At 38.7% G+C, this 71,190-nt stretch overlaps 4 protein-coding genes across 10 annotated transcripts; 3 read left to right on the forward strand and 1 right to left on the reverse strand.

Annotated features, from left to right (window-relative positions):
• Window positions 1-8,779: 8,779 nt before the first annotated feature.
• LOC129360310 (alcohol dehydrogenase class-3-like) lies at window positions 8,780-13,926 on the reverse strand. 2 transcript variants are annotated; one of them, XR_008606016.1, is made up of 9 exons: window positions 13,806-13,926; window positions 13,229-13,330; window positions 12,861-13,011; window positions 12,665-12,752; window positions 12,359-12,578; window positions 9,781-10,044; window positions 9,520-9,683; window positions 9,304-9,442; window positions 8,780-9,041 (listed from the first exon to the last, which is right to left on the reverse strand). XR_008606016.1 is itself a non-coding variant. In XM_055030445.1 (9 exons), the coding sequence occupies exons 1-9, from the start codon at window positions 13,821-13,823 to the stop codon at window positions 9,008-9,010; spliced, it is 1,149 nt and encodes a 382-aa protein (XP_054886420.1). In that variant the 5' UTR covers window positions 13,824-13,926; the 3' UTR covers window positions 8,780-9,007. The 2 variants fall into 2 exon arrangements, 1 of the variants encoding a protein (XP_054886420.1); XM_055030445.1 differs by having other exon boundaries at window positions 9,551-9,683.
• Window positions 10,946-16,624, forward strand: LOC129360313 (H/ACA ribonucleoprotein complex subunit 1-like). Of its 5 annotated transcripts, none has more exons than XM_055030451.1 (7): window positions 10,946-10,960; window positions 14,270-14,436; window positions 15,403-15,557; window positions 15,656-15,715; window positions 15,788-15,917; window positions 16,030-16,137; window positions 16,222-16,624. In XM_055030451.1, the coding sequence occupies exons 2-7, from the start codon at window positions 14,274-14,276 to the stop codon at window positions 16,230-16,232; spliced, it is 627 nt and encodes a 208-aa protein (XP_054886426.1). In that variant the 5' UTR covers window positions 10,946-10,960; window positions 14,270-14,273; the 3' UTR covers window positions 16,233-16,624. The 5 variants fall into 5 exon arrangements, with proteins under 5 accessions (XP_054886426.1, XP_054886427.1, XP_054886425.1 ...); XM_055030452.1 differs by lacking the exon at window positions 10,946-10,960 and adding an exon at window positions 12,915-12,972; XM_055030450.1 differs by lacking the exon at window positions 10,946-10,960 and adding an exon at window positions 13,959-14,046.
• A 741-nt stretch (window positions 16,625-17,365) lies between these two features.
• On the forward strand, window positions 17,366-21,838 carry LOC129360311 (alcohol dehydrogenase class-3). Its single transcript, XM_055030447.1, has 9 exons — window positions 17,366-17,459; window positions 17,934-18,035; window positions 18,975-19,116; window positions 19,185-19,272; window positions 19,361-19,580; window positions 20,815-21,075; window positions 21,141-21,276; window positions 21,353-21,491; window positions 21,632-21,838. The coding sequence occupies exons 1-9, from the start codon at window positions 17,442-17,444 to the stop codon at window positions 21,654-21,656; spliced, it is 1,131 nt and encodes a 376-aa protein (XP_054886422.1). The 5' UTR covers window positions 17,366-17,441; the 3' UTR covers window positions 21,657-21,838.
• Window positions 21,839-23,022: 1,184 nt separating this feature from the next.
• Window positions 23,023-27,607, forward strand: LOC129360312 (eukaryotic translation initiation factor 4E-1A). Of its 2 annotated transcripts, none has more exons than XM_055030449.1 (7): window positions 23,023-23,099; window positions 23,679-23,779; window positions 24,055-24,150; window positions 25,523-25,586; window positions 25,752-25,865; window positions 26,090-26,229; window positions 26,934-27,607. In XM_055030449.1, exons 1-7 carry the CDS (start codon window positions 23,082-23,084, stop codon window positions 27,046-27,048), a joined length of 648 nt encoding a protein of 215 aa, XP_054886424.1. In that variant the 5' UTR covers window positions 23,023-23,081; the 3' UTR covers window positions 27,049-27,607. The 2 variants fall into 2 exon arrangements, with proteins under 2 accessions (XP_054886424.1, XP_054886423.1); XM_055030448.1 differs by lacking the exon at window positions 23,023-23,099 and adding an exon at window positions 23,460-23,540.
• Window positions 27,608-71,190: the final 43,583 nt, after the last annotated feature.

The raw sequence follows: 71,190 nt of genomic DNA on the forward strand, positions 1-71,190 counted from the left end.
GGAGAAGGAAAGGTGTCCTGTTGTGTTTTGGGACACGGGAAGGCTAGATTACCCATGTGCCAGGGGAATCTAATGCAATTACGAGTGTTTGCTTACACCATGTGTCCTCTTCCGTCTGCGCAGCAGCGTCAGGACTGCGCCCGCCGCCATCCTCCCATTCAGCTCTCTTGTTTGTTTTCAGTATTTACACCGCTACCACAGGCAGGCAACCCACCCACCACCACACCCCCCTTCTCATTTACCCCTGCTTTCAATATCACTAATTAAAGTAAACCAATAAGACTGGGGGAGGACAGAAAATAAGACGTGTTTGAAGACCAGATTGAACTCTACCGGCAGCTCAGAAGTCAAAAGAGACATTGTGAGAGGGTGTGTGTGTGTGTGTGTATGGGGGGGGGGGGGGGGGGGGGTGTGTGTGTGTGTGTGGGGTGTGGTGTGTGTGTATGTGTGTGTGTGTGCGTGTGTGTGTGTGTGTGTGGGTGTGTGTGTGTGTGTGTGTGTGGGGGGGGGTGTGTGTGGGGGTGTGTGTGGTGGGTGTGTGTGTGGGTGTGTGTGTGTGTGTGTGTGCGTGTGTGTGTGTGGGTGTGTGTTGCTGGGAAAATATACATTATTTATAATGTAAAAAAGAGGGGCCACATGCAGAGAGAGAAGGTTTATTTAAGAGTAGGAATGGCCTGCTTATTAGCTTTAGCTCTCAGTTCCATTCATTAGGATAGATAGATAGATAGATAGATAGATAGATAGATAGATAGATAGATAGATAGATAGATAGATAGATAGATAGATAGATAGATAGATAGATAGAATAGATAGATAGATAGATAGATAGATAGATAGATAGATAGATAGATAGATAGATAGATAGATAGATAGATAGATAGATAGATAGATAGATAGATAGATAGATAGATAGATAGATAGATAGATAGATAGATAGATAGATAGATAGATAGATAGATAGATAGATAGATAGATAGATAGATAGATAGATAGATAGATAGATAATCTGCTCGTGTTCCTATGGGATTCAGAAAATAAAGGCAAACATTTAGAGTGCAGCTAAATTGAGGGGCGACGGGGAGAGTTTTAGGTGAAAACAGGCTGATGGGGGGAATTGTTGGTTCTCTCAGCGTGATGCTGTGAGAACAAAGTCCAAGTCCAACTGTCATTGGTTAGGATTACATATTTGACGTGTAATCCGTAGCTAAAGTTTAAGTATGTGTGTTTTGCTAGCAGTAAAGTTGACCTTTCATTACAAACCCTGTGGAAAACTAACTTCCCAAAGACATTCCTGACATGCATTGAGGTCTGTTAGATACTGTTATGGAGCAAATATTTAGACAAAATGTGGATAAAATAATACACTTATCATGATTTATATTTATTTCTAAATTTTCATGGAGCATATCTAAAGTATTTGAAAGTTAATCTGAAATCATTTTGAACAAAACTACTTGACAAAACTACAGGAGCACAATTTATTTTCCTTGGTGCTGATTGGCTGTACTTCCAAGATCATAAATAAAGAAGGCAGTAGATATTAGCTTCTTGTAGTTGTGAAAACATGGTTTCTTGTTTATGCCATCAAAATGGGGTCCAAAGTATTGACAGATTTCATGTAATGGCTGCCGATTGATCCGCTATGAAAGCTGCGGGTCCATCATACGGCTCGATTACAGTGATGTTTCATCCCTGAACACGTAGCATGTTAATGGGAGGAACTAAATGCTGTAGAGAGGGGTTCATAAAGGCAAAGCTTGATGACTCAAAGCTTTTACGAAGCTCAGCTTCTGGGAGCATTAAGATTTCTTCAGTGGAGAAAAAAAGGTGAACCAAACCAGAACTTTAGGTGAATATCTTTCACATTGCTGCTCTGAAACACCATCAGACTGAATGGAAAAGTAAATATCAGTTCTGAAGAAAAATCTGCTTCTGTCCAAATCCAGCTACCTGCACTGTTCAACCTGTCCAAACCAGACCAGCGGGGGTTTCCCAGCACGGTGCATTCAAGAACATCTGGTTCGCCGCGCTGTCCAAATATGACAACAACTCTGATGTGACTTAATCACTTTTATTCCCAGATGTCTGCAGACTCTCCAACGTCTCTGTCGGCTTTCTGTCTGTACAAACAGTCAGAGATTTAAAGGGGTGCAGCAAAAGCAAAGGAGGTGGATTAGCAGCTTACAAACAACTAATGATGTCATCCTGAACATGGTACTGTAAAATATCGTCTCTGCTGTCCAGAAATTGAGCTGTTGGCATGTCATGACAGAGACTGTCGACAGTCTTTGGTCAGAGGTCTTTAGATTGTCTACAAGACTGACTGCTACTGGAGATCTTTCCTGTTCATAGTAATGTATCATCAAAGGTCTAGAAAGAAAATTGTGTTCATGCCCATGACGAATATGAACCTTTCAGTGGAATTATTATTAATCAATATCATTACTAAAAACTGCAAGAAAAAAGGACAATCTGCTCAAAAATGATCTTGAAGGTTGTGTGATGATGGCAAGCGGTGCAACCTTCAAAAAGAGATGAAAAATTATTCACAGAATCATTTTTTTTCAGCTTTTACTTCTGGAACTACTGAAACATCAATTCAGTTTTACAAACCTGAGTCTCTCTGCATATTTATTATTAAAGCTGCAATGCTTTGGAATGAGTAATGGACCGACGCACCTATAATGGATCTTTTCAGGTTTTCTTTACTGTTTACCACAATTACTACCCAAAGAAAAGTGTTCAGTCAGCTGTGTTCAGTTCAGAGTGTGTTTTTTGGGATCGACCCAATCCCTTTGTGGCCAGGCAGCGAGCCAAGGAACATTGATTTGGAAGTCTCATCTTTGGAAAACAGTGCGTTATTGTGAGCAGAGGGAGAAAAACAGAATGATTTATTTTATGGTGGTTGTCTAACAAGGTAACTGCAACTCACCACACACTCATTTTGATGTTCCTTGTCTTACCGCAGCCTTGAAAGCCTTTTGAAGCAACACTTAAATGATCCGAGACGCATCAGGAAGACAGAACTATAAGAGAAAACTAAAGAGAGATCTTCAGTAGGGCATAAAGAGACGTTCAGCCGAAACTGATTCCAAACTTTAATTCATATACACACTTCAATTATAGTAAGAAGATGCAAGGAATCATTATTATGTTCAGATAAACATTTGAAAAGTCTCAGCTGCATTTATATGAAAACTAAAGTCTCCATCCAATTTGACTGAATTGGAACTACTTTTAAAAGAAATGAGTCGAAATTTCAGTGGACAAAAATGATGGAGACAAAATCACTTTATGGTCCGTAATTTTTTGAACTAACCTGACAAAATTCAAAAAAGTTAAAGAAGTTTTAATATTTTTGTATTTGTAAAAAAAAAAAGATTAAAGATCGTTGCAGGTAAACTGTGCAGACCTGGAGGGAAATTGAATCTCCCAGAATTTTCCTCACGTTGTGCCGTTTTCAGAGATTTGGGAAAAGCTACTGAGTGTATGAGAAAAGTCTCTACCTCCACCACAAACCAACTGGAGATGTTTTATTGACTCAAAGTTAACACACAAAGCTAAAAGAAATGCAAAAACTTGCAAAAAGGATTTGGATGTGACATTTATATCCACGCCTGTCAATGAAAAGTCCCATGCAGATCCCACAGGTGGTAATTATTTAAGACAAACTAGGTTCGTTTACTGCAAGTGAGCGTGGCCATAACGTGATGATCTGATTGTGCATTCCTGTCGTGTAAAAACTCAGACGGGACATTTGCTTTGAAAAGGTTTCAGTTATACTTTTCTATACAGAGAACATTTTTGTACCAAGTCATTCAAGGACGACTCAAAGGAGCTAAAATAAGTCACATGGTTTCTTCCCATGCCTGCTGCTGATGAGCTGTTTGACCAGTGTGGGAGAGACAAAACAAGGGAGTGTCATGATAGCACCTTCCAGCTAATCTCTCAATTACTACCTTACTGCTACTGTCAGACAAAAGACAACAAAAGCTTAGAGCTGTCACGCATGAATCCCTCCATGTGAGCGCGTGTTTGTCTGTCTCTGCAGTAATAGCTATGTGTGGTCTACGTAATCCTGCTCTTTGTTGTCTATTTCTGTTGCAATTCATCTAGAAAGCGCAGCCATGACTGACAGCTTGCAAAACATGAAACGTGATCTAGCACGGCTCATTGAGAAAAGCATGATATAGTATTTATATGGGATGAAGGTTTTGAATTAGCAAAAAAGAGGAAGAGTTTGGAGGAATCTAAAGAAGGATATTCATCTTCCAGTTGAAGGAGAAACTGTGATGAATGTTTATCGAGTCAGTGGGCCATTTTCTAATCTTTCTTCTTCATGAAAGCCCCTGCAGTGCACTAAAGCTTCAGCTAAAACAGCTGTTCTTCCCAAATGCTGAGTTAGTTCACTGTTGTGCCATTTTCAAATCAAGTTAAGTTCATTCCTCTAACAAGTAAGCTAAATCTGTGTCGATGAAAGACCAGGGATGTCACAGCCATTGCCTGGCATTAGGCGTATAATGGCCTGGATTTACTGCTAAAACGGCAGCTTCACATGGGCAGCTTCTGGTGACTTCAGTGGGCTGCAAACCTTAGCAGTGGAGCTACAAACTGCATCAATGCAATGAACTTCCTCCTCAGTTTATTTCACACAAATCAAAATCTAATCATTTATTTAACAAATTAATGATCACTCAATATATTATTTTGCAGTGTTGCCAACAGATCAGAGCTACTCAGGCTGTGTATTTTAAGCACCATAAATATTTGATGCTAAGCAGTATTTCACATCCTGAGCTTCAAACTGGTCTGAACAGAAAACTTCAGCATTGGCCTGAGATTGTAGAAATTCCTAGTGCAGCATATTACTGTAAAAAATAAAAATAAAATCAAGTGTGGATGCAAGCAGAAGCATTTCTATGCTCACCCCTCGGATTGTTTGTTTTTCATGTTTCACTTCAGCCACTTGAACTTCAGGATGACAGATAGCTTTCAAGATTATGGGTTTTCATTTTCATGCCTTGGATAAACTTTTCGTCACATCATATGTCTTTGACTGTGGTCCTTCAATTCATACAATTTTAAAGTAAGAATATGTAGTGAAATCAGCTGCCAAAAATAAAAAGAGGACTTTGCTATTTGTGAGTCTCAGCAGTCGTCAACTGGAAGGAAATGAAGTGGTGTGATACCAACTGAGAGACAGCGGTCTTAATGTTTACTATTAACTTCAACTGTTTTCTGATGTGCTTAGCGTTAGCTGGCACTAATTTCATCTATTGTTTAGTGTTAGTGGAGCTAAGATTTTTGTTTAGAGAATTAGTGAACCTAACTTTCTATCTGCTGCCAACTACTGGCAATAATTACTGCCCGTTTTAGTGCATTTAAATCTTAGATTTAAAGACCCAAAGGTCATTTAACCCACACAAAATAATCAATTACTATATTTACAGACATTATTGGCATGGAAATTTGCTTCCACCCAGATAAATGCAGCATAAATTATTAAACTGATGATGTTGAATTATCCTTTCTAGTAGTAACCATGTAGATGTTCTTCTGTCTGAATGCATTTAGTTCTCTTATATCCCAGATTTAGAATTATAATAACATTTTCAATCTCTTTTTAATTTAACATCCAGAATCATTCAGTGCAAATTTAAATGTTGACTCTTGATCAATAAAAAATGCACAATTAAAGTTTTAAAATCCATGTGACCAGTTAAACAGGCAGTCCTGGGCAGACACTTAGTTTGCTTGTGCTTTGGGCTGGCCCTAAAAAAACTCCTACAAACGTTTGACCTGCTTTGCTTTCTATTTTTGAAGATTTAAGCATATTTTTTCAAGAAATTCTGCCACCGTGGAAGATTGTAAAACTATAGTGCTACTAAACATTACCTCTGTAATAACATATAACTGGTTAAAAAAATTTCATTGCAACTACAGCTCTGTTTAATCAGTTGTGAGTAAATCAACTCATCATGTAAACCGATGAATAGATAATGCCGGACGCACTAATTTTCTTTTTGCAATGTTGATCTGCAGAAGAGAAGACTGAAAACATTCATGTCACATGCTCATAAAAAATCTTAAAAATAGTTCCTGATTGAAACCATTATAGAGAAAAATCCAATGTTAATATTACTCTCCAGCAAATACACCTGTCCCTTTCCATGCATGTTTGGTGGTTGGCGTTACTGAGGAAGCGCCAGAACGTTGAAGCTGAGCCAACATCCCATAAAGCTTCTCAAATATAAATTTGTTGTTCATTTAAAACTCACGATTCTTCCTTCTTGGGTTTCTGCTGCAGAGAAACCACTTTTAAATGAAATTTCATGTAGAACTAAATTGAATCAGGATGACACTAATTCCAGATTAAAAAGCAGGTTTGCAGCTACTGTACATTGAGAAAATATTCACACAGTCAAGCCCAAATGATTCACACGCCTGGGAGGTTTAAGTTTGAAGTAATCTCTTAATTTGACCTACGTCTTTCTTCTGACTGGCAGTAGCAGCCGAATCCAAGTCCAGACTTGAATCTGGTTGAGATTCTGAGCAGGGAGGTAAAGATTAGGATGATGGAATGGAGGCCTTTCAACTCCAAGAACGTAAAGCTTAAAATACCAGTGGAAACCTACAAATAGGGGAAAAGCAAAGGGTTTGGTTACTGTATTCCCTATGCAGATTTTCCATTCAATGTTGAGGCAAAAATAATGTTGAAATCAATAAAACTGTTCCCAAATTGTTTCTCCTTTTACATGTTATTATCTACTAGAAACAAACTTTTTGGTCAAATAAAAATAAATCTAAACCTCTGGAATGTTTTTATTTTACAATGTGCCATTTTTCAACAGCAAATTTAATAAATTGAATTAAAATTTTGTGTGAAAAGCCAACACAAGATAAAGAAGAAGAAAATGACAGATATTTATTCCTAACAAAATCCTGAAACCTTTTGAAATTAATAAAGTTTTAAGTTTTTGAAAAGTCACTCAAATCTCATGAGACCAACATTGAACTTTTTGGCCTACATCTAAATGTCTGTGTGGAGGACAACGTACAACACCCTCACTTCACAGTGCAGTGAACACACAATTCCCATATCAGAACACAGTGATGGCAGCATTATGCTGTGGGGATGAATCCTGGAAGAAAACCAGCTAGAAGCTTCAGAAGACCTGAGACTGAAGTGGAGGTTCAGCTTCCAGCAAGACAAACACTGTAAACATACAGTAATAAATATTATGGATGGTTTAGATCAAAGCAAATTCCCGGTACAAATGGCCTAGTCAAAGTCCAGACCTAAATTTATTCGGGGAGTTGTAGCAAGACTTGTTTCAGATAATCTCCATCTGATGGAGCTTGAGCTGTTTTGGAAAGAAGAAATGAAATGTTTCAGTCTGCAGATGATTACAGTTGATGGGAACAAAGAAACCAGAGCTGCAGCTGAACCTGGAGTGAAAGTTGATCCTGAAAACTCTCGACTCGAGACAATGAATCCATACGTTCGCATTTTTTATTCGTAATAATGCTTTTTTTTTCCAATCACTTCACAATTTTGCAGTACTTTGAATTGCTCCATTCCAAAGTCCCTATAAAATACATGTTCTGGTGTAGATAAATATCAAAGTTTGTGGTTGTAATGAGAAAAAATATTTACGAATGATGAGCAGTTTTGAATATTATTTCTGTGGTATGGCACTCAATAGTTGAACATTTCAGCTAAATTGATGTTTTTTTTTTAAGATTTCAAACACATACTGACTAATAAAACAACTTTATTGAAATCTAGATGTTGTGAAATACAAGACAACACCTATGACCTTTTTCAACCAAACACTTTTATTTAAGTATGTATTTACTCATTCACTGCCATTGATACCATTTCTTAATAAAAAGAAAGTGTAGAAATATTCAAACATGAATTTTAAATGTCAAGCTGCTTCATTGGGAATATGTGGAGAAAGTTGCACAAACGTTGTGTGTCCTCGCTGAATCAGAAGAACTGTTGTGACAATTCAGATACATGGATCAAAAAATCCCCAAACGGGACTCATAGATTTTCCTTTTGGGTATTTTTTCCCATAAAGAGTCAGTGGTTCAGTCACATGGATGGGAAAAAGCAGCAGAAGTCCAAGAGCATGTCCGACACGATGGTTCCCCGTCGCTCCAACACCTGTCTGGACTCGTCTCGCTCTTCCTCCTGCTGATTCGGTATCTCCATGCTGCTGCTCTCCAGCTCCTAAACGTTTAGCTTTGCTCTTTAAGGTAAAACCAGGTCATCTAAACTAGTCTCTGATTAATGGCACCAGCAGAAGAACCGAAGATGAAGAGAACAAATTTATTTTCAATTTCGTAAAAAGAAGGTTTGGAAAGTCATTTTAGCTGCCAAGAGCGTTCATTTGATCTGAACAGACCTTCAATAAAACAAATTCTTTCGACAGCCATTTTGGTTCTTCCCTGGAAAGCATTCCCCAAACAACCTTTTGTCTTCTGTCCTGACAGCCCACAACTGTTTTCCTAACCGCTCAATATGTAAAATATTACCAGGGACGAAATCTGGTCAGCCTGACCACATGAAGCCGCCGTTCCTCACAGCTGAGGACAGATTCGGCCTTTTGGTTTCAACAGCTTTTATCCCAGATTCCTGTCCAAGTTGGTGCAAAGCAACTTCAGAGTCATGGTAGCTGCCAACTGTGACAGATGTATGCAGAATATACTCTGATGCTGCTGCAGAATTAGTTTCTTAGTTTCTTGTTTCTTTAAATGAGAGACATTGGGGTGTGGTGTTTGCATCAAGATTTTAATTAACTGTAGGAAAAACATAAAATAAAAGAAACTTCATAAATGGAAATGGGATAGGATGATTATAGGGACAAATGTCCAATTTTTTTCTATGATACAACACTGCCACCTAGTGGGATTTATGGTAACTTGTTGCTAAAACTTGGATAAATCAAAGGATAAAGGCACTTCTTCTTGTTGGACTCAGTTCTGGTGTAACCTTCTTTTAGAAGTCTTCCAGACTGATGACTGTTCGGATACTAAACAAATAAAAACAAGAAGAATGATGAGGATAACTCAAGGTTTCCTTCTATAGAAGAAAATACATTACAGCAGATATTAAAAAATAAACTACATGGTGCATTAAAAAGATGACTTTAATGAGTTTGAAATTCATTCAGCTTTTTAAATTGAATAAGAAAGTTATGAGATTTACTCAGTGATTTAAGTCTGGCTCTGCTCTGTAGCTACCTAAACATAGGAAACAACCACCAACTGAGTGATAACTGAACAGCTTCTCACCTTCGGCCGTTCCTCAGCAGGTCGAAGGCCTCATTGATCTGAGCCAGCGGGAGATTATGACTGATAAATTCATCCAGCTTCAGTTTCTTCTGCATGTAATCCTCCACCAGTTGAGGAACATCCTTCGCACTTTTCCAACCTTCACAACAAAACAACATCAAGTTTGATTAGGTCAGTTTCCAAAAGTATTCACACCCCAGAAGTAAAAGTACAAACCTAAAATAAGGCTGGAATGTTTTGAACTGACCACCAAAGTAAGTCCCCTTCAGGGTGCGCCCCATCAGGATCTTTATAACCTGGACGCTCATCGACTCCGTCTCTGTCCACCCAGCAATGATGCATGTTCCGCAGCCGTCTCTTGTGGACTCCAGCGCAGCACTCTAGAAACAGCAAAACAAGCCCAGTCTTTCGTAAACTACATGGAAAACCTCAAATCTTAGTTTTCTCAGTTAAAAAAAAAGAAGAAATGACATCCACCATGGTCACTGGATTGCCAACACATTCTAGAGCATAGTCCACCCCCCCGTTGGTCTTCTCCACCAGAATATCCTGGATGTCCTTGTTTTCATAATCTCTGGGGTTGATGCACTCTGTCGCTCCAAACTCTCTGGCTTTCTGGAACTTGTCAGGGTTGATGTCGACCGCGATGATCCTACTGGCCTTGGCCGCCTGGCAGCCCATAACGGCGGCCAGACCCACCGCTCCGAGCCCAAACACAGCACAGCAGGAACCTTTCTCAACCTGGATGGAAACGCAAAGATGAATGAAAAAGAAATTTAACTTCCATAAGAAACAATAAGATATTGGACAATAATTTGGACCAAAATACTCAACAGAAATGGCCATATGTAACTTTACAGAGTCCATAAAAAAAATCATCTGGATTGAGATAAATTTGTTCAACCACTAGATTTGCCCACAAGCATCAAAACTGTTTCAAATCGTACCGTGTTTCTCGACAGAAACGTGCTAAAACAGGGGAAAAACGCAGATCTACTGGGGTGGCATGGGGTGGATGTGCCACCCCAACTGAGAGCCTTGCCTCCCCTGTTACCACCCCAGCTGGCGACAATGAATTCAATAAATAGTTATGGCAAATCAGACATTAAGCGCATGAATATCATTTTTCCGACAACACTGAATGCAATCCAATGTAATCTGAGTGGCACGTGCGAGAGGACAGAGCGAGGCAGCATATATATATATATATATATAAAAATATATATATATATATATATATTTTATATATATATATATATTCATTATGCAAGAATTCTGACCTTTAACAAGTTCTTAGTCGTTTTTCCCTAACATGAATCCAGGAAGGAAGGACGAAAGGACAGAGTGGAAGGACATAGCAGTAGAACTATATATATATATATATATATATATATATATATATATATATATAATATATATATATATATATATATATATATATATATATATATATATATGCTGCCTCGCTATGTCTGCCTCGCTCTCACTGGACTGGACGTCACGTGACCACAAACGCGCCATTTCCGTCCATCGAGTCAGAAATATCGGAAAATACCACAATCACGCACAGAATCTGAAAAAAGGACGCAACATTTAGCGGCTAACCAACTAACCGACCCTATGGCCGCCGTAGATAAACAAGGTTCACATTTAACAGGTGAGGAAAAAGTTTTAATTTAGAGAAAATATTGAAAAAGTGAGCTAGTTATGTTAGCCTAACTGTTGCTAGCCTGATAACCTCAGCATCCTGCGCAGTTCGGCGTGTTCTGGTTCCGTTAGCTCTAAAATAGAACAACCTGCGGACCGAGTCATGAGAAGTTTAACTCAGCTAATCAACCACCGCTGTGTTCATATCAATAATGTCAATGTAGACATCAAGTCTGACAACATAATGCAACAAACAGACTGGATGTTCTTGTGCTTTTGGGTACTTTTTTGTGTGGGAAATGATTGTTTTTGGTATCGATTTTTCTGACTGAACATAATCTCTGCTTTATCTGCTCATTGAGCTGGTGTCTGTCGGTTCCGCGTGTAGGGTAAAATGGACACAGAGCGAGAAAAATCAGGATAGAAATAGTTTTGTCTAGTTTTGTCTGCACCTGTTTATCAGCCTTAATTCCCTCTGTTGGTAAAACGTGACCATATTTATACCAGTTGTGTGATGTTGGTGTACCACAAGGGTGGATGCTTGGGCTCTGCTTTTCTGCTCGCTGTACGCAGATGATGCAGTCATTTATCTAACTACAGATTCTCCTTATCAGGCTGCAGAATTTGAATGATTTTCTAAAAACAATATTTAAGTGGCCAATCAGGAACTCAGTCACAGGATCTCAGTGATGAAAGATTTTGTAAGACATGTTGTCAGACACGAGGCTTTTCTCTGAAGCACTGGCTGAAAAAACATCACTGTGGTTCATGGAAAATTTGATCTTGATGGGTGTTTAATGTATTTTACTGGTGCAATGTAGCTTGTAATTTTCTGTTACTTCTTTGTATGTGTTATAAATGTTTTTGTTTTTTTGGATCAAAAAGCCTAACCAGGGATGAAGCTGTGAATCAGTCTGCCTAGAAGCCAGTTGGACTGTCCCTTTAAAAATAAACATAAAATAAAATAATAATATGAACAGTAATGCAGAGGTAATACCTCTTTGAGCTCCTTTTTACAAGAATATTCTAAGGAAGCTCGGATGGTCTACTGCCATCTTGTGGAGAATTTTCATAATAGCAACCATTCAATAAGAATGGTTGCAACCAAATTCTGGTTTTTATATTTTCATTATGCAAGAATTCTGACCTTTAACAAGTTCTTAGTCGTTTTTCCCTAACATGAATCCAGGAAGGAAGGACGAAAGGAAGAAAAAAGAAAAGGACAGAGTGGAAGGACATAGCAGTAGAACTAAAGAAAGAAGAAAACTTGGGAAGAAATGAATAGGCAAAAGGAAAAACAGGAGAAAAAAGTAGGGAAAGTACAACAAAAGAGGAAAGATGGAAAAATATAAGAAGAAAAGACAGAGGGACGGGCATAAGGGAAACCAGATAGTTTCAGTCCTCTCACCTTCCCGGTTTTAACAGCCGCACCGTAACCGGTGGAGACGCCGCAGCCCAGCAGGCAGACTTTATCCAGCGGAGCCTTGGGGTCTATCTTAGCCAGAGACGTATCGGGGACCACCGTGTACTGACAAAAGGAGCTGACACCCAGGAACTGATAGACCTGCTGACCTCTGCAAGATATTCTACTCGTCCCGTCAGCCAAAACACCCGCTTGTGTGTTTTCCCTGTCAGTGACATGAAGATCAGAATGTAATTAAAGTCTGTGGGGGAAACATCATGCATGTGATCGTGTGTGTGACTAAGAAATCACCAGTTCTTCTTGCAGAGGTTTGTTTTCTCACATTTACACTGGTCACACTCTTCACAAAACGGAAGAAAAAGAGGAATAACTTTATCCCCTGACAACAAAATGAAAGCAAAAGCATTAAGAGGATCCAATGGGCAAAAAAGATGAAGTAAAACCAAAATCCGACTCTGATATTTGTGCGTTTTACTGTGAAAATTACCCGGTGCAAACTTTGTTACGTCTGGGCCAACACTCTCCACTACACCTGCCGCTTCATGGCCGAGAACCAGAGGGAAAGGTCGGGCGTGCGTTCCTCTTCCGGCTTCATACAGGTATTCACAGTCTGTGTGGCACACGCCTGAGGCAACAACCTACAGAAACAAAACATTGAAATAACTCAGCAGTTTCATAAAGAGGAAGCTGAAATTTTCCCAGCATGATTATCAAGTCTAGGCAGTAACAACTTTTATCTTTCAGATATGGTTTTGCATAACTTTGAGATTATATTTAAATGACATACAAAGTCAGCATGAAAATCTCTAAAACTGCATCAGAAACTAATTCAAACGTGTGTGTCAGGGTGTGTACCTTGATCCGGACTTCATGAGCCTTAGGAGGGGCAACATCCACTTCTTCAATAGAAAGAGGTTTCCTGGGCTCCCAAGCAACAGCAGCCAGGCATCTGATTACCTGGAAACAATTAAATATGCTAAATGATTTTCCTTCCCACACCCTGAAGCTGTAAAGACTGGATGAGGAACAACCAGCAGTTGATGAAGTCCATATCAGACTTACACCAACCCTCTGTCCAGGGATGTTTCGCAGTTTTTAAACCTCTAGTTAAAAATCTGAAAAGATTGGATTACCCAGTTTCGCCTCATCTGGACCAATATGTTTATATCATATAGATGAAAAGCTTTAGTGTTTTATGAAGCGTCATCTCACCTTAACTAACTATAAAAGTTAAATAATCGAAGATTTTCTAAGTTCCTAGACTCTATTTGATTTATATCTCCATGGTGGATTCGTCTATATGGACACGTCGATCATGTGAAATAAATAGGAAGTCGCGAGTCGGATGTAAACTTCAGCATCACGTCGGTAATTTATTTATTTTATTTATTTATTGTTGAAATAAAAGAAAGATAAAATTGTGCTTTCTTACCTGTCCTGTTGTTGCCATTATTAAGTGAAAAGAAGGTCTGGAAGTGAACAAATATTAGAAAAGAAACTTGAAAAACTGTCACTTAACCAGTCGCAAATGTCAAAAGAGGAAAAAAAAATGAGGCGTGATGACGCCCAGGAGGTTTACGACACTTTCCGATACACTTTATGTTTACGGCAGTCTGTCACACGTGTTGTCGCATGGAGATTGTAGTCGGTAGAGCGCTCAGCGAGTAATACAAGTATGTGTTCTAATAAATGTTTTAGGTTTTTTTGTTTTTGTTTTTACATCTTAATTGATGCTATAACATGTTTTTAGTTTAATAATCTTGTTTTGTGAGTGTGCACTAGGAAGCTAACTAGTTAGCAGAAGCTAATACTGTTAGCTTATGTGTTGATACTACTGAGTTCAACTTCCACTGTTTTGCTTTGCTTCTCATTTCTTTCCATTTCAAACCTTCAAAGAAAAATGTCGTTCAGAGGCGGAGGTGGACGTGGTGGGGGTTTTAACCGAGGAGGTGGAGGTTTTAACCGAGGCGGGGGCTTCAGAGGCGGTGGAGGATTCGGCCGAGGTGGTGGAAGAGGCGGCTTCAACAGGCAGCAGGACTTCGGTCCTCCGGAGCGAGTTGTGGGTAAGATCAGTTCAACCAGCGGAGGTAGCACAGCGCTGAGGAGACGGATGAGATGGCACATTACGTCTGTTTTAAAACCTGACGTTATGGGCTAATTCTGGTTGGTTTTACATTGAATTCAAAAATATTTTATTTAGTTAATTAAATTAACTCCTATCATCCACGAGTTTGCAGTTGCTTGTGGATGTTGTGAGCAGGAAGATTTTCTGGTATCAGTCAGTCTTGGAGCAGCTTTCACCAACTGAAGACTGTTGGTGTATGAAAGTGATGTTTGTGATCTTATGCTAACAGCTGGATATTCGGGCAGCAGAGCCTTTATTTGCGTGTCATCCAGTAACATGTGCTGGATGACACTATCAGTTGTTAGGCGCTAATTCATCTCATTTGCTTTTGCTGCTCCATGCATCCATAAAGCCTCCTTTTTAATCCCACTGGGATTTGGGGTTTTTGAGATTAGAAAATTCAGCTGTTATTTAAGCTTTTGATTGTTAATCATCTGTACATTTGAAGTTTTGAAAGGTGATGTTTTCTATGTAAATCTGAATGCCCTAAAGAGGAGCTGATTATAAAAGCTGATTCTGATTCAAAATAAAGTCCCATAAAATATCTCTGAGATTGAATCTGTTTCATGACCATAAAATATGAAATGGTTTTAAATGGAACTAAAAGTGGATAAAATGGGAACCTGCGGGTAAAGGCTGAAATGGAAGTGGGTGCTGTCAGGTCAACTTGAACCTGGTGGGAACATGTCGCACGTATGTGCTGGTGTGTCTGCAGATCTCTAAATACCTGGAGTATTGCAAATCATGAATTTTTCTTTTCTTTAATCAATTATCCACCATTACCTTTTGGTCTGAATAATTTCCCAGGACATAAATGTTGCTGCAAGTAGCTGACTCTGTGGTGCAGGTGTGTCTAGTTTTTAGATATTAATAATTTAATGTCATAATGACTTTGTCTCTGCAGCTCTGGGAGAATTCATGCACCCCTGTGAAGATGACATCGTGTGTAAGTGTACGACAGAGGAAAACAAAGTTCCCTATTTCAACGCTCCGGTCTACTTGGAAAACAAGGAGCAGATCGGGAAAGTGGACGAGATATTCGGACAGCTCCGAGACTTCGTATCCTTTCTGTTGTCATAATTTTAGGCTCTGAACCCTCTGAGGATTTTCATGTGTTGTATCCAGGATTGATTTCTTTCTTTAACCGATTCCTGCAGTATTTTTCAGTAAAGCTTTCTGAAAACATGAAAGCATCTTCGTTCAAGAAAATGCAGAAGGTAAAGCCTCATTTCCAGACTGTGATTGATTGTTTTCCAGACTGAACTGATTCTAAATCCCTTCGGTTTTAGTTTTATATTGATCCGATGAAGCTGCTGCCGCTGCAGAGGTTCCTGCCAAGACCTCCAGGAGAAAAGGGGCCGCCGAGGGGGGGTGGAAGAGGAGGGGGCAGAGGTGGAGGAAGAGGAGGTGGGCGTGGAGGTTGGTCTAGTCTGTCATGTTCAATCATCTGTTGAATGCTGGTGCTGCTTCTTGGGTATGTACATAGCCAGGACCATCATGTATGATTAGTTCCTGTTTTTGCTTCTGTCAGGCGGTTTTAGAGGCGGGAGGGGAGGAGGCGGCCGAGGAGGGTTTGGAGGAGGTCGAGGAGGTGGAGGCGGCTTCAGGGGGAGAGGAGGAGGAGGACGGGGATTCAGAGGTCAGAACTTCTCTCTGTACAGAATATTTGTCACCTGGTGTCAAACTGTCGCTGGGTGTCCTCATGGTTTGTTCTGATGTTCAGGTGGAAGATGAGCGCACTCTGCTGGCCTGGAGTCAACATCACATTGAACCTCCGACTAGAAGCTTTCAGTCTGCTGGATTCTGGCCTCACAGACTCATTAGGACTTTAACTGATGAGTTTTCTTCATCTGTTGTCTGGATGACTGATGGATTTTATATATATTTTTTACCATTATTTAAAAGGTTCATGTGTTTGTTTCTGACACAGAGGAGACCCTTTACTTTTGTTCTAATATTCTGTCTTGATATAATTCTAGGAAATGCTTTCATAAAACTTCCATGTGGAGATTTTTCTAACAGAGAAATCTAAGTGTATTCAGCATGGGCTGGAAACATTTTAATAGAAATATTTCATAAACTGAATTTTTGTTAAAGGCCTTGATTAAAAAAATGTCTGTCTGGGAGTGTTATGCTGTTTTTCTTTTTTTTATTTTGAGGGTTTTAAAGCATAAATGCAGGGATTTTTCCTTACTTGTAATAAGATATAAATAGAAGAGAGTGCAAAACAGTTCACAGATAATTTACCATTTAGTTGCATGATTTGAATGTTAGTGTAATTATCTGCATAATGTCTGACAATTGATGCACATGAATTGGTAACACCTGCATGGACAGAATGATTTGAGAGGAAATGGTTTGTTGAAAGGTCCTGCTGGAAGCAGAAAGAACGAGATGGAAAATGACACTATAGAGGTGAATAGACTCAGAGCAGAAAATTTATTTTAGAACAGTTTATATAAACTGGATATTAATGTCCTGGAGCCTCTTCAGTGGGCATCAAGTACAGTTGGATTATTTGTAAGGGAAATGTTGAAACTAACGGAGCTAACAGAAGTAAATTCAAAACGAATATAGAGCAAAAAGCACAGACAAAACCACAACGAAGTAAAGCAAAAGAGTTTTATTTTCATCAATTTGTTTTCTATTGTAAATCCTAGAGATGTATTTTTAGCCCCAATTTAATGACAGGAGGTTTTTAATCTACATTGTCATACAACATTCTGGCTTCCTTTTGATTCAGATCCAAACTTATGTAGATTCGTTGCGTAAAATCTTATTATTAACAAGTTAAAATGATTTATAACTTCGACCCGGTTTTTGCTGCTTTAACCAAGCTGACGTCATACGCACGCTGAGCGTTCTCGCTTCTGATTGGCGGAAAGGTTGACTCCTTTACGGCTGCTCTGCATCCTCCGCCTCCTCTTTGCAGAAGGATCGAACATGGAGACAGCTGGGAAAGTAAGTTTCCACAAACTAAACCAGAAATATTTCACCTGCATTTTCATTCCGCGTTTAGAAACAAGAGGAGTCCCTTTAAAAGTGTTCGTGTTCATTTAGAGCTTTCTTAGAGCCAAGATGGAGGTTTTTATAGAAGCGACTTGAATGAATCGCAACAAAGAATTTGGGTCCAAACTGAACTGCAGGTCGGTTCCAGCTGGTACTTTCAGGATCCCACCGCATCTGACACTTTAGCGTGGACTCCGTCTTTCCTCCGATTTAAACAAAAGAAATGCAATGAAAACAAATTGAAAGTATTTCTCTGTTGTTGGTGAAATGAGCGTCACGCAGCGCCGTGAACTGCAGAGATTCAATGAAACTGAGCAGCAGCTGCAGGAAAACACAGGAACTGACTGCACTGTGGGACATTTGGCATGCACAGCAGAAGAGGAGGGTCTTGTTCTAGTTGATTAATTCTCAATTTTTTTCCTGCAGGTGATCAAGTGCAAGGCAGCTGTTGCCTGGGAAGCAGGGAAGCCTCTCTCCATTGAGGAGGTGGAGGTTGCTCCACCCAAGGTTCACGAAGTTCGCATTAAGGTGAATTTTAATCAGATTTTAGCCCCATTTTCTAAAGAGGTGCATATTAAAGTAGCAATGCATTCTGATGTCATTTTAGGCCCTTTGCTTTCATTCAGACCTGTCCAGGTTTTGATGTCAGGATAAATATAGAAAATGTTCACGAGGAGTAAATTTCTGCCAAAAACTCAGAAATGTCTTAGTTAATTTTAAACATTTACAAGAAAAAAACAGTTTGTTGTCTGATGTCCAGAAGTTGTAAAGTCAGAAAAAAAACGTTTTCCATGATTCAAGGCATACATCCATAATATTAAAACTATCATAAATGTACTTTATGATACATTATCATTAATTACTGACTTTATCATTTCTGACACTATAAAGTCTAAAATTACTGACAAAAATGCCAGAAGTTCTCTTAAGAATAAAGTGTTAAATTTCTAATTTGGGCTTCTGGATATTTTCTGAGGTGTAAGTGGAAGGAAGATCCAGCCTCTTCCTCCATCAGAACCTCATCTTCCAGATCCAGACTCACTGCAAACGCCTCAGACAGAATCCAGAATATCACCTGCTCTTTACTCATAAGCTCACAACCCAGCACAGAAACCCTTTTAAAATATACTGATACCTCAGGCTGCATCAAATTCTGACATTTATCAAGTATTCTTACACTAAAGACCACAGTTTCCATTTTAAGACTTTTTACTCTCAAAGCAGAATATTTCTTATTTCACTTTTTGTTGCTCTTTGAATTATTAAAGTATATTATTATGTTTTATGGTTTTAACTTATTGGTTGCTACTTTGATGTTGACACAGCACACAAACTGAAACTGTAAAAGAGTCATAAAGTTCTGCTAAATAATGTCTTTCCTACTGTAATGTAATCATTTGTTCTGCCCTTTAAGTTGGTTAATATTTGAGATATGAAAGGCTCATAATGTGCTGCTAAACCTCCTAGGTTCTTGCTACTGGGGTTTGTCACACCGATGCTTACACCCTGAGTGGCAGTGACCCTGAGGGACTTTTCCCCGTCATCCTCGGTCATGAAGGTGCTGGAACAGTGGAGAGCGTTGGTGAGGGCGTCACTAAGTTCAAACCAGGTAAGGAGCGGTGCACAAATATACATATCAGTGTTATTTGTGTTTTTAATTCAGTTATTCTCTCCCAGGTGATACTGTCATCCCTTTATATGTGCCTCAGTGTGGTGAGTGCAAATTCTGCAAAAACCCAAAGACCAACCTGTGTCAGAAAATCAGGTGACATTTAAAAACACAAACCGGATGGAAACGCAGTCGTTACAAAGAATGTCTCCTCATGCATCCACCATGTTTCTCCACCCTGCAGAGTCACCCAGGGTCAGGGCCTGCTCCCCGACAAGACGTCACGCTTCACCTGCAAAGGGAAGCAGGTGTTCCACTTCATGGGGACCAGCACCTTCTCTGAGTACACGGTGGTGGCCGATATCTCGCTGGCTAAGGTTAATGAGAAAGCTCCCCTGGATAAAGTCTGCCTTCTGGGATGTGGGATTTCCACGGGTTATGGTGCTGCTCTCAACACTGCCAAGGTGAGCCTCAGAGGCGACTTGTCATAAAACTATTATTAATGTTTTATTAATAATAAAACATTATTATTACTAATGTATCCTTGAGGATGTTCAAGGATGTTTTGCATATAAACACAGAAAGCAATAAAAAACAAAATGTAACTTAAAAGAAACAAACAAATTTTGAAATGTGAAAACTTCCACATCTTCCTTGCTTTGATGTTTTCTTGCTAATAGATAATTGTCAAACAATTGAAAATGGATGCAGTATTATTATTGCAGTTTATAGAATAAGCCATTGCAAAATATAATTTAAACAAACCGCAAGAAAAAAATCTTATTAGGTTAAAAGAGTTCAAATCTAAGGTTCTTTAGCTGATTAGTTTCATAATGTGGACCAACAGGAAGCTGCTACTTTACCAAAGGATCATGTAAGTGGGTGCCAAGTGCTGGGCTTCTAGCTGAACTCTATTTATCTGGGTTTTTATTTCATGATGAACTGGATGTACAGCTTTAAATACCAACTGAACAATAAAATAAAACATAGAAAGTACTGGATCAGTGCTTCTGTATTCTGAAACCCCCAGATGGGCATTTCCACTCAGCCTGGCTCTGGCTCTGCTGGATGTTTCTTCCAGTTAAAGGGAAAGTTTCCCTTCTGCTGCCTTTACAGGCGGATTCAGTTTTAGGAAATGTTGCTAGATAAACTACATTTTAAAATGTAACTTATTTTTTTGTTCTTGTGCCATAAGTGGAAATTGGTCAAAAATATTGACATTTAGTGAAAAACAAAGAAAGTGAAACGTTTGATGGGATTTCATCACAAGGAAATGTTTAAAAGTAGGAATGACATTGGAATGGTGAGATACAGAAAAATTAAAAGGAAATTTACTTGAGAAACTAAAATGTAGAAAATCTCCTGGGAGCCAAAGCTATTTTCAGAATATCGTATTTCTTCTCATTCATGAAAAACAATTTCTTGCAGATTTTCAAGTTCTCTTTCAGCTTCTGTGGCCCTGATATTTTGTTACAGAATTATTCATAAAACAAATGCTTTATGTATATTTGATTCCCAGTTTCCATGCAGGCCTGATGTAGTGAATAGGTTGCAAAATGCCCAGAAATATTAAAGTCTTTATCTGTGGCGTTGCATAAGATTTCACCAAGTGAATTTCCTGTCTGCAGTTTGACTCGTCAGACCGTTATCCTATGATTTCAGCCATTAATTCTCAGAAATGTTGGCTCGGTCTCACAGGTCGAACCCGGTTCCACATGCGCTGTGTTCGGACTCGGCGCCGTTGGCTTGGCTGCCATCATGGGCTGCAAGGTTGCTGGAGCAACCAGAATCATTGGTGTGGACCTCAACCCCGACAAGTTTGAGAAGGCCAAAGAGTTTGGAGCCACAGATTTTGTGAACCCGAAGGACCAGAGCAGGCCCATCCAGGAGGTTCTGGTGGAGATGACTGACGGTGGCGTGGATTACTCGTTTGAATGCATCGGAAATGTGCAAGTCATGGTGAGACGTTACTGGTAGAGATGAGATGATAAATGGATTGCAGCAACGTGCCCGTCTCTCCTCAGAGAGCTGCTCTGGAGGCGTGTCATAAAGGCTGGGGGGAGAGCGTCATCATCGGCGTGGCAGGAGCCGGACAGGAGATCTCCACCAGGCCGTTCCAGCTGGTGACAGGCAGAGTGTGGAGAGGCACAGCGTTCGGAGGTGGGGAACACTTCTGAGCCGTTCTGGTGAAGCTTCAGTCTGTAACTGTCCCTCAACAAAGCTGTTGTTCCTCCAGGCTGGAAGAGTGTGGAGAGCGTTCCTAAACTGGTGGAAGAATACATGAGTAAAAAGCTGAAGGTGGACGAGTTTGTTACTCACACTCTGCCTTTTGAGAAGATCAATGAAGCATTTGACCTGATGCACGCCGGAAAGAGGTAGAAAAGCGATCATGCAAATCAGTCAAATCATTTTTCTATGGTTTTTGTTTTAAAATCTTTAGTTTTCTTGCATTGTGCTTTGTCTACATCCTGATGCCTAACCTGCCTTTTTTTGCTTGTTTGTGTCTTTTTTGCAGCATCCGGAGCGTACTGACTTTGTGATCTGCCTAAAACATTTGTCACATCTGGCCTTAAAGAAGCTCCGTCCCATTTCAAGTTCCAGCACTTAGCTCTCCACACTGACTGGGATATAAATTCCAATGATTAGAAAAAGCTCTTTAAAAGCAGAACCGTCAAATCATGAACTGTTTCTTAAAAACCTTATTAAAACATTTAACTTGCTACTTTTGACTGATTTGTCTTTTAATGATGCATTTTCTGACTTGACAAAAACAAGTTTGGTGCCTATTCTTAAAATGAAAAGTACTTGGTGTCTTCGTGAAGCTCACACACCACATGTTGGAGCACCGATACGTAGAAACTGAAAACTTACATTATTAAATGTTGAATTTGTGCCTTATTGTTATGCATCAAAACTATGGGAGGAACTGACCATCCACACATTTACTTCATAGAAAGGAATGAGATGTATAACATTTACTTTGAGTTGACACTGACACTGATATTAACTGGAGTCTTGTCATTATTAGACTCATTTATCTTATTGATCCCATTTCATAGTTAAAGTGAAACAGGAAACTGAAAGTTCAGTGATTGAAGAGTTTAGTTTTTTTCCCTAAAAACTAAACTAATTTGGACTTTGTTCTGATGCTAGAAAACTCCATGTATCACTGAACAGACATAATAGTGCAGACCAGGTGACTCTGGAGCCAGGTGACGTTCAACAAAGCAGCCTTTGCTTCTGGTTCTGCCAGGTTTGGGCCCTCCCTCTGGCAGCCTGTGATTCAACAGATATTCTTCTGCAGTAGATGGATTCTGGGCTTCCCTGTGGGTTCATGAAGGCATCACAAATATAAGGTGTGGAAAGATCAATCTGAAAAACTCCAGAAGGTTAAGGAGAAATATAATCATTAATTTTTGATAAAATGTGTCAAGCTTGTCAACCCATCTTTACCACCTGTTCTGTTAATTTAATCCCTGCAGGAGTGATTTGAATTACATTTCCTGGTTCTCTAATATTAACAAATGAGGTTAGGAATTAATTCAATTATAATTTTCTGAAAGGAATCAATCACTTCTTTTTATTAATGAATTATTGTTTATTAGCACAGCAACAGAGTGTCTTCAGTCAGAGGCTGCTTCAGAATCGTAGTGTTACTGACCACTACAGGAGCATCTGCATCTCTTAGAAGATTGAGTTGCACATTTAAATTACCTCAAAATATTTTTTAACTGGAGTGAACAAGTAGATACATATATTTGCAAAATTCTACAACTTGCAGTATTTTTTTCATTAAATGTGTTTAATATTTTTCTAATAAACCATGCAGAATCATTTCTCAATGCATAACGTTTTTCTCATTGAGTCTGTCAGGTGAACATGTTCCTTTCTCTGTGAACCTGAGTGCGCATGCGCAGCCTGAAACTATTTTAACACACCAAAAAGCAGAAAATTGACTCCAGAAGATGGCGACCGCAGTAATGGTGAGTCCCATTCATCCCTGCTGTGAGCCGAAGCGGGCCAGCTGGGCTGTGACGGGCCTGAAAAGAGACTTTATCCACCACTCAACGCAGATATTGTGAAGGGAAAGTTAGCGGCGGTTCCGAACGGGACCCAGAGAAGCGGATAAAGGTCCAAACTCTGCCAGCTAGCTCGTTAGCTTCACATAAAGTTAGCGTCGCGGATCCAACAAGATGATTTCAATGGACTTGTTCGGTTAAATCACTGCTTGCTGATTTAACCGAACAACTTTTACCAGAACTTGCACCGGAGTTACGTTTGACTCGGAACCGCCCATCAGAGGTTTATTCGGACCGTTTAGAACAGTTGAGTCGGTGAATCAAACTGTTGCTGTTGGAATGAACGTTCTCTCCCGGACCGGAGGGACGTTAACGTTTACATCAGCTGGTTCTGCTCATGTGGGGGTAAAGCTCGGTTCCCGTCACTTCTGGCTAGAAAAATGCTTTTTCAACCAGAAATCTGTGGATTTATTTCATATTTTTCCATCAGTTCATCCGTCCATTCCTTCTGTTCTTTAAAAGTGTTCATTTTCCTCCAAACAGACGAGTTCAGTTCCTGCTAATTCAGAAAAGGAGAACTGTGAGAAAACTCTTCAGAAGGTTGTGAGTCCTGAAGGTTACATCAAACATCCTTTACAGAACAGGTCAGTTCTCATGTCTCTACTTCCAAAGAAGTTCAAAACACATTTTAAAAAAAGGTTTTTTATTAAATTGTCGTGGTGTTCATTTTAACCCTCAACATTGTGAGGTTTATGACCAGAGTATAAAGGTCTGTTTGCCTACTGCTGTGGTTTATGACGGATTGTTTGAACATGACTGGTTTCAGCCCACAATCCAACATGAAAGCTGCACAGATAAAGATTCATGCAGTCTCCAAACATTGCACGCAGCTTCTCTGAGGGTCTTCTTGTTTTTCCAGGTGGGCTCTCTGGTTTTTCAAAAATGACAAAAGCAAAACGTGGCAGGCCAACCTCCGGCTCATCTCCAAGTTCGACACCGTTGAAGACTTCTGGGCGTGAGTAGATCTACCGCTTCAGAATTTATTCTCAAATCAATTCAAAACTCTGTTGAAGATGAATATCAAGAAGGTTCTGCATCAGATGTACATTCTCTATGTAATCTGGTTGTTATCTGCTGGTGTATCTTTAGAAATTGAACTAAAAGAATTTTAATACTTCAGATTGTAATCACAAGAACAGTAAATCAAAAGAGGTCACTGCTAAAGAAATTGGCTGTGCATATGGATAGTTGAGTGGAAGGAAAAATTGTACACGCAGCAAGGTTCTGAAGGAAAACCCAATATGTTTTGTTTTGACCAGCTCCATGGAAATGCTGACTCAATTTTATAGCAGCACCTTGAATCAGGGCAGTTCATCTCATGTTAACAGGGACATTTCCACATTCATGAAATAAAATCCTTTATTTACAGGAGGTTCAGAAAGTATTCAGATTTTCAATACAGCAAATTGTGTATATGTTACACTTTAAGAGTAAAGTTTACACCAAACTTTGTGATTATTTGGGTCCAAATTCCCAAAGTTGCAAGAACGCTGGACATTGGAGTTAAAAATAACACCAGAATAGTGTACAATTCTAACACTTTGAGAGTATAAATGAACTCTTTTACAGATACCATTTGACTCTTTCAAGACTAATAGACCATTAAAATAAACTCTGTCAGAGTGTCTAAACTGTGATACGGAGTACAATGTGCCATGAAAAAGAGTTTATCCAAAATAGAGTTAATTCTAGCTTTAAAGAGTTGGTTGTTGACACTTATATCGTTGCATACTAACGCTCTAAATGCTCTTTTACAAAATACATTTGAAACATTAACTCTTACATTAAAAATAATTACACACGAGCAAACAAAGTCCAAGTATACTTTATTTAAAAAGTTTTAAGTGTACAGTATCTGAAGCAAATTAAAGGACATCCTTAATATAAACATTTCATTTTAAATACCAGAATTGTCTAAACTTGTAGCACTGAATGCATTGTAGTCATTAGCGATTGTGAACAAAGACAATCCCAATCCACAAAATGGGAATGTGTAAAAGAAGACATGCTTCAAAATGGTGCTCTTCAGCAGTATTGTGTAACTTTTTCCTACAACATAAACATCTAAGTTTTTCAAAGAAGTCAATGTGAAACGGAGTCAATGTGAAACAAATCCTGTCTTCTAAGTATCTTTCAACCTCTGAAAAAGTAACAATTTTGAATTTGCTGTGTAAGTTTTAAGCCAGTGATCAAAATAAACAGGTTTAGAGTTTACCACTCTGCAATGATCCAGAATATTTGTTTCAATTCAGTTGAGCTAAGTAAAATTTTTGATGCATCTTTAGTTTAGGTGTCTATTTGATGAGAATGTCGCCTCCTGTTGGCAGGTTGTATAATCACATCCAGCTGTCCAGTAACCTGATGTCTGGCTGTGACTATTCTCTGTTTAAAGTAAGGCTCACCTCTTACACATTAACACAAACATCTGATTCTCTGGACTGAGATTTGTTTTGGACTGTGGTTTAAATTGAAGTATGAGGAATAATAAATGACCTTGAAGTATTTTACAGAGCCGGTTCCCTTTCTGATCTGTTCTGGGTTAATATTTAACCACAGGACGGGATCGAACCCATGTGGGAGGATGAGCGGAACCGAAGAGGCGGCCGCTGGCTGATAACTTTGTCCAAACAGCAACGAAAAAGTGATCTGGACCGGTTCTGGTTAGAGACGGTATGCTGAGCTCTACTAAAACTACTATTTAGTTTTCTTATATGTTGAATTTGAGTGATATTGAATGTGAAGAAATATAATCGGGAACATCATATCACTAATGTTTGAAGGCAAAGTTATAATGATTTAACTTGACAAAACCCTTGTTTTGTGTTCCGCATTGTGAAAACGTCAGATGCTGGCCTCCAGTAGAAACAGTTTGAATCCGTTTTGTCCTCCTGCAGCTTTTGTGTCTGGTGGGTGAAGCGTTTGACGACCACAGCGATGATGTCTGTGGCGCCGTCATTAACGTAAGAGCCAAAGGCGATAAAATCGCAATCTGGACGACAGACTTTGAAAACAAAGACGCCATCACACACATAGGGTGAGCTGCACAAACCGCCATCTTGTTTCACTTGGCCTTCAGGTTTTCAATATTTGCAGTGGTAGGAATACTTCTGCTACTGTCCCAATAGTGCAACAAAGTTTTTGTTAAGCATTTTTGGTTGGATCTGAAACATCAAACAGACTTAATTTGCCCTTTAATTAATTTGTTCAGAAAAATTCTAAAGCGTTAATTTAGTGTAAACTTTCAGTTGAATAAAGTGACATTTGTGAAGATTTTATCCTTAAGAATCATTAAACTAGATGTTTATATTTATGCTCTTATTTTAAAGTGAGACGAATTACAGAGCAGTTAACTTTATTCATGTTTTTATTTCTTTCACAAAACCTTGAGTAAGTTGTGAGTATGCAACAAAAAATGATGAATACAGAATATCACAATAAGAAACAAGCAGGTTGTTGAACACATGCAGAAATTCACAGAAATTGTTGAGAGCCTCATGTTCTCCACAGTGATGCCATGCAGCAAATGACCTGTATTCTCTGCCCAGAATGCATTGCTGTAGACTACATCCTGTTGTGCAGTAAACGGTTAAAAATTTGTTCCTTTTTTTTTCGATTCTTCAATTCTTTTCCTGCTGCTTTTTGTTGCATTGCAGCAATACTGATATTCATCCATTTTAGAATAATATCCAGAGATTTTTCAGCACCGGCTCATATTTGGCTACTTGTTTGTGCTTCTAGGCGAGTTTATAAAGAGAGGCTAGGCGTCCCGCCAAAAGTGATTATTGGCTACCAGTCGCATGCTGATACGGCCACTAAGAGCGGTTCCACCACCAAGAACAAGTTTGTTGCCTGAGGACTCTGGATTCATCCACCACATCTTGTTTTCTGTCGTTTTTTTTCCATGAATGTAACTGAGAAATTAATGTTTTGCTTTTGTTTGACACTTGACCAAAGCTTTAGTTTGTGGAGAGAGAGTGCAATTCAAAAAGGACCACTTCTTTGGACACTTTATTTTGTGGCAGTTTTTGTTGTATAATTTGAATTAAATGTTAAAGGGGAATATAAAAAAATAGTTTGGTTATAAATTACAACTATCTAATGATTGGAAACTTTGCTAAATTGGAGTTTAAGTTTTTCATTTATTTTACAATAGGAAAATGTTCAGTTTTGTAAAGTTAAAGTGATAAAATATGACTTTGTCATCACTGGTGCATGTTGGGTAACTGAGCTCTTTTTATTAAAACTCGTCTGTGTTACACAACTGTTAATTTTAAGCTCCTCCTTCAGAAGCAAAATGTAGTTTCAACGGACCCTGAAACAAACTGCATACATCAACTGCAGAAAATAGGATTTCTGACCAGAACCACAAAAAGAAAGCAGAAAAAGACTTTTCTCTTCAGCATTACATTTTAGTTTTTATTATAATCTTCAGTTCAGACGGCCATCTTCAGTTGTAGAGCACAGAGCTGCAATTCCTTTATCTTGAAGCCTCACTGTTTGTGTAGATGGAAAGGAGATGCTTTCGATGATTCTGACAGATTTAATCTGCAGTGAAAATATAACATTCGTTTGAAGTAAACATTTTTTGAAACTAGAAGGTGCCTTTAGTGTTTAAACCTTGTTTGCATATTTTTATTTTAAAACTTGTGTAAAAAGAACCAATGTAAATAAATTGTACAGTGATGTGTTCTCTCATAAGCAATGGAAATAAATATATGAAGTGGTGTAAAATGTTTCTGGAAGTTTTTAAAAGTCTGGAATTGACCATATTTTTATTTATTTACAGATCGGCATGTTGTGCTGCTACTTCACCATGAAGGGCTGACTTGGGTTAGGGTGTCTGAACAGGAGGTGGACTTCACTTCCTTTTAAGTTGTTTACAATGGATTGAAAATAAAGACTAAAATCTGTTAGAATAAGTGCAAAGCAGCAGGTTTGAAGGAAATCTACTGGGGAATTCCTGACAACTTGTTAGAAGATAAAAAGTCATCAGAGACAAAAGCTTGTTTGTTATTGCATGTTTAGACCACCATGTGTCGCTGTTGAACTGCTTGAGGGAAAACCAAGACAGGTCTGTAGACTGCCATGTAAGGTTGCCCAAAGTGGTCTGGGGGCCATTTGTGACCCTCTAAATTTTAATTTTCTGGCTCACCACATTTATAGAGTGGAGCAAATCTGGCCTGCAATTAGAAAATGTTGATGCAATTTTTATGTTTCAAGGTGTTTTAGAAAGTTTTCCAAAATAAAAGGTTCTTAAAATTAAAAGGTGTTTTCTACTCCACAGATGTTTCCTCATCTATTAACCAGGATTCAGGTCTAAGTTCATTTTTAAAAATGGGACAAGATGTAGAAATAAATATTAACAGGAGATTATAGCCACATGGCTAATTTCTATCTATTCCCATTAGTAGTTTGTTAAAGCAATTAAAAGTAAGGCTAAAAACCACAAAATACAAAAAAAAACTGCTTTATTCTAATTTTAAAATAAAAAGAAACTCAAATATCAACATCTATTCAAAATTGGACCTCGTTACCCTTCCAGTATTAAACATAGTGAGCCAAGTTTTTACTACACAAAAACAATATAGCCCCAGAAAGAACAATGGCTCTGAAAAAGACAAGGGTTTTATTGACTTACCATTCACAAACCACTTCCTGCATTCTTGTTGGTTGTGCAGGAGGCTCAACTTCTGCTTTTCAAAGATGTACAGTTGCATAATTGCATGTCTGTCTGCAGCCATTTTCACAGGCATGTGTAAAGTTGAGTTAGAGGGTTGAGTGGGCGTGGCCAAAAGCAGCTCATATGGATTTAAAGTGACAGAGCCAGAGCAACCTGAAATCTCATTATCTAGGAATGACTGCAAAAAATGTAATGAACGTGGCTTATGTCATTTAAAGATGGCTTATTACAATAAGTCATCTATAAATGACACATAGTGGGGCTGTGACTTCCAATCAGGTGACCTCTGAAGGCAAGGTCAGGGTTGGATTTTATTTATGGCTAAACAAAATACAGAAATCCATAATTAAACATCTACAACTTATTTGGCTGAACTGTAACTTGTTTACAGATGTTTCTTAATGATACTTGTGACGACACTGTGATCACACCAGCATCAGCGGTGAGGTTCAGAATGAGATTCTGCAACTCCTTGATATCGCCCCAGGAGCTGATTAGCACATCTCGTGCTCCTGCAGTGCTAACAGCTGACACATCTGAGGTGTCTGGATTTGACGCTCCTGATGTTCTGATTGATGGAATTGGTGATCCAAGCCGACACCTGTAATTGACAGAGGCATGTGCTGCATCTAAAAGATAATCAGCAACAAGAATGACAATTCTCTTTGAGGGTTTTCCTTTAGTCGTCCGGAACCCGGGGCTCACTTCAAGCTCATGATATTAATCCAATCAGTGACTGATTCAAAGAAAAGCACAAACAACTTGCTGTAATAACAAGTTCTTGTGTATAAGCTTTTTTTGGGATGATGCATTGATAAAATGTCCTTAAAAATGACAGCCACTCTGACATACCTTAGCATTAGGCTTTGGTTCATTTTCATGATTTGATCTTGTTCTGTGGAGAGGTGCTTCAGTGAGCAGGTTCACTGCTCATCTGATAACATGTCTGCTCACTGTTCTGGTTCAGCTTCTATGGCTGCTGAATGTATAGAGACCAACCGACTCACACCTCCAGACTCCGCATGTTAAACCACTGATAGTATTTAAATGATTTCATGTGAAAACAGCTTCTATATGAAACCAAACCACCATGCTGCATGCTTTCTGATATGCAGGATATTTATATCATCTGATTGGTTGCAGGGATTTGCTTCTATTCACTCTTTACGATTTCCAAAATAAAGAAATAACAGGAAGGGTTGAGTGAAGAATGAGCTGGCATTCTGGATTCAGGATAGAGATGTGTACAAGCCAATTACAGCCACAGTGAAAATATAACACTCTGTCTCACCTTTGTTGCTATGGGGAATGGTTAATGATGAAACAGAGTACACTCTTGAGTCAGACTGGCTGATGTATTTCACTTCTGTCCCTTTCCCAACCCGTCCACCAGGAGGCAATGTGGCCACACATGACTTCTACATCAAACATTTGACTCCTTCATAATTGTTTTTTTTTGTTGAGAAAACTGGGTTTCCTGTGAGTGTGTGTCTGTTGCCACAGTTAGGGAAGACAATGACTGTAAATAGCAACTGAGCATCTTTTTTCCCCTCTTTAAACTCCAACCCCATCCAGAAAAAAAAAGGAAACATTTGCATTGCATAACCCCCACACATCATTGCCGCAGGCAACTGACAACCTCCTGCTCTCCAGCCCACCTCTTATACACAAGTGCCAGGTGCAGGAGGTCTAGACTCTGTGACATGACACCACTCCGGATGAGACTGCAGCATGAAAGGTTTTCCAAAGTCCTCGCATCTGCAGGAGCTGTTGACACCCTCTGTGTTTTTTAGGCAGACGTGTCACTGAACGCTTAGCTCACTGTAACTCTAGCAGCTGCTGCTTCGGATTCTACGCTAAGCTCAATAGGGAGATTGTTATCTATGGAGCTGCTAACAGAGTCTTGCATTCAATATTCACAATATTCATGCTGTCATGTTATTCTGAGTATAAATAAATATTTGTCTGATAGAGTACAGTTGGTTTGTAAGCCCAGTAAATCATGAACATCCTTGTTCTTGTGTTGCTATGGAAAAATGAGTGAACAGAAAAAAATATCTTGCTACTCAAAGTGGCTCTACTTTGTTGTTCAAAACATGCCTGCACATATCACTTAACGTCTTAATGTTGTTTCTCTTTAGATTTAGGTCTGGCCTTTGACTGGGCCATTCTCAAGCCTGTCACAATAAGCAATTAATCCATTGCTTATCAGAATTTAAGTTTTGATCACTTTGAATCAAATGAAAAGATGTTCAATAATTAAAGAATAAAACAAATTGAACTGGATGGGTAATTTTCCACCAACATAATAATACAGCAGCCATAAAGGACAAAGTAGTGGATGATATAACTTAGCTGTATATCACTGGATTCTGCAGATTAGTTTGTTACCCAGTCATACTTTGAAAATGTATCATTATAAATATCTCTGAACCATCTGAATCCAGAAAAACCCGATGTCACTCATGTCCTTTGTTTTGTATCCGCTGTGATAACTAAGCCTGGTCGACTCCAAACAAAATACATGTAGATTTATTTCATTTCTTTGTGTTATGAGTCTAAATCAGGGTGTCAGAGTTTAGCACTTGATGGTCAGTGTCCCCCTACATTCAGAAGTTTCTGTGCTCCAGCACAAATTAATTCAATATTTAGATCATCAGAAAAACATAAAAAAAACCCCAAAAACAGTTATTTGGACTTCCACAGAAAAATGGACTCTTTGGGTTTGAACTTCCACAAAGACATTGTTCAATAAAGTGAAGCTGCAGTAATACAGTTTATTCAGCAGTTCACCGAACTGAAGGGAGAAGGGCGCCTTAATGGTTGCCCTTGAACAAAGTGATGGAATCTGCATGCTGATATTAATGTCTGCTCACTGTAAGGTTTCATTTTATGTTATTTTTTTAATGTGAAGAAAATAATTATGCTTTTAACTACTTCATTCTGTTCAGGTTTCTGAAAGGCAGTAAAACGTACAAGAAGGTCATAACAGGTAACCTTCTGTGTGTCGTTTATCACAGGACCAAGACAGCCTCTCTCATGTACATCCTCTCAATACAAGGGTCAAAGGTCAGAGTTTTCTGTTAACTAAGAAAAGCCATGATGTGATATATATTATATAGAAATTCTTTAAAAAAAAATAAAATCAATTTTTAATTCAAATTATTTTTTCCAAAATTTCTGGAAAAAGCTTCAAAGTTTAGGGATAATCCTGAAATACACTGTAATAATGTAATAGCCACTTATTACTCATTTTAATTTACAAATAGTTGTAGAAAAATTACAACTACACTTTGTAGACAAAAATAAATTTTAAGGATTAAAATGAGCCCTTTGATGTCAAAATGCAAGACTCACAAATACAGTTAAAAATACTAATAATAGTGAAATAAAATAGGATATGGCCAAGGACAGAACCTTGTGGTATGCCATTATTCATGACAGGAACTTCCTGTTGAAGTTTTAAAAAAAAAACTTCGCTAAATTTGATTCAAAACATTTTTTGAGTTTATATTTGTACAGAGAGGCCAGTCATACTTTATATCTGAAACTCCACATAATCAGCATGAAAAACATGTTTTCACAACTTAACCAAGCAGCAGTTAGGTTATTTTTTTATGAATGCTTTTGTGACCTGGCCAAGAAGGAACCAACACAATCTGGAGAAAGCTGACAAACATCCTGGTTCGTCCTCAACGTCAAAAGGAATAAAAATCACTTCCTGGGAAAGTGCTCTGAGAAAATGCTCTGAGTCAGCCATTGAAATGTCAACTGTCCAAAAACAGCACAGTCCAGAGCCATAATGGATCCCGGCTGCACAAGAACCAGACCGGTTCTTCATTATGTCTGTGTCCAAAAACCTTCACAGCTGTTTAAAAAAAAACATACTCAAAATTATGAATTCATTAGAAATAATGTTCTCTTCCTGCCAGTTTGGGCCAAAACAGGTTGTTGTTCTTCTCTTGCAGTTCTTGACATTATCATTAAACTGAACATTTGATATGTAGTAATAATAATGAAGAAAAAAAGTGCCCGTATATTTGACTCCTCCTCTTTTCATTTCTGGACAGGACGGGGAATTTTAAGCATATTTAACACATTCCTGGAGTTTCATGTTAGCCTGATTTTTGTGATGCATACTTGGCCTGTAAGAACATCCAGTTGTTTTTCAGTGTCAACAATGTATCTGACTTATCTTTATCATTTTTCTTCCACTCTGAAAGACATGTCAGAGCCAGGAAACCAGTCAAGTTGTATGAACTCTGCTGGTTTTGGTTTTGATAGATACCTCACCAGTAATCACTTGTTAATGGTTTCTTCTTGGTAAGGGGCATTTATAAGTGAAGGTGTATGTATATATTTGAGCCTGAACCAGTGTCTACATTCAACTGAAAATGAAGCACTGAATTCTTGTTTTTTTTAAATTAACTGCTGTTTATTCCAAACTGCAAATAAAACAGTCCAAATCTGAAATTAAAGCACGAAACTTAATGTAATATTCATGTTGATGATCATGCAAACTTCAGAGGAGCACTGTACATAAAAATAAGCTACCTGCTGGTAAAAGCACTCATTCTGAATGTGGGCAGGAAAACAGGGTCCTGTAGCAGTTTCTTCTAGTGAAATGAGCTTTTGCTCCTGTCTGATCAGCAGTTATCTCTGGTCTCACAGCCCCAGAATCCAACCTATGTTAAAGTTATTCCCCAAAGCTTTGGCTATCATCCATCTCCAATGGCTGCCTCTCTGGACAAGTTAGGATTTCTGCCCCACTTTTTTTGGAAACACATTTACATCAATTTAACATAGTGGCGAGATGAGCTGCTGCTGCTTCTAATGCAGAGTTTGATCTCCACTCTGAGGTCAGCTCATCATGCGTAAATGGTGTTTCCCTGGCAACATATTCTGGACAAGAAATGCTGATGAAGGCAGTGAAGTGAGAGGAGATCTCTATCTGGGAAATCATTCAGTGGCTGCAGTACATGATGATCACGCAGAACCAATATTTCAGACTGGAACACACAATTGCAATATCATCAAGAATCCAAAACAAACAGTAAGTAAGTGTGGGTTTCTCCCATCCATCCATCCATCCATCCATCCACCATCCATCCATCCATCCATCCATCCATCCATCCATCCATCCATCCATCCATCCACCCACCCACCCATTCATCCACCCATCCATCCATCATCCATCCATCATCCATCCATCATCCATCCATCCATCCATCCACCCATCCATCCATCCATCCATCCATCCATCCATCCATCCATCCATCCATCCATCCATCCATCCATCCATCCACCCACCCACCCCCCCACCCATCCATCCATCCATCCATCCATCCATCCACCCACCCACCCCCACCCATCCATCCATCCATCCATCCATCCACCCACCCACCCCACCCATCCATCCATCCATCCATCCACCCACCCACCCCCCACCCACCCACCCATCCATCCATCCATCCACCCACCCACCACCCACCCATCCATCCATCCATCCATCCATCCATCCACCCACCCACCCACCACCCACCAGCCATCCATCCATCCATCCATCCATCCATCATCCATCCATCCATCCATCCATCCATCCATCCATTTCCTTACACCGTTGTTGCTAGTGGGCTGGAGAGGGCTGCTGGTGGCTCTCCAGCAAACAAGATTTTTCCTGGATCAGTTTTAATGTAAATTGCATCACAAAGCAAATACATGCAGTTTTCTAAAGTATAATCACCAACCAGTCATTTTAATGTAGATCCTAACTGTGTGACAGAGGTCTGAAAAAACCTTCACCTGATTTGTCTGGAAAATTGATCAGAGCCATACTGGTTACACAAACTGCAATACCAATTATTGTGAATTTGCTCTAAATAATTGATCTCCTTCAGATTTTCCTTGTGACCAGGTATGGAGCAGATAAATCTGTTTGTGAAACAACGAGCTGTTCTGAACTGTGGAGTAAAGGTTAATGCCACAAAATCCTTTAAGTTCGATGATTTTTGACTGATCAAATCTGCCCTTTGTTCAAGTCTCCAGTGTTTAGGGGAGCATGTGTATTTTCCTTTGTCTTCTTGTGTACATCGACTTGTTGGCTGTTTAATCTTCGATTGCGACAATGGTCATTGAGATTAGGGACTGGAGCTGCAGCGTTGGGTCTTTTAGGCACGTAACGGGCAAAAAAGCGTGTTAATTGCCCTTGACTGTTGAAAGTAAATTAATTATTGATCCCCTTCTCGACTCCTCTTCTGTACTTACGTACCCTTACAAATCCTTTTATCTCCGCCTTGAAGTAAGAACATTTCCTCTTTTTTCTATCATTATGCAGGCTGGGGAAAAAGCACCACTATTCAACCATTTCAGCCAAACTCGTTTTTATTTTGTTTCTGCTTGTAGTTGTGTAGTGTACTGCACAGAACTGTCAGAAATTATCACAGCCCTTTTCTGTAATCTACTGCGACTGCCTGTCTGTTACATCACCCCTCCTCAACTTTAATTTTCCAAATAGCTTTTCGTTCATGTTTTTCTCTCTTCCTGCCTTCTCGTTTTCTCGCACCTGCAGCCCCTGGCACACACACACACACACACACACACACACACACACACACACACACACACACACACACACACACACACACACACACACACACACACACACACACACACATACACACACACACACGTTCTCTCGCCTTCACACCAGTGGTTGTAACAAATGAAGAAGAGGAGAAGATGAATAAAAACTGGTGCTGGGGTCTAAAGGCTGTGTTGTAAATTGATGACAGTGAATGTAAAGGTGTAGTAGCAGTTCAGACAACATCATCATTATTCTGCGTATTGATTTTTCTCTCTGCAGCTAAAAGGAAAAATGTGCTTTATGTTAGAAATGAGACATAAACAAAAGCCAAGATGATATAAGCTGCAGATATTTTTATATAGCTGCAGATGTCAAACAGTTTGGATTAAAACTTTACTGCAAAACCAGAAAAACACCAAGACTTTCATACATTTTGCTGGCAAAAATGTTGAAGGACGACAACAAATGTTGTTTTTGAACAGTTTGCTCAGTTGGCAGGTGCTTTGAATTTTAGACATTAGGTTGAACATGGTCCTATTTAACATATTGAATTTTCTGCCAGTAAAAACAGTAAGGATATTTTATTTTAATTTTTTTAGAAGCTACTTATTATTTTTGCATCGTTCTGTGAAAACCTTGACATGAAGACGATGTTTGGCTCTAGTTGATATCGGGGTTAATTAGGAGTACAAATAAGAGCTGTTGTAAAATTAGTTTTCACTTGCAGATTTTTTTAGTGTGAAAAGTAGCAACTAAATGTGAAGTTATATTTCCTATCTAAAAAAGCCATTCTATCAATGTTAATTAGGACCAGGTTAATATTTCACAGTCAGGACAATAATTGGAAAGGTAGTAGTAATTCTTTACCATCAATGCAGGAGTTTCTCACTAGAATACATCCTGCTAATGATCTCACATTCCAGCAAAGCTCCAATGAAACATAAATAGTGTTACTCTTGATAATGAAGAATAGGCTGCACCATTCAGACGTTCGGGGAAATGACAGCTAAATCCAAGGTGATGCTCTGGATTCGCATGTGATGAAACAACGGACTCGGAAACCACATTGTTTTGGATTCTACCTTTTGCTCTTTGTCTTTTAGCCTCTTTTAACTGCTTACTTGCACACACTGCAGCTTACAAGACCACGTTTATGTATGACTGCTAGCAGTCAATTAGATCACCCTTTAGGGAGGGAACAGATTGAAGAATAAAAAGCTAAACTCTTTCTTTGCCTCACTTGGTTCCATCCATACGGTGAGCTCAGTGTTTCCCAGCGCTGGACGGTGATTTAACTCTGTTTCTGCTCCATTTTATAAGCTCAACACATTTAGATACATAACAGGAAGGTCTTGATGCTGTCAATCATCCTTCTGTACGCGCTGCTTAGCAAAAAGCACTAAAACCCTCCTCTGAGCTCTGATTGGTTGTTTCTGGCTGTTGGTTCTGGGAACAGAGTGAGATGACGAAGGAAGTTGATTTTTTCACAGACAGTCTGCCTTTACTGTCAAGACATAATAATTACAAGTTGATTGAATAAATAAAAAAAATCATAGCTAACAGCATAAAATGAATTGAATTCTCTTGTAATTATTTGATATTATACAAGTCAGCACCAGCAGACTAATATTTCCCCTGAGCTCAATTCAGCCCATCCCAGCTCCTCCCACTAATTAAAGTATGTAACCTAAAACATTAAAGTTGCTTTAAGAAAATCACTGCAGAGCACATTTCTGACTCGGTTAATTGCAGTTTTCTCAGAGCAGAACGTCCCAGAAGTTGCATCAGCATTAGTTAATGAGTCCTCTGGTCACTTATATCAGTTTTTTTCAAGAATTATGTGATGTCAGCAAATGTCACAAAGCATGAAGGTTGGCCTTTGCTAACGGGAGGATTGAGCAGGCGACAGACAGGCACAGCTATGTCTTCATGGCCACACAGTAAGAGGTCTAATCAAGCACAAGAAGTGTGAACACTTGTGTGGGATGTGCGGCGTCTTTAAAATGCCAAGCATAATGACCAAATAGAGCATGCTTCTTTACAGCTTTTCAGTGCAATTATGAGCCCTTTATGTTAGCATTGTAGAATACTAATGAAATGCTAATAGCCAGTAACTGGATATTAATATTCTGATGTTTGATATTATTTGGAAGCATGCTAAATGATTTTTGGTTGACTGGATCTGCTGTTTTTTGTTTTTGTTTTTTGATGAATTTATGCTTCATTCTTAGTCACATAATAACATCCATGTTTTCTATTAGCTGGTTTATTAAACTCACTAAAAGCTCATTTAGATGAGCTTTTCTATGAAACTACCTTGTGGAAAATTATGTAAAAAATTAGTTAATAGAAATTTTGCAGTTGCTACAAACAAATAACTTGCCCCAATGAAAGATGACATATCCATTACTACAGTCAGAAAAAAACACAAAATGAAAGAAAAATCCAGAATTGGATCATCATCATCATCATCATCATCATCATCATCATCATCATCATCGGTGTTAGTCATGTTGGACATTGAGTCATGTTTAAAACTGTCTGCTTGGCTCCACATTCAGCTGTTTGGTGAATGTGGAGCAGAAACCTCAGCTTGCACTCATTGCTCCCGGTGACTTGAGCTGTTCTTATTCTGCCATCTTTGTCATTGAAGGACCTTGATCCTCCCTGTAGCATTTCTTCTATGATAATTGCAGCAGAGATTTAGAGAGATTTCAGGCTTTACTGTGGCTTCTGTTGGGAGGGAGCTGGTCATCTCTGTCAGGCTGGGATCTTTATAGCAATCTAATCTATCGAATTTAGAGACAGGTGAATTATAAAGACTCTAACGGGGGTTTATGCACTGAGGCATTTCAATAATGTGACATTAAATAAAACGAGAGGTTCAGAGTTATTCCATAGAACGACCTGTCTTCTCTCGCTGTGTGTCTGTGTTTAGCAGATCTTAGCAGAAGTTCAGAAGATTTCTAAAGGTCACTTTAGAAACTCTTTAGTGAAGCGTCTTCTATATGTCAAACAATGCAAATAAAAATCCGAGGCTACATTCACAGAGCAGGTCTTGATGCTCTATTGCAAGTTTTTGCTGAAATAAATTTTTTTCTTAGCATGGTTTTCAGCTGCAATCAGAACGTAGCCGTCACACAGCAACGCTGTTCTCAGCAGTATTAATGGGCGCAGCTGTTTGTTGATCAATTTTAAAGTTGTTGAGCAACAGGAACCGACATATGGGCACAAGATCATTACAGATCAAAGGAAGCTGATAGGAAGTACCAACAATTAATATCAACTGCCTTTAGTGGATCATTGATCACAGCTTCTCTGGAGAAGTCTGTTTGCTGTGGAGTCGGACCAGGAGGGGTTGGATTTTATTGTGATGTGTTTCTCTGACAGACTGCATTCATAATTTCATCATTATAATTGTGAGCCATTGTTTATGTCCAGATATGGGTCGCATTCGCCTGCTGCCTGAACGCAGCACAAACAACACGTTCCCATTATCACACTAATGTGATGCACAGAAGTGAGTTCAGTGACAGCATGAAGCCGCAGGTAATTATGCATTTATAGTTTGTAACAACACACAAGACAAAATGCATCAAAAACACTGAAAATAAGGAGCTTCCATTTTGAAACTGTCTCTTCTTACTGACAGCAGCTTCTGTCTGAAAGGCCTGGCGTTTCACTGCCTGATAGACCGAAATATTCACATTCTGTATTTCATCTGGGACTTAATGATGACCTTTGTCAGTAGTTAATGGCATGTGCTACATCATGTCTGGAACAGGATCTTTTTATTTACACATTTAGTAGCTGGTCTTGCTAGCAGCATCTCACTCTATGTCAACCAGAAAACCAGAATGTATCTATCCAGCCTCACAGCAAGTGCATTTGAACTTGGAATCCAAATGCATGCAGATTGCTAATTGACTCTGTGTGTGTATTCTTTAGTGTCTGTTGAGTCAGCCTCATTTGGAGCCACTTCCTGTATAGCTGCCCAGGATAAGTAGCTATTTACTGAATGACTAAAACATGAAACGATAGAAATGACTTATATAAGAGGTACTCTGTTGAAGAGACAAAACACCATCCAAGTTGATTTTTTTCATACCTCCAGCTATTAACGATATGATTCTGCAACGACACTCTGAACCAAAACATATTTTGTAAATATTTACATAAAAAACTGTCGTTCTCATGGCAGCTTATTTGAATTTTGCCGAAAGGTGAAAATGGATGAATTAGGTGGAAAAATGCAAAAATGAAAAGCCAGGGATGTCAGTCTGGTGTGTGTGTGTGTGTGTGTGTGTGTGTGTGGTGTGTGTGTGTGTGTGTGTGTGTGTGTGTGTGTGTGTGTGTGTGTGTGTGTGTGTGTGTGTGTGTGTGTGTTCCTTACTGCAGTGATTTCCTGCCAGTCTTGAGGGGACTGTTATCTCCTTGACTTGTCTTTACCTCGAGCGAGTGGCGCTCTCTCCACCGACCTAATTCTGCAGCTGTGCCAGGTGAGAGTGGCAACCTCATTTAGCTAAATGTTTTTTTTTCTTTTTTTACCTTCAGAATTTGAGCTTTAAAATGAGTTCAGTGGGAACTTATCTGGCCCTCTCCTCACATTGCACACCTTTCTCTGGATTCAATTGACGTTGGCACTTCTTTTCTTGCTTTGTTTCCTGTCACATCTCAAGATTAATAATGTATAACCGATACCCACCTCCTTATTTTATCTGCGGCAGATAATGCTCAGACAGCACAAGCTAATTTTGGAGGATGACACTGCTGAGTGCCCGCGATAAGCAGCTCACAATGAGCGGGGCATTATTTCCTCTCACTCAGGTTCCAGTCTTCCTCAGGTGGAAATCATTGTGAAACATCCTGTCCCAGATCTCAGAGATTGCTGAAAATGCTGAACATATTTTGCATCATTACTCGGTACGCTGAACCCGGCATGCCTACAAACATCTTACAAAATTAGAACCTGACTGTTATTTCTGCATTTAGGAATTATAGGCGTGTCAACAGAGGCAACTATTTGTTTGTGAGAGAACAAGCTGCACCAGAGTGATGGGTTTGAAAGTGTTTGCTGCAAACAGAGCTGAAATCGGCGACAGAGTCTCAGAGGAAATTATCGATATTGTATCCAAACACTGTTGAGCTGCTTCCTCCACAGATAACATGTGCCTTAAGAGACATCTTCTCATAATTAACAAAGAAGTTGGGAAACAGCAGGGGGCTCCAGTTCATTGGTTGGCACAGAAACCTGTTTAGCATTCCACACTTGGAGCCCCCGGCGCAACTGTTTATCACATGAAATGTATTATTAATTTCCAAGCCTTCAGAAAAATCGACCTCAGTATTTGTCTGACCTAATCATGTTTATTTTATCTCGCCTGTAGCATGTAAATCATTCTAAATCAGCTTTTATTACACTGGAGTGGAGTTTGTCTGCGGCGGAGGCTCAGATTAGATCCAAGGACAGGATTATTTTACTGGTATCAGACTCGCTGTTGCCTCTTGTTCTGGATGTGTGTTGCTACAGTGACATGTGGGCTCCCTCTGTGTGTGATCTTATCTGATGAGAGAGATAATTGGAATTTATAGGAGGTAATAGATAACATGGCAGTACATACAGCCGAGCTGACAACAGCGGCGGAGTAATATATATCATATCATGGCTCTTCAATTTCTTGGAGTGGTTTTAAATGGGAAGCCAGTGAGGAATCTGACACAGATTGAAGCTGCCGCCTCTGGGATTTACACTTCTGACTCTGAATGTGAAACCAGATGCAGGTGTGGTCTTAACCTGGGGATTTTAGAGCAGAAGCCCATTATCTTTTAGAAAGTATTTTGGTCTCAAAGGAAGTGTTAGCTGCTTTTATCTGTTTTTACATCTCTAGTTTTCACTTCTCGAACTTCTTTCTGCACTCTGAGCCACTTCTGAGCACAGAGCTGAAAACATCCCATTACGCAGTTCCAGGAAAACATGAGTGCTAGAAACTGTGAAGTGTTTGAAAAGCTTGGGGATAAAATCAATTTGTGTTAGTAAGTTAGTTGTAAAGCTGTCCAAATGAACCTAAACTTGAACTTTTTCATATTTTCTCTCAAATACTCTACTGGAATTGCATGTATGAGACCAACACATGGTCTATCCATTTTTATAAACGGCATTAATATTTGGTAATTCATGGAAACATGCATATCTGTTGAAATTATTAAAGGGAATAAAAAATGGAGGTTTTAGTTTCAGGGGAACATAGAACCTCAAGCTGAAAATGCAAAACAAATATTTTAAAATTCCCTGCAAATATTTCTATAGTAGCCCAACAAAATCTGTAATTTTGATTGCAAAAAAGTCACAAAAACAATCCTGGAGGGACCGGGTTCTGTAAAGTCTAACAGTTTGCACAAATTGACCAATTATCCCTGTTTTCTATTTACAGATTTGCTTTTTTCCAAACACGTTAGCCTATGAGAATCTGAACACTCATTTCAGACTCTCAAACGTCACAGGTTGGAGAAAAAAACTCTGATTCTCCATCTGCCTGTCCAGTTCTAGACCATGAACCAAAACCAACTCCAAACAAAGGATTAAAAACGTGGCTTTCCAGCAGTGACAGCGACGGGATTCTGTCCTGAACTGTTGATCGCTGAAGGAGCAACAGAAACTCGTCTCGGTGGGAGCGCCATCTGTTGGAAGGACGTTGAGGTCAGGGGTCATGTGATCTGGCTGGCAGGTGAGGGCGGAGTCCAGATTCTTCTCATCATAACTCAGTTCAAAGTCAGCTAAGGATGAATTAAAGAGATTGATCCAGTCCAGTTATATTTAATCCATTTCAATGCCATTTATCTTTGTGTTTCTAATTCAATCCAATTATGGTTCAATCCAACACAGGATGTCAGAAATTTCTCTTTTATTGCTCTGGAAAAAGATCCTTCTCCCATTTTTCCTTTTTGTATTCTTTCTTCTTTATGAACGTCTGAAAACATCGTTTCACATTTCCTTGAGGAAGCTTCGGGTCGACTGTCCCTTCAGATTGGGCCTGAAATGATTCTCCATTCTTTACACTGTAAGATGTATTATAACCATATTGTTGGATGTAATATTTTTTGCCGGAGCCACATTTTAGGAGGATGGATGCAGAGATTCTTGTCTTATTCAAATGAATATGTGACAAACGAGTTTCTCTCGAAGCCATATGATACATTATTAGCATTTTATTATAACTAATGATGTGGGTGATCGGGATTATGTAGAGAAGATAAATCATTTCCTTGGTTTCATTTAGGGAGCGACAGTGTTTTATGGCCTTCAGCTAGACATAAAACCCGGGTCAATGATTTCTTCAGTCGATTTTAAAATTATATTTTCTACTCGGTTCTTCTTATTATAGCTTTTGCAATCATGACAATCACTTTCTTCTGAGTGGAGCTAAAGTGTAACTATTACATAGCGAACCAACGCTATTCCCAGTAGCTGCATTCCAAGGGGAGATTAAAGCACACCACCAGCATAAGAGCTTAATTACTTCTGAAGATGCAAGCCATCATGATAAAAGTCCCCTCTATAGCAGCTTTATGCTATTAATATTAAAGCCCCACCACTCTGAAGTCACACACATGTCAGGTATATTCCATTATGACCGGCTTCCCCTGCAACTCTACACCACATTAGGAACGTAATCATAGCAGAGGTCTTTGTCTTTAACAATGCATCTGTCTTACAGTAGAGTTGCAGGTAACCTTTTCCATTAAAAATGTTGTGAAGTACAGTAAGAGTTGCATTATGTTGCAACACCGAGTGAGCGCTCTGTCATTTCAATGTGTTGCCTGACAACAAGGAAGAGCTTCTGATTGTCTTTGTTTGAGGAGAAGTCGGCGCTTTGGAGTTAATCCTGGGAGATTTCTCTCTTTTTCAGAACTGATGTCTTCCAAACTACACTGAGAGACAATTGTGGTGTAAAGTGTTGGCTGCAGAGCAACAGGGAGGCCAGTGTTTGGTGATTTATGTTTGCATTTAAGCTCTGTTTCCTTCCTCTGCTTTCGGCTGTCCAGTGGCTCCCAGTAGGGAAAACAAGCCAAAGGAGGGAGGAAAAAATATCACTTTGGAAGAAACATCTTTGTGGCCTGCAAACGCACTCACAAATTTTGATATACTTCCTCAACAATCTGCGAGGAGGCAGGTTTTCCACTAATAATTTGGAGTCACAGAAAAATCCCAGAAAACTGACTCAATGGGCAGAGAGTCCACCAGAAAGTTTTCAAAATGTATCTTCTAAAAATGTGTGAAAGGCAAACAGCAAAGTGAGAAAAATCCTCTCCATAGCATGATGGGTTAGTTTAACCCTGAAGAGTCCAATGGTGTAACATTTGGTCTGAGCTGAACAGAAAACCTTCCTCCACATGTCTGAACGGTTCGTTTTGTAGACTCCTGATCAGATTCACCTCTTCTGGCCTCCAGGCTGAAAGCTACATGAGATCCTTGTTCACAGCATTACTGTCTACAGCGAGTCTTTAAAGATGTTCATTTCATTTCATGTTGAATTGAACTGAATGTTTGATGCACGTCTCGTGGAATACTGAAAGTTTATACAGTTATTCACAAAAAAATTGTATTATTTTGCAGATACTTCAGATTATGTTGGTTCTTCAAATAAAACTGCATTAAAATGCATGAAAGTTTGTGTTTGTAATGTGACAAATTGTGTAAGCCAGCATGAATCCTTTCAAAAGGCAGTGTAGGTATTATAATATCACCCTTTGAAGTAGTTTGTTGTATTTAGCGTCTAATGAGCCGTGAAGCTCTGAGATGTTCTTGTGAATATTAAAAAGTTAAGTGCATGAAGGGAATGGATTAAATAAAATATTTTGGGCAGTTTAGTGAATTTGCTGCTAAAATTCCAAGTAAAACTTTTAACATCCTGACTTTTATTCAGGAACCTGCAAGGCCAACAGAAGCAAAACTATTTTTTGTTCAATTTGTTATGTCAAGGCCTGATTTCTGAATCCGTTCAGTGAATTCCAGCCTGCTTCCAAAGTTCACTTCACTGTGCATCAGTTACCCCCGATGCCCTTGAACTGGTGCTGCGTCTGCAGCTGTAAGCCTTATTTATCCACTACGCTGCTTTAATGCATGTCTGAAAGCTGAGTGTGTCTTTTTGTGCACAGCTTACATGTTTAATGCTGGTTGGAGATTGTTGGAAGAAGCAGATTTTGTTGAACAACATGTATCATCTAACAGCAGTATGGTGTGTTAACTTATTTGTCTAGTGGACGGTATAATTCTGTGCCTTTCTTCTCCTGACTTTCTTTGACCCTTTCAAAAAGTTTCTGATTTTCTGTCTGCATTTCCACTAGAGAAGATTTGTGCATTAGTTGCAGAAAGATGATATATTTTCAAATCATTTTAGTTTGGATTTGAGTCATAATGCAACAGAAAAGCTTTAAATATAGAAGCGAAACAAAAGAGGCAATTTAAACAGTTTTTGGCTGTTTTTCATTTGTTTGTCCTGCATTAAACTTGTGATGTGAACAGGACAGCAGATAATCATGCAGAATCTGCTTCAGTGGCTCATCGTGCACTCTCATTTTTAAACCCCTCAGAAACAGAAACAGAGGCTGAAAGTAACAATAAAAAAGAAAAGAAGATGGTTTTAACAACAAGGAGATGAATGTAAAGACTCCTGAAACACAAGCAGAAGCTGCACATTTTGCCCTCAAAGCTTCCATGCAGCCAGAGGAATGACAAAATGCTGCTGTGAGAAAAAATAAAGTTTTTATTGAGAAAAACCTTAAAAAGACAGAGGCTCAGATGATCTGTTTCAGACTGTTTTTATTTGGTGTCAGTGTGATTTCTTGGGCTATGTCTCAGCACAGAAAGGATAGAATGATGAAGCAGTGATAAAAGGTCATGCTCTCTTCCAGCACTGACAGACAGCCTGCTGTCCAGCCTGTTGGATTGAGTTGAATGGGGCTAAGCCGTGGAGAGCGGATCATTCTGTCTTCTGAGCATAAATCTGATCAAATGTGGCTCCAAAACAGTCAAAACAAACATGCCCTGCACCTGAACTCAAATGGGTTTTTACTTATTTATATCCCCCAATACAACTTCAGAACACAGAGAGACAGACAAGCACATTTCCTGTGGTAATGGTGAACAAAAAACCTGAATATTTCATTGCACCACAAAAAAGTTTAGAAAAAAAAAATCACATTTTAATTCATTAAAAGTTCAAAACATGTAATTGCTTGCTGTCTTTGCTATTTATCTGGGATTAAACTCAAACTGTGAGACTAAGACTGATTTGGAGGAAATGAGAAAGAAAAATTCTGTTGCTTGTTATGTAAAGTGGAGGATCTGTGATGCTGTGGGATTCTTCTGTAAGCTTTTTGAAATACCTGAAAATTTTACAGACAAATCTAGCAGACTGCTTGGAAACTGAATCATCTGGTCTTTAAACAGATTAATGATTCCAAACATTCAGCTAAATGAACACAGAAATGGTTGAATGAAAACTAAATCAGCTTCATCCAGGTTTGGATTTAGACCTGGTATCTAAACACAGTCATAAAGCTGAGAGGAGAACAACTGGAGCGATTCCACAGAAAGCTCAAAGATCTCTCTCGATGCTCAACCTTTAGAAATAGAGATAAGTTCTGCGCTGTGGGACGGTGGGAGTGGGAAAGCATGAAGAGCAAAGGGACCAATAACTGTGCCTCTGGTTTACATGTTCCCCTGTCAGGTTAGGCTGCTGCAGGAAAAGATTCATATATTTTGTAGTTTTTGTGCTCAACAAATTTGTTCATGTCTGGATGTTCTTTGATTTTATAATAACTGAAGGTAAACCAAGAGTCCTGCATGATGACAGTCATCTAACGGCAGAAAGATGAGTTATTTCTGGAATGAGTTTGCGGCTCGGTCCGTTTCTGGTTTCACCTCCATAGAATCCGTTTAAAGGTAATGTTCACCTTCCCTCTGAGTGAGCCGGCAGTGAGGGTGTGAATGCATCAGGGATCCCAGGAGTTTCACAGATCTGAAGTCTGAAACTGTAGCTCTGGGGGTTAAAGAGTATTCTGGCTCCATCGCTGTGACATGGAGGAACATAATCCTCATAATGGAGATCTTAATTGAGTGCTGTCTCTTTAAAATCCATTAAATGATCAGGTCTCTGCAGTGCTGAGGTTTCTTTTGTCTAATTTCTATCTGTCAGAATCTAACATAATTTTTATTAAAGTTGTGTTTGGGCTTATCGTCATCAAAGTTTTCATTAAAACGCTAACTACTGAAATCCTCCTGTGCTCCGTACTGTACTCAGGCTAAACTCTCTTGTTGGGTTTCGTACAGTAGATGAATCTGTTTTCCCGCCTGTCTTCAGGTTGGGATTTGTCTTCTCTGCTCTTGTGGATGCTTGTATTTTGATCCATTTGAAAAAGCGTTTTATTTTTTCTCCCCTTGTGGAATCTGTTTTCCTCCCAGCTGTCAATCAGAGGCTTTGATGTGCTGCTTCTCAAACTCCCATCATTCAACTACTGGCTGTATTTGGTGGAAGGTTTTCAACATACTTTTATCTTTTCAGCAATAGCCGTCTCTCCGCTCCAGCAAAAATGTAGAAAATCCACATTTAGAGCATAATAGGATGCTAGCTGAGCGTGTTCTTCTGTACTGTACAATAAAGTGAGTCCAAAGCTTCAGAGAGAGTGAAATAAAGGTCACACATACATTTATCTGAAATGTGTTTTTATACTAGCTGGCTGTTTTCCTGCTTCCTGGTCATTCTGCTCCTTTTGAACAAATTCTTCCTTTGGCTTAGCCAGATAAACATCAACACAAAGTATTCACACTGCTTGTCCTCTTATGTCACGTTTCAAATGGACCTCAACACATTTCATTTAGATTCTGTGGCAGAGCAAGAGAAGGCTGCACAAAAGGACAGCTGGTTTTGGATTCTCCAAACTCTGAAAAGTGTGACGTGCATGAAAATCTTTCCAACAAGTGCAACCAACTGATTTCAGGCATAAAATCTGTTAAACTGAGAGCAGCTCAGAGAACAGCTGACGGGTCAGGGGAAGGTTCTGGAGACTTGAAACATTATGCAGCAGGTTCACATTATGCAGAAACATCATACATCATATGATCATCATATGGGGAAACTTTTTTTCAGCATGGGTGGAGTTAAATCTGGACAATCCTTCCAGCAGGACAACCAGCCTGAACATCCAGTAGAGGATATTATGGGATGGTATGGATCAAAGCATATTCATGTGATCAACTGGCCTAGTCAAAGTCAAAAACTTAAAGACCCTCCCCTTCAAATCTGACACTTTTTATTTGTTAAAAATCCTGAATCCTTTTTCCTGTACTTCCGTTATTTTGTCTGTATTTTGTTTGTTGTTGCAAAGAGAACATGAATAAAATACATGTTTCAAATATTCTGTAGGATTACAGTTTTTCTATGGAGCCAGTAACCTCAAGACAAACTCTTATTGGCACAAACATCCTGAAACAAAAGTAAGGCTCGGCTCATCTGTGTTAGAGCCAGTCTGTCCTACATAACATTTGTTAGTGATCTAACTCAGCTGTAAGTAGAAAAGTAGGTCAGATTGGTCTCAAATGTGCCTGCCAGCTTTCAAAACATGTATTTTCTGATTTCTAACTTAATGCAGATTGCAAACATATTCAAAATCTGACATACATAGCTTCTAAAGTCACAGTTTTGTCAGCATAGCTGACACATTTGGAAATGCACTCTGCACATCTGCTCCGTCAAATCAGCAGCAAAATGTTTTGTCTCGTCTTCCTGTCTGAAGTGAGTTTCTCTTCTTGAGTTTCCGTAGAATTTAGTTTGAGTAAAGCTCTCGCCTACGTTCAGCGCCCCACTGCCTCGCTCTGCGTCTGTCTACCAACCACAACAGCAACAGGGTGAAATGGCTTCACAGCCTAAAAGACGCTGAAGGAAAGCATCATTTTCTGCACAAGTGACATGAATTAAAAGTTTTCTTCCTTAAGGAGGACATAAATAAAAACAGTCTTGTTTCTGCCCCTCAGCATCATACTGAATGAAGAAGTGGTCTTGAATATTTACCATCTCTGCAGAAATTCAGTGAAGCTTCATCTGCATAAACTGTAACACAAAGCTGCTCAGTCAATGAAGCACTTGGTCAGATGTTAGTGACGTTTTCTGTGGCAAAACCGTTTTTTCACTTTAACACCCAAAATTGGGTTGGAATTTAACGACAAATCAATGAGTTTCATTTCCTTCAGCTTACCTCACCGAAAATGACTCAAAAATACTTTATTTACCCCAAAGTAACTCATATCATCCAAATGCCTTCAATTGTGGATTTTACAACTTTTATTTGAGTTGGGATGATGAATAAAACTGATTGTAATATAATGTTTTTATCTTTGACTTGCTCTGACTTTAAGTCTTTGGGTTATTTTGGGTTATAAGTTAGACAACTTTCTTCGCCCTGCTGGCAAAGACCTTTGTAGCAGTGACTTATCTGTAATATAAAAAGAAGCAATGCAGACAAATGGAAAGGTAAATGTTGCAGTAGCTCTTGGTGAAACAGAGCAGCTCCTCTGCTCTCAGCATGGATGCAGGATGTGGATGAGTTAGCTAAAGAAAAAAGGCAAAGCTCAGGCTTTGATGTTTGAGGTTTTTCATAGGAGCAGGAGTGGGTCAGCACTGTGGAGTCGTCACTGTACCGCAATCTCAAGCTCGATGCTGACCAAGTAAATACCACACTGTGCTTGATGCCATGAGGCAAAAGTAAAAGAATTTATACAGAAACAGGACTTCTGATGTATTACTTCATGTAATGTTGATCTTGATTGATAATAGGTGCAAAGGGTAATGTAAAAACCAAACTAAACTTCAGAGTTGTAGTAACGTACCAGAGGAGCAGAATCACTTCTCTGCTTAAAATCCTCTCAGTCTTTCAGCAAAATCTCAGAAACCAGAAGCCGGTGCCTTCTATATGTAAAGGTGGATGTTTTACTAAATGCTGATTGGCCTGTGTCATCATTTTATGATTCTATTTTCCTTCTTCTTGCAACAACGTGTGCAGCGAGCGCCCCATTTGTTTCGATCAAAGTGAGCTGAATCAAGACTTTTCAGTATCTTTGAGTTTCTCTTTATTACATTTTCCAGTTGCACAAGCTTCTCACAGAACTGTTACAGTTTCTAAATTGTTTCAAGGAAAACTTCATTTTTAAGGCCCATAAGAGACTGAAATGACTTGTTGAGATGGATATTGTTTCATTGCGATGTTGCCAGGGCCACCAGATGTACCATAATAGGGGAAAGTGTTGTGATGGACTGCAGCAGCAGCAGCTACTGATGTTCACCTTGAGATGAGGGTCACAGTCCTGCCTCATAATCCATAAAGGAGCCATAATAGCCTCTCCTCCAGACAGACACAACCCCTTTTACACCAGAGTAGAACAACACTGTCAGACAGATGCTTTTCTACTTTAACAACATAAATGAACATGTGCCGGCATGCGGAACAACAAAAACAAGCCTGTGGCTTTAAGGAGAAACGTTTCAGTTTATTGGATTAAAAAAACATCTAGTTGGAGCAATTTATGCATCTGAATAAAACAATAAAAATGTTTTAAAAATGTTTATGTGCACAAGTTATTTTCATCAATGGAAGAACTCAATCAAAAGCAATTAAGAAATCCAAGAGTAGTCTGACCAATAAAAAGCAGGAACACTCAGAAACAGGACTCAATATTTACTGCTCATGAATTTTACATGCAACAGTCCACATGCAGTGTGCAAGAAGGTTGCTTCAATTTTTTCTATTAGTTTTAGATGCTGAAATATCTCTGCCCACCAGCAACAGTCAAAAGCAACGTGCAAAATACACATAAAGCAATCCAGACTTCTCAAAAAATGCTATGTAGTTGCATTTTATTCAAGCTGCGCATATAACTTTAATAAAAATATGTTTTCTCCATATTCTGTCACCATGTCACAATCTGTGAAAACGATCAATCTCCTCCACCTCGTCCCTGAATCACTATGGCTAGTAATCCCTGAATTATTGCCGGTTGTTCTGGCTGGAACGTAATGCAACATCTCAGCCAGAAGTGGAGAAACAACATATCATTACAGGAAAATCGTTTATCTGGTAGCTAAGTTAACTAGACTGAGTATTCACAACGGGCTGCGTTAGCTGCAGCGTAGGGATGAGCAGCCACATGCGGTTGTGATTGACAGCACTAAAACTCTCCAGCGACTGACTGATTGTTTCTAGCAATTTGAGAAAGCAGAGGAAATAGAATTTTCACAGATTATCTCATACCATACTGTTATGTGTCATACAAATATGTGAAAAATATATATATAAATGTCACAAACTGCAGCTTTAATTTCACTCAGGGTCAGACGGGTCAGACGGGTCAGACGGGACTCATCTGTTGTTCAGTGGTAAAAGGTACAGGGACACGTTAAAGATATGAATATGTTGATAATTTATTTCTCTAATTCATAAAATGCTCATGGAGGCAAACAGTCTGTAGCTAAGCTAACTATGCTAAATGGTTGATAATTTACTCACCTCTCTGAGAAAAACTGGTTATAAATTGACGCTCTTGTCTTTTTCTCTCTCTCCCTCTCTTTATTTTTTTGTTTTGTTTTTAAACCTGATTTTATCATTTTTCTCAGCAGCGTAGTGACAGTCACAGTGGTTGGTGTCTCCTACTGCCTGCTGCTGAACATCCCTTAATTTAGACCAAAAGCACAAGTACATGTTTTTAGTGTCATGACAGGAACAGATGCTGATTTCTCATCTTCTTCAGTTTCAGGTTGTGCTGAAAATGTTCTTGAGGTTCTGCTGATGCCAGCTGGCGCTCCTGCTGAGCTCCTGCTTTTGGCAGCGCCGCCATTGTTGTTTGACCTAAAATGCTTGAAGTTAGTAGCAGTGCTATCAACGTCATGGGCAAGCATTATTAATGTGTCTGTCTGTACTCAAACTCAGATTATTGCAAGTGTTACAGCAAAGAGCGTGAAGCTGCTTGTAGATGGTGAACCTTGACCTCGCTCATTCAGCAGCTCTTAGCTTTTTCTCTTCACCTTGGTTTCCAGAGTCATCACTTTTATTCCTTCTGCATGTTGAGTTCACTGCACACACTGATGCAGAGCCCCTCATTTTTTTCCATTAAAAAAATTGATTGCTTACAGGTTAAAGACACATCCGATACCAGATGAGGACAAGCGTTTTGTTACATCTACAAATGGCAAAATCAATAAACCGGACCTGGTTTCCAGCTTCACTGCGAGATTTGCTCCTTTTTAATGATTTCTAAAGAGAGGAGAGCAAGAGGTTTTTTAGTATTCAGTGAGCAGAAATAGATGTAGAAGTTTGTTAAAGATAGAAATAATTTGGAGATCTTATTAAATATTCAGTTCATACAGAAAATTATACATAAATGTGTATTTATAATCTTTATATTTGTAGATAAGAAAGATTTGATTTTATGCAAATCCATAAATTAACATTGTTTTACTCATTAAAGAAAACATCATTTGCATTTGGGCTGCCATCAGTCTGTAGGAGGTTTGTCTCATTTCTACTAAAGACACAACATCTCAATGAGATCAAGATCGAGACTTTAACTAGGACTTAGACTCCCAGTTTGTTTGGTGGATTTACTGGTAGCTTTGGGAACCAGTTCTGCTTCAGATTATTTCATATTTCTTCAAATGCTCTCTGATATAGAATAGAGCTGAGGTGGACTCTTTAACCATGAACTGGTCAGCTGGAGCAAAACATCGTTCATGTAAAAAAAACATTATTCCAAAACTCCAGTTTTATGTTTCTGTCAGGCTTCAGCATCACCTTCATGTTTCTCTTGCAGGGCAGAGATTTCCTCCCTGCACAGCTTCCATTAAAGTTAAACTTGTCTTTTGCTTCTTCTTCAGGCAAACACTTTCATGTCTGCTGTAGCAAAAGCCTGAAGTAGATTCTAAAATTTGGGGGCTTTTAGAAACTTTTTAAAGGTCCCCATTCTTGCGTTGTGCCTTCAGAATGATTGGCCAGCCAGCCTGGGCTTGCTGGCCGTGACTTTGAATCTCCTCCACTTGCAGGCCAATTCCAAGCAGTTTCTCATACTGATAATGCATGAAGCGACAGTGGGAAAGAAGAACCCAACGTTAGCAGGAAGAATCCTCCAACTGAACCAGAACCTGGCTCAGTGTGAGCGGCCATCTGGAGCGACGGGTTTCAAAACATAACTATGACGTATCCAAATTTAAGGCTCATCAGAAATTATGTTTTAAAATATTTCACAGAAAAATCTGAAAGTTTTTTCTTCTGTTTTTGTTCAGATTTCTTATGAAATTGGTTTTGAATATCTGTCTCTCTAAATGTGTTTATACAGCTGTTAAATGGCATCTTTATCTTCTCACATGATCATTTCAGCATTTTTGGGGTGAAGTGCAGAAAAAAGCAGCCATTCAGAATCATTTGTTTTGACAGCAAACAGCCCTGGATGAAAACCCACTGCTTGTCACTCTGGCTGTGTTGTTTTATGTGTTTCAATCAGGAAGCGGCTGCTTCATGACATGATAACAGGTCAGTCAATTTACTGGAGTGGACAAAATCAAAGGAAATGCGCCTCTGGAGAGGCGTTAGCTGGAGCTGGGGGACCAGACAGTGTATGCCGTCTGTTTTTGTGTATTTAGGTTGGGTGAGTGTGTGTGAATGGGAATGTGTGATTTTGCCTGTTTATTTGTCAGGGTGGGTTTTGGGCCACCCCGTCTCATGGATCATCTCGGGGCCCCCACTAAATGGGGCCCCGTAAACTCACCTCCTGTGGCTGCTGCCTCTTCTTTCACTTCCAGCCTGGTCCTCATATATGTGTTGTTTGCACATATGTATCAAGTGCAGCATCGCGGTGAACACTGTAACGCTTCACTTGTGAAAGTTAATTTGTTGGGCCTCACCATCCTACATTGACAACAGGACATGCCAAAAAACAACAACAAAATCTAATCTAATCCAACTATTTTTTAAATATGTGTGCGATCACTCTGTTCTAAAATGACATTCTTTACATTGTTTCTGAATGTCTGTAATTTCTCAGTCATCATTTTAGTTTCTCACTTAAAAATGTTTGCTTGAAGCAATTCTCTGATTATTTGAGAGTCTGGAGAAAGAGAACCAGATCCTGGTCATTTCTCAGAGATCAGAAATCATTATTTCTCCTTCTGATGTAAAACTGCTGTATTTTCAGCCTGAAAATACAGTTTTACTTTACATATTTGTTGTATTTTGTCATTTTCTGTTAACAACATGTGTTGTTTGCAGATTGAACTGAAGATTTGATTTAATAATAAAATAATTAGGTGTTGCCTATATTAAGATGTTAGAGTCAACAGAAAACTTCAGACTTTGTCCCCTCCTTGTCCTTGCAAGACTTTCCCGTTCTCGCTTAGCAGACGTCCAGAGCTCAGATTGGTGGATGGGTGACAATTTGATCTAAATTTGTACTTTTTTGCCAATTATTTCTTGACAGACGGTGCCGTGTTCCAGAAATGACGACTGTCGTAATAAAATGACAAATATTTCACTCTGCTGGAAAACTTTTTGAGCTACATGCTTATAAACTTTTTTCAGCAGCACTGAAAATGGTCACTGGCCAAAATTGTTACGTTAATAAACTTTCTATTTTATGAATGTTGAAGCAGTTAAAAACTGGTTCATTGATAGACTCTGCTCATAGAAATGCACAAAAGCATAGAAAGAGCAAAGTTAGACTGAAGTGAGAAACCTGTGCCTCCACCAGCAGCTGTCAAGCCACAGGTCTTGGTGCTAAATGAACTCCATGGCCCTAATGTTCACACTACACCCACTTCCTCCACATATTTCTCTCTACTTCTCGCACCCGCCTCTGTTCCCCCTCTCCTCTCAGAAAATGGGCACTGAGAATCCATTCTGGTCCACAAATCAAATCTTATTATATTGTCATTTTCCATCTCCACTCTGTCTCTTCCTTCATATCCGTCGCTCCTGCTCTTTCACTCTCCCCTCCTCCTTCCTCTGTTCAGAGCTTCTTCCATCTCTCTGCCTGCTTTAAGAAAAACGTATCTGATGTGCTGAAAGATATATAAGGCAGTGGTGGGGAATTTTCTCCATTGATAATAGGTAATCCTATCAGGTGAGCTGCAGCCATTAGAGGCAGAAGTCATGTGTCAGGGTAGCTTCTGGGTTCGATTTGAATGTTTCTCCTCTCTAAGGCATTTTTGTAGCTGCAGTCATTCACATGAGGCAAGCCGGTTCCATAATAGCGTCATATTCAGTCCTTCCCTCTTCGGTAGAAAGACATTTCAATGTCATCAAAGGGAAGTTTCACGCGTCTCTTTAGCTCTCATTGTCGTTCTTCTCTTTGTAATGTGTGTTCCCCACCAAACATAATGGCTTCCATTTTTTAAGAGAGCTCACAGGAAAGTAAAGAGGAGTACAAACACACAGACTCAAGCCTGAGTGCAGACACGCACGTACACACACACACACACACACACACACACACACACACACACACATTGCACTGTGTGTGTGTGTCTCTGTTCTTCTGTGAGTGATTATCCTCCATGGTACTCTGAGAGGTCACTCCAGACGCCTCGGGCTGCATGCTGTGGTCTGTCGTTTAATAGAGGAGCTCCAATGAAAATATGGCTTTTAACAGAGGAATCGGCCTCCACATCAAGATTACCTGCCGTTGACCTTGAGGACATTGGGGTTTTAACATCCTTGACCAATCCAATGAAATAACTGTTCATCTCAACAGTCCACTCTCTCACCACAGGACTCTTTACGAGTGGAATATCAAGAAAGCCTGTGAACAATTCCCCCAGGCCAGAGATGTGCATGTATATATAAGGGAGTCCTAAAGCAGGTCCCAAAGGGAGCCATGAACTCAGGCGGTTCTATTGGATCCAACCCATCAGCAGCTGCTGTCCTCAGCTAATGGCAGAAAACCTGAGAAGTGCCACAATGTAAAAGTGATGAGATGAGCATTAAAGTGGATCCTTCATGGACCGGATGAGAAACTGACTGGCCAACAGCACCACACGAAGAATCATATTTACTTCTGCTGTTTTAAAATAAAACACATAATGATGAGTTTTCATCAATTTCAGAAAAACTTACATGATCTTACCTTTATGAACATTTGACAAACGTGCTCATAATATTTTTCAAAATTAATATGCTCAATGGTTTAATTTAAATCCTTCTGCTATTTTGAAGAGTTGATTTTCTGATTAATGTTTGAATTGGCCAGTATGGGGATCAAAATACTCCCAAAGCTTCACCGGATCCAGGAAGGCCCAGTGTTTGTTCTGATGAAGTGGTTTTAACCTTAACTCCAGATTCTCTCACCAAATCATGGGGAAGATGTAGAACCTCAAGTCGGGCAAATGAAACGGGGCTTAAATGGTGTTGTGGAGTCTGAACAGTTTGACAAAAAGTGTTTTTCATTTCCAGGAGTTCCCCAAGGCTGTGTCCTCAGCCCAGTCTTCTATTTTATCTCTTCACCCACAGCTGCCTCATTTCTCATAACTTTTAACACTCAATTCAAATTTGCAGCCAAAAAAAAAAAACACAATGATGAAACTCGTAAGCTTCTTTTTCAAAGGACAGTTCTTAAACCGGGTTAAATAAAATCTAAAGATAGGTTAGTTATTGTCAGTGCCTGAATTCTTTTCATTTAGCAGACACAAAGCATACCGATTTAAGTTGTCTAAGCCTTTGTGACCTTCAGTCTAAACTTTAATTGCCAGTTAGTACAGTGTTTTCTTTTTTTTTTAATTTTTTTACATTTTCTTATCTTTCATAATAGAAATGAGTCAGTCACATACCCTCTCCATAATAAGGTCACATCACACAGTCAGCAGCACATCGTCCTCCAGCAGGAGTGAATTCAAATCTTTACTCACTGTGATGCTTACCATAACATTATACCCCAGTTATGCATTATGAAGTTTTCTTTTTCTCTCACTGAGCATTGATGTTCTAATTACTGCAGATGCATTAAACCATAAAATCCTCAGGCATAAGGCAGGTAAACATATTAAAATCTCTTGCTTTGTTACTTTGTTTTCTGTAATTCTTTTATGTTCTGCAACTGGCAGTCAGATCTGACTCTGTAGTTTTGCTTCTGATTTCAGGTTTATTGTAAATATTTTATTAAGTTTTGTGTCAAGAACATTTTGCTACAAATAGGAAAAGGAAAATTCATCTAACAAAAAGCAAAACACTAAAAATGAGATAATTTCAATGTTTCAAACAGTTGCAAAATAATACAAGTTTTATAGTTGTTTTATACTTGATGTGATAAAAATAGACAGACAAAATACAGAAAAAAGAGAGCTGAGAAAAACAGTTAATGAAGTTTAATGTGGAAACAATGGAGATAAATACATTAAAATACTTCATATGTAAACTTTAATTCTAAAAATCTAAATACTAATCAAGTAATTAAAAAATGTTTAAGCTGCAATGAAAATAATATATATAATATATGATGTATACATAGTACTTACTACTAGCTAGAAAGGTCAACAGCCAATGAACAATTAGCCTTAATTTATAATAAATGCAGGCAGAATAGCAGAAAAATATGTCCATCCTTTCAACTGATCACAGTCTGATGCTAAATACTTCATCCCTAATAAATATTTTCTTCCATTCATGCTCAGCTTTAAGGACTTTCTGGTAAAACTGTGCACCAACATCCCTGAGGACAGAAGCAAACAGTGGAAAGCTCTCGTTCAGGCAGGACGTATATGAGGAATCTACTTTCTAAAAAGGCAATTTGAATTCTGTGAAATGACATTGGGCTTAGAAAGACTTTTTCTCTTGCTTTGGGATATTTGAAATCCTTTTTGGCATTAAAGACTTTTTGCAGTTCACTCAGTGTCAATAACTGGCAGAAACTTTTGGGGCTATGAGACCGAAGCAGCAGCCAGCTAAGACAGCTGCAACAGAGCAAACACTAATATCATTTCAGTATGCAAATGTCCGCATCAGTGAAATTCCTTAATGCTTCTGCAATAGCCACGAGCCAAAGGCCAGTCTGGTTCCCTCTGTGCACAGAAAAAAGTCATGTTTACTTTATTTAAAAGAAAATACTCCAGTATTTATGACTTATGTGCAAGAATCAGACGCAGCCTCCCTGTTTTGGTTTTTATCTTCACGATATGAGAGTAACAAACAGATATTTGCACATGTTAGAGAAATCCATACAAAAGTTTAAAAGATAATTTGAGTAGATTCCAGAATCTTCATTTTGATATATATCTATATTCTGTGCAGAATAAATCCTCCATCCGTTAGGCTGACCTGGAACTCCAGCTTTTATTGGCGTCTGGGTGGAGTAATGCAGAGACCGGCTACAATAACGTCCGTTCAAGTTAGGAAAACAGTTTTATTGTCCCAAAAACATTATACAAGTGTACAAGCTGCTCCTATGACTGAACTCTGATCTTCAGAATTGGGAAATAAGAAAGCAATCTTAAAAGTTAAATTCCAAAACAGTTCAACATTTAAATTGATTAGCCTGCAACATGGTGGAGGCAGAGTGATGCTCAGGGATGCTTTGCTTCTTCACGGCCTGGATGAGTTGCTGTATTGATAAAACCATAAATTCAGCTCATTACAAGAACCTGAGTAAAATAAGTACAAAATTATATGATTGGTTTCTGTATATTGTTTTTTAATTATTATTATTAATTATTTTTCACTGTCTTTGCAGTTATATTGATATGAACAATGTTTCTATGTCTGTAGAATTTTGGTTTTATAGTTAAGCTTGATGGAAAGGGTCTATCGTCTTGGTCAATGTGCTGCAGGATTATATTGTTTTGCTTCATGTAATTACTAATAAAACAGTTTTGATCAATAAACAGACAGATCAGGAATTATTTAATTCCCTAAACCAAAACGTAGGAGTTATTGATAGGACTGGGTCAGTTATTGATCAGTCGGTCTGCCCGGCTGTCAGGTTTGTAGTCAGTAATCGGTTATACAGATCCTGACAGGAAATGTAAAAAAAAAAACATGAAGAAAAGGTGACTTTCAAGTGACAGATTCAACCTGTCAGAAGAACTCATTGACAGTTTAAGGTTTTTCCTTCTTCCAGTACATATTAGTGCAGACAGTTGTTCTTAAAGCTGCAGGGCTGATTTAGCTTGACTTTTATCTCTGGCGCGTTTTTACAAATGCCACTCTATAACCTTTAAGACAAGGATGTGCTAAGTTGCTGATTTATTGTGACAGAGAAGGAGAGGAAGCATCTCACAAATCTCAACAATGATTGTTCACTTGGAAGTGGAGCCCTGGGAGGCAAAATAAATATGCAGAAATAATATTCAAAAGGTAGGAATAAAAATCTTGGTTATCACACATTTAGGGTGATTTATTTTAGTGACTGAAAACGCTTGTTGGCAACTCATTTATAAATACAGTTATTTTTTTAAAACTGAAAACCTCCACTTAAAATTAACATCCCTCTCTTTTATAAAATGAGACTTTTACCACAAAAATGACCTTAAAATATGAATTCTATCTGTTTCAACAAATGAACTCACTTTTATGAGCGGACAAAATTATGCAGGAGCGATGTCATAATCTGTATAATTAAATTATTCAGTAAAATAAAAGGTTAAATCTAATTTCAGCATGCACCCTACAGTTAGAACAATGGAACAATGATGGACGATTTAATTTGTACTGATTCAGGGTTTTTTGTGACTCTAATTTATCTAACGTTCTTCATTGGCGATGATATGCAACATATGGAGGATTTAACAAAACATGACCACTTGATCCTGGATGCTTGATGCAATTCTGAATTAATAAAGCTTTTTTGTTGCATCTATAGAATTCAGTTGTTTCTTCATATGGCACAAATGAATGTGTCGTTTCAAGGCACTTTACAGAACAGAAATCAACCCAATGAAGAGATTTTAGGTCAGTTATTTCCAGTGTGATTCTTTCTAGTTATTGAGTTCAGTTTATTCTAACTGGTTATGAAGTTTTCTATCTTACTATGTTTGTAACATATTACTATGTTACAAACATAGTAATATTTGTAAAAAAAACATGTTTTAGAAAACATCCTGCACCTTTAAAGAGCACAACCTGACATGCATTGACAGGCATCATTGTCAGAGTCATAAACATTACAGGGTTTTTCAGCTGCTGGATAAAAGAGCTTTTCAGCTCGATCTGATGTCATGATGAAAGCCTTGTGCAAAAGGCTTGGTCAGAGTATAAATGTGCAAACCCTGAGATTTCTGAGAGGATCATGTTGGTTCAGTTTCCTGCAGCTGGATGGATTAAATTCTCCTCATTTCGACACTAGTGCATCTTTTCAATACCTAAAACATGTTTTCTGTGGATTAGTCACAGAAAAATGCCCATTATAGAAGCACAGAGGACATTAGAATAAGTGATTTTTATTTTTTTTGTGCCTGATGTGGGTCCAGTCAGTCCTGGACCTGGTCCGTACCGGGTGGCTGTATCCTCAGGTGATACGTCACCCTTCACACCTCATCATCGGACAATACTGTAAGTGTTCCCAGACTGTTCACAGATTGAACATCCCCCAGCCGTCATCGACGAACACGCTCCGGGTGTGTGTGTGTGTGTGTGTGTGTGTGTGTGTGTGTGTGTGTGTGTGTGTGTGTGTGTGTGTGTGTGTGTGTGTGTGTGTGTGTGTCTGCACACCTCTGCCTTTTGCCTTTCTATCACCGCGTTGCCTTGACAACTCTGCCTCTGTGCTCTTTGTCACTTTACGGAGCCGTAACAGGATGAAATCATTTGTTTGATCAGGGTTGTTCTGAGGATTCAGGAAGAAGCAAAACACATTTAAAAAATGAGACCAAATTTTATATTTCAATTATGAATGTCTTTGAAAAAAATAATAAAAAAAAAAAATCCTCATTTTTCTGACTTTTGTAAACATTCATGACTCTGTCACCTGCAGGATTCCCTGGAGTCTGTTTTTATTCCAATCCTGTCTATTTCCTGAGGAAAACATGAAAATCTTTTGTGCCTCTAATCCTAAAAAAAAAAAAAAAATGTCGCCTCCAGCAATTAGCAGCAGAGAAAACAGCCAAAAGTGTCCACTGGCAAATTGGAGGTTGACATATGTCAGCTGAAAAGAGCCCCCCTTGAGACAGTTTGACATTTGAATGCAGCAGATAGAAGCTGCTCTCTGAGGGCGGCCTTGTGGCTCTGCAGATAAATAACGATACAATTCAATCTGCCTGAAAATGTTTATGGATAAAGTTAGGACTATTTGGTGAATATCTGTTACTCCACTGGGATTGTTACAGATTTATTTTATTTCCTCACATGTTTTTTTTTTTCTTCTATTGAAGTTGAGATGATATGACATAACTCCAAACATTTTTTTTTCTGAATATAATTTGTTTTAATTTGGAGGAAATGAAAAAAAATCCCTTTTTCAGGAAGTTTAAAGTTTTGCCACTTTTATAAAACCCAGAACATTCAACTGCTGCAGAAGAACACGAAGCAGATCCTGTAATGGTATTAAAACTATTATATTTAGGAATAATTTCGGAAACATAAAACATCCCTGAAATCAACACTATTTGCCACTTATTGCTCACGGCTCCTGTAAGAGCGGCATGAATATTTTTCTAAGCTCCAGTTCAGGGGACAAGAGTGTGTGGAGAATCAGTTGTGGCCCTTTTTCTTTTTTTTTAAAGAAATTCAGCAAGCAGGGCCAAAATGCTTATATTATATTATAAATATCATTCATGTGATAAAACACACGCCAACAATAGCAGCATGCACCTAAGGCACACCAGAAAGTATGAGAAATATGTTTGGAGCAGCGTCTAGACAGGCTTAATTGATAAAGTATAAAACCTCAATGATGATCAAAGTCGAGTAATAAACCAGTTATTTCACATTGAATTGTCTGAAGCAAGTTCTCACAGTGAATTGATTCTTTTCTCTGCTGAACTGAGTCTCTGTGTGAGTGTTTTGTATCAGCTGGCCGCTTTCTTCCCCATTTAAACAAATAAGCAGCCTTTTTATAGTTTAATAGAGCCACAAAATAGATATCCTACATCCAAACCTACCTTTCTTAAAAATATTTCCAGTCAATCAATGAAGTTGTGAGAATAAACACAGGAAGCTGCCTGAAAAACTGTTATTTCTGATGAAATGTTCCTTACTCACCTGGTTTCATCTTGAAATCATTTATTTTGTAGCAATGTTGGCTGTTAATGCCTTAATCACATTTTCTGATATTTATACACAAATAATTATACATATTCATACTTTTTTATTTGTTTTATTTTATTTTTTACATATTTAGATGTGATATAAATAAAATATAAAATTTAACACAATTTTACCACCTTCCAGATTTCAATAGAAGTGGTGGTGGCTCAAGACCCAACATCAAAAGTAAAGCAAAACAACAAAGATAATAAAAATAATAAGACCAAAAAAAACATAAACTGAAGATTATTAAACTTAATGCAAACACAAACTGAGTTGGATAGTTTAGATGAGTCTAAAAATAAATAACAATCCAAGATAAATAAATACAAGAACACAATAATTTGATTTTTACAACTTTATTTGAATAAGACTGACAATGTCATAAACATAACACCTGAACATGAGTAAATCTTTATGAATAATGTCTACTTTTTTTTTAAAAGTGACATGATTTACCAAACGACTCTTCATGACAACAGTCATAAATAATCATGTTTATGACATTGTCATTACAGTCTTATTCACACCCCGTCAGATAAAGTGTTACCGCATAAACTAAGAAACTAAATGCAAAGGAATGACCCAATATGACAAAACCTGAAGGAGTAACAACTCAGTTTGGCAAAACTTTCCCCACAGAAACGCCAGGAGGAATTATAGAGAACACAAAACACATGGACATTATTTTCTATAACATGTTATGCAGACATTTGAGGTGAGAAATAAGTTTTATTCCCACCTTAAATGTCTTCAAGTTTATATAAAATCACATGTAGTGCATATGACTTTAATGTTGGTAAGCGACTATTAGAAGGATGTGGAACAGTCAGAATATTCTGGGTTTGGGAATAAAGGGCTAAGTGTGAATAGTTGATTAAAACTTGACACAGTGTGGATTCAGAACATTCAGAGCCCAACAGGAATTTGGAACAGACTCTGAAACCGAGCCAGTGTAGAGACCGGGATGATGTGAACGTATTTACTACATTTACTTACGTGCTGTGAAACTCTAAAGAATACATCCACACATCGATGGCTGATGACAGTTTAGGAGACCGTGGCAAATATATTTCCATCTGGGTCAAGAAAGCATATTTCTTTACTACCAGCTGAGAGAAACAGAAACACAAATAGGTTATTAAATGATATCTGAAAAAGTTACTGGAGCAGGAAATAAAGTGTCTAACAGTCCAAACAAACCAAAACCAAAAGAGAAAGCAGAAAACAGCAAACTTTAAAAAAAAAAACACTCCAAATTCCAAGACGAAATAATGCAGCAGCCCATAACAGACGATACAAACATAAACTCAGAGGCAGATAAGGACAAGCAGAACACAGAAATATGGACGGGCTGCAGAGCAGAGGCTGAGAGGAAATGTTTTCCACTGGGGACGTTTCCACCTGAGCAGCTGAGTGGCAGTCAGGAGAGAAACTCTACAATCTCTTTAAATGACAGGAACAGATTCTTGTAATGACACTTTCTTTGTGTCTGCACCTTTTAAGCTCTGGTACAGCTGCACAATCTGGGATTTATGCAAGCGAGAAAGATTTAAAGTAATAACAGCATGCTGTATTATCTTCTGTGTTCAGATTTTATCTTTAACTTTTTCAACTTGCAACAGATATTGAGCTGATATTTTACACTAATTAGTGTTTCGCTCTGCATATGTTGAAGTCTGAAACATTTCTGGAATTATTGAAGTTTCTAAATGAACTTGTTGTTTATGAGATTCAGAGGATTTGCAGCTTAAGATCCACTGAAAGCTTAGAGTTTGTTTCTCCTTTATTTCCTTTTTGAACTCCTTTCAAAAGAATTATCTGAGGAGCTGACCATAAGCAAACTCTCTCAACTTCTCCACCAAATAAAGACAAACATAACGACAGGTAAATCAAAGGTAAATCAAAGGTAAATCAAAGGTGAACTAGAGGACTACACACCAGAAGAATACTCTTAAAAAATCAATAAGTCAGCCAAATAGCAATTAACAAATCTGTAGTCATGAATAAACAAATAAATATATAAAAACCAAGACTAAAGTGGCTGCATTTTGCTTCAGAAACAGTTCTGTGAAAAAGTTTTCACCTCCTTTAGAGTCCCAAAACACAGAAGAAATTTAGCAACTCTGTCCGGACTGACACAATCTCATGATGATGAATTTCTCTCTCATATTCTCTGGATTATCTTTTGATCAGTGGATGCTACCTTGACTTTTGTTTTATTTTGCCTACTTCATGTTGTCAGAAAGGTTCTGTTTCAGTGATCTGTTGACTCTGGATGTGTTAGTGAATCTGAATTTAACCTGAAGAATTTGGTAAGGTTTTAAAGAGGTCAGTCATTTTGTGGATTAACTTTTTCACAAAAAATCATCTTGTGAAGAACTGATTCTCCATTTCTGTCCCATATGTGACGGCAATAAAAAGATCATCAGTTTTCTGTTTGTAGACAATCAGGTCATCATAAAGTGAAGCTTTGCCTTGTTTCACTTTTTCCTCTCTAATGTTTAATGTCCACTCACTGTGTTTCATCAAATTCCTGCATTTTTTCACTCTTCTACTCTTAGAGGAGCCTGTTATCAATCAGACTGACACCATTTCATGGTACTCTGCTGCTTCAGCTTTTCCTGACCAAGAAAGTCAGTCTTCTTGCACTGAGGTGGCAAACTGAAATAGTTTCCTCAGCCGGAGTTTGAGATTCTGTTCATTAAATTTCTTTACCTTCTCAGTTGCTCTACCTGACTTTCTCAACAGTTTTAACGAGGGAGAATAACTTAGCAGCTCTCAGGTGAGATGGGACTCTTTCTAACTCTCAAAGTGTAAAATGGAAATGTTGCACTCAATACAATTTTAGCAAAGCGTTCCCATCTTCCTGCTTTCAGGGACCATACTGTGCGAATCACAAACAAATTGAGCAAACTCTGTGTGCACAAGCAAAGATAACTTCTGTTACGCCCAGTGGAAACAGAAAACCATCTACAGCTGTGTGTGATAGATGTGTTAGTGGTCAGTTAGTTAGCTTCATATTTTGGTTTAAGACATAATTCAAGATGGCAGAAGTCCTCCAAAGCATAGGTCAGTTATTTAATATATGTGGAGGAAACGGATCACCTTTAGTCTGTGGTCAAGCAGAATATTCAGAGCAGCTAATAATGAAGTGAAAAGCTGAAGTTACTGGGAGCCTTTTGGATGGTGAAGCTCTTGACTTGCTCTCCAGGAAGCCAGAGTAAAACCTGTTGTCCTTTCAGGGAGGAGAGAGAGCAGCGATGCGTCAGAACTCGTGACATTCATGTTGAATCATCCTGACTTTTCCTCAGGCAGTTTCTAAGAAAATACTAGACATTACCTTCCAAGGCAAAACATAGACAAAGACATTTAACCTGCAAGTAAAAGTTAAATCATAACCAAAAACACACTTTGATTTGGATAATTGCACAAGACAATGTGCCAAAGAAAATCTAAACAACTTCTTATAGATAATGTTCTGACATGAAAGATGAAACGTTTCAGAACAAACATCAAAGTTCTGCTGAGAGACATCATTAAAATGGAATAAATAATTTGTTGAACTTGAAGAGTTTGAATTAAAACTATTCAAACTTGTTAAAGATGAAGGAAAAAGGCCAAGAGGAGATGTGAAAGTGGCAGTGAAGCATCCATGCATCGACTGACTTCCACTTATCAGAGAAACGGTCGAGAAGAGAAACAGACATTGTTTCCTCGACTGACAAACTGCAGCTCATTCTACAGATAACGAGACATTTCAACCCCGTCAACTATTTAACGTCACAAGGAAACTGAAATTGCAGTTAGCCATGCCCACCACAGACATTTAAAACCATACAATCTTTTATGAAAAGCAAATTATGTTTGTCTAAAATTAGCTTGATGACTTGAAACATTTAGTGTGACAAAAAGCAAGAACTAAATAAATTGAAAGAGAGCAAAAGTTTTTTCAAGGCATGTAAAGAAAACATGACGTGATTCAGTGTATATTTATCCAGTTCAAGCACAAAGTTGGAAAGAAAAAAGAAAAACAAGAATTGAAGGCTGGAGGATAAACCAGCATTTAAGTCTTATCTGTCTGTTGTTTTCCATTCCTGCTTCTTCTTTGTGTTTTCACTTGTTGGACGGTCGGCGCCGCTCGTCCAGTGATGGCTCTGTGCTGCTCCTGTCGCTGATTAACTCCTGTGGCTCAGCAGGGAGCATGTCCATCATCCTCTCCCCATTTAACCCTTTATGTCTTGTTTTGTGGATGTGGCAGTGTACCGACACTGGGCCTTATGGGCTGGGTTGCAGGGGTCTGTCTTTGTGCTCCTCCCCTTTTCAGGTGCTGCTGATCCGTTAATTTGGAGTGCAGATTATTGAAACCTGGCCGTCTCCACCTTCCGCTCTGCTCTTGGTGCTTGTGGTGCTCTGCTGCCAGGCCTTAGCTCCCCTCCCTTTGCACATTTGAGTTTGTCTTTGTTTTCTGCCTTTTTCTATTTCTGGAGTCTATTGTAGCTCTAGATGTTGATATTGCATTCAGGCAGAAAACCATGAAAGGTGATAGAAAACCAACAGATGAGAGCCTTGTTAGGCACAAACAATATGGCTACAAATTCAAAGGGTACTTATTTCATATGCCGTTTTATTGCACGTTAGAGTGATGTACATAATCATTTTATATAGCACATTTGAGGCGTATACGATCAAAGAAACTGTGCTTAGCAATTTACCAAAACGACACATTTTTGCATTTCCCCATCTGATTCGTTGGTAAAGTCATGAAAACAAAAGAGAACTGAAAACATGTAAACTGCATCCTGATCTCATGTGGCAGGCGGCGCAGTTTTTGTTTCATGTGTTGGGCCCCATGAACAGCATGTGAATCACACCAAACCCAAAGTACAGGCAGAATGTGACGAGTGGAGCACAGACGGTTCGTTATACAGAAGGAAGTTACTAAAACCTCCAACTAACATAAGAGGTGTAGAAACCTCACTGCCTGAGATTATTAATCCAAAAATAACCCTGCCAAGTATGAATTATGTTTTCCTCATTAAGGATTGTTTGCAGTCTGTTTTCAGTGACCTTTGGGCATGAAAAACATCTTAATTTTTCAAATATTTGTCTTAACATGTTGTTATTGTGAAGCACAATAAAAGAAATGAATGATTTCTCTGGCTGTGCTCTCAGCTCTTCAGACCTTCTCGCTTTCTCCCTGTATCTAAAAAACACAAACAACTTAAATATTTTCAAAGCAGTAAATAAAAAGAAATTCAGCTTACGTCGTTCAAAACCTTGATTATAACAAATCTAGAGTAACTCAGGAACACAAGAATGAGATTCTCTGAACTCAACATTTACATGTCATCCTCCTCTCCTCTCCCCTGGTGTCCCCCAAGGCTGTTTTATTGGACCACTTCTGCTCATCATTCACCTTCTGCATCCTAAATATCTTTTTTATCATTATGATTTTAATCTCCATAATTCAAACGATACCCAGCTGTACTTCTCCACCTCTACTTTGGTTGCAAGTAACCTACTTACATAAAGTCTTTTCATGGCTCTCCCATTTTAAACATAAGAGATCCATCTGGCCATTGATCCCAGCCTTTTGGTCGACACTTATCTCAGGTTTTATTCATCAGAACTGTCTTCTTTTTGGTTAACCTGAAAAATCCACCCATAACCTGCAGCTGGTTGTGATACCATCATCTTTCTCTTCCACTTGTCCTTCAGTAACTTCATTTGCTTTCTGTCAAGAATCATTTAATCTGCCAAATCTTACATCTCACCTTGAAAGCCATTAACAACGTTAGTCCTAGTTTTTCTCAGAGCGACTTCACACCAGCACACAGAGTTTTACACTTTGTCTCTCTCTTCCATCTAACTCACTCAACATCAAGCTGCTCTGTTTGCTGTGGTGTGAAGGAACTTCAGCTTCCCTGCCTTTGGACTTTTAACCTAAATCCTGCCTTGAAACTCATCTTTCCAAACAAGTTTCTCTCTAAATCCTTGGACTGGAACGATTTTAATGATGTGTTATCGTTAAATGACTAAATCCTGGGTTTTTGCTGCAGTTTAAGTACAGGAGCTTGACGAACATGTTTGTTAAATCGCCTGGTAAAATATTACCAGTGATGTCTACTTCACTGGACAGATGATTAGTTGGGAATTTCTTTCAACATAAAATCAAAACATTTAATACCACTGGTTTAATTCTGCAGCTGTTACTTGGTGTGTTTCAACCATGGTTGTGTGAGTTTAGAGATTAATAAGTAGGAGGTGATGTGACTCTCCACTGCAGTGGCTTAATAGTGAGTTCACCATCAAGTCCCAAACACATACAAGAAAACAGCTTTCAGGTAGCTTTTGCTGTAATCACAACTAATCTGAAATGCTTAGCATCAAGGATTGGAGATATGAAAGGAAGGCGCTAAACCCAGCAGCGGTTTGTTTACATGCATCTATCCAGTGAAGAAGCCTGATTGACTCTATAAATGATCAAGTTCTCCTCAAGTGGCAGAGTGATGAAGCAAAGCAAGCAAATGTGGGAAATGGACAGAGCTGCCTTTGTCTAAAATAAATAATGCAGCAGTTTTGCGCTGTGATTGAAAGCTCAGATTAAGACTAAGAAGATTTGAAAGGTTTTCCTTGAGCCTTGTGATAAATGCACAGAAGCAGTCATGTTTCAAGCCTGGAAAAAGCTTTTCACTGTCTGCAAAGCAAAGATTTGCATTGCAACAGACAAAACATGAACGACCCCCACTCTGAAAAATGTCAGCAGTGGCAGAGCTGCTAAAGTGGTTCATCTTGTGACATTTTTATGATTTCCTGTAAAAAAAAAAAAAAAAAAGAAGTTAACAACAAACGTTTGGTCAGTTGGATCTCTGCACGTCATTAATATGAATAGCTGCCCCTTGAAAGCCAAACAGAACTAATTCACCACAGCGGCTATGAGCTTGTCAGAGCTTCAAGGGTAACAACATGCAGGCTACAACTTTAAAGTCATGTCTTACTTTCAAGTAACGTGTCAGATAAAACCCAAATGTAAAAATAAATCTGCTATAATTTCTGACACAGAAGCTGTAATAATTTCTATTCAAGGTTGCAGAGGAGAGGACATTTTCTGTTCTCAGAGACATGCTGTTCTTCAAACTGAGAGCAAACAATGTGACATCTGAGTGTTTCCTCTGCTGCCTGGTGTTTGTTTGAAGTTGATTGTAAAGTCTAAAGTAATCAGCGCTGCCTGCTTCTCAGGGAGCATTTTTTATTATTACTGACAACAGATTGGTGAATTATTTGTCATTACTATGTGATAGAAATTACCTTGTTGTTTTAGTTTGCTTTTCAGACTGGAAGGGTCCCTGGAGAGACGGCTTGCCTTAGAAGGAAAAACGGTCCAGATGGTCAGGGTTGTTCAGGTTTCCTGGAAATAACTGGCACATTTTAATCTCCAGTTCTCTGCATACAAAGATTTTTCCCCTTTGTTCTTAAATATTCCCCTGAAGTTTTTTCTGGGGAATATTTGAATGTGTGCCGCTTATGAAAATTTTCTTTAAACAATATGGAAATGAAGAAAGGACAGAGGAAGGGCATCCTTTAGTAAGTGACATTACATTAGGTTGTGTGATGTTAGTGTGATGACCCATTATGGTGTCTAATTACATGGCCCAGAGCAGAGAAAGAGGAGCTGTGATTGTACAGCCTGGACATTAAAACCTGATGTAGGACATGCATTGTGGTTGAAACTGTGTTAATGACACTGACTTCAGTTCGTGTCCAGTTAGACACAGTCTGATCCAATCCTGTTTATTCCTATTCCATTCATTACACCTCTGTCTGATGCATTTAGGTTCAAATTCAAATCCAGTTACATGCAGTCCTGGCTGTGCTCTCAGCTCTTCAGCCCAGAAATGAATGTTTCAGCCCAGGAAAAATACAGTTCATTTGAAATATACACATTTTAAAACACTCACCTGTAAAGAGCAAGAAGCCAGAGCACATTATTAAACTTCCATGAAATTTCAGACCTGAGAAAGTAATCATGGAGAGAAGCAACACCATTAGATGTTCTTTACCATTTTACTTTTCCAGCCTCCTGCTTACCTTCAGTTTGATATAATACCTCACTAAAGTATTCAACCTCCCTTTTTCACATTTTTAAAAACTAAATTATAATTTAATGAGGTGTTGAATTACAACCCCAAATGCAGATGCTGTTTTTAGGATTAATGTATCAGATAATGAACATTTTCCATCCAGAGAGAAAATGAAAGCATGCAGGGAACCAACGGCGGTCAGCCCTGGGAAAATGCAAAGTTATGTATTGAAATTGTTCACATAAAAGCGTAAATAGACTGAGGTTACAGGCACTGATTGAAAAGCTGAAGCTACCATGTTTTCAGGCACATCTGTTCTCCAACACACCTGGTTCATTTCAGGCCTCTGCAGAGCTGACAGACTGGATGCTGATGACGTAATTTGGCCATTTATGTCACATTATTGTGACATAAATAGGTGTGAATACTTTTGTGAGGTTCTGTACATACTGTGACATTCTCACACTCTGGAATAAGTCTGACCTTTTTGACTAGTTTGGAAAGAAACAAGAAGACAGAGCACATGTTCCTCCAGCTTACAACCAGAACAACAGCCTGGTTCAGTGACAGCTGCAGCCTGGATTTCTACTAAAAACAAACAGTCAGGTTTGCAGACAGTCATTCAAACTCTTTTTTTTCCATTTTAGTTTTAAACTTAATCCTTTTAGAAAGACTGGACAACAAATTTGGTGGAACTGTGAAATGTTTCTCAAAAACATGTCAAACCAGACACTCTGGCTGCCCAAATCAGATTTTGTGCTGCATTCCTCAGGAGAAAGGAAAGTGCAGCCGCACACAACAAATCACCTGGGATGAAGGATGAGCCACAGAGTGTTTGCACAGAGTGCTCCATAAAACAGCATGAAAACTGTGACTGCCTTCAACACAGCAAAGCCTAATTTGTTTAGTTTGTGTAAAACATAAAGCTACTTCCTCTGCTTTCAAAGTCAATTTAGGATTTTGATGTCACAATTAAAAAAGATTGTTTTGATTTCTTCCATGCTTTTGCATTAGGACTTTCTTAAGCAGAGCATTGCCTCAGCCACATGGATTCTGGATGTTTCCTGCACATTTAATGCCAGAATCTATTCACTTTTAGATTAAAAAGGAGGGAAAACACAAAAATACATTAATGAACATTTGAAGACTTGAAATCCATGAATGTCTCAAAGTTCTCAGAAAAGCAAGACTTCCATTTTTCCCATCCTTCCTCGGCCCCAGAAGACAGTACATGCTGCTCTGTCATAAGAAGAGATGAGATCTGTTCTGACGGGCCAGGACAAAAAAAACCCTGGACAGGAAATCAAAATGGCATCCGAGGCACCAGAAATAGGATTAATGCTGACTGCCATTGGTCTATGCAGGAGCAGGATGTTAAAGACTGAG

This window comes from Poeciliopsis prolifica, unplaced genomic scaffold (assembly GCF_027474105.1).
Source record: "Poeciliopsis prolifica strain line A6 unplaced genomic scaffold, Auburn_PproV2 SCAFFOLD006, whole genome shotgun sequence".
NCBI lineage: Eukaryota > Metazoa > Chordata > Actinopteri > Cyprinodontiformes > Poeciliidae > Poeciliopsis > Poeciliopsis prolifica.

Coding starts and splice junctions, on each gene's coding strand:
- LOC129360310 (XM_055030445.1), bottom strand. Junction 13,012..13,228: donor CTCATGAAGTCCGGATCAAG/GTACACACCCTG, acceptor TTGTTTCTGTAG/GTTGTTGCCTCAGGCGTGTG. Junction 10,045..12,358: donor CGGCTGTTAAAACCGGGAAG/GTGAGAGGACTG, acceptor GTTTCCATCCAG/GTTGAGAAAGGTTCCTGCTG.
- LOC129360313 (XM_055030451.1), top strand. CDS start 14,274: ATGTCGTTCAGAGGCGGAGGTGGACGTGGTGGGGGTTTTAACCGAGGA. Junction 14,437..15,402: donor TCCTCCGGAGCGAGTTGTGG/GTAAGATCAGTT, acceptor TTGTCTCTGCAG/CTCTGGGAGAATTCATGCAC. Junction 15,918..16,029: donor AAGAGGAGGTGGGCGTGGAG/GTTGGTCTAGTC, acceptor TGCTTCTGTCAG/GCGGTTTTAGAGGCGGGAGG.
- LOC129360311 (XM_055030447.1), top strand. Junction 18,036..18,974: donor TTCACGAAGTTCGCATTAAG/GTGAATTTTAAT, acceptor TAAACCTCCTAG/GTTCTTGCTACTGGGGTTTG. Junction 19,117..19,184: donor CGTCACTAAGTTCAAACCAG/GTAAGGAGCGGT, acceptor ATTCTCTCCCAG/GTGATACTGTCATCCCTTTA.
- LOC129360312 (XM_055030448.1), top strand. CDS start 23,475: ATGAACGTTCTCTCCCGGACCGGAGGGACGTTAACGTTTACATCAGCT. Junction 24,151..25,522: donor ACCGTTGAAGACTTCTGGGC/GTGAGTAGATCT, acceptor TCCTGTTGGCAG/GTTGTATAATCACATCCAGC. Junction 25,866..26,089: donor ACCGGTTCTGGTTAGAGACG/GTATGCTGAGCT, acceptor GTCCTCCTGCAG/CTTTTGTGTCTGGTGGGTGA.